General features: G+C 36.2%; 3 protein-coding genes and 1 long non-coding RNA gene across 11 annotated transcripts in view; 2 read left to right on the top strand and 2 right to left on the bottom strand.

Annotated features, from left to right (window-relative positions):
* LOC110109299 overlaps nucleotides 1–4,332 on the bottom strand; it is a 12,546-nt gene extending 8,214 nt beyond the window's left edge. For 4 of the 7 annotated variants that reach the window (XM_028699874.1, XM_028699873.1, XM_020840301.2 and 1 more), the window contains exon 1: nucleotides 2,898–4,332. In XM_028699874.1, the coding sequence (XP_028555707.1) occupies nucleotides 2,966–4,276 (1,311 nt within the window). In that variant the 5' untranslated portion in view covers nucleotides 4,277–4,332 and the 3' untranslated portion in view covers nucleotides 2,898–2,965. Of the gene's footprint in view, nucleotides 1–1,642 lie in introns of all 7 variants that reach the window. The other 3 variants (XM_028699872.1, XM_020840298.2, XM_028699871.1) reach the window with 3 other exon arrangements.
* A 7,401-nt stretch (nucleotides 4,333–11,733) lies between these two features.
* On the top strand, nucleotides 11,734–23,462 carry LOC110109294 (spliceosome-associated protein 130 A). 2 transcript variants are annotated; one of them, XR_002304558.1, is made up of 4 exons: nucleotides 11,734–14,766; nucleotides 17,528–18,019; nucleotides 22,859–23,103; nucleotides 23,190–23,462. XR_002304558.1 is itself a non-coding variant. In XM_020840291.1 (3 exons), exons 1-3 carry the CDS (start codon nucleotides 11,734–11,736, stop codon nucleotides 22,994–22,996), a joined length of 3,663 nt encoding a protein of 1,220 aa, XP_020695950.1. In that variant the 3' UTR covers nucleotides 22,997–23,462. The 2 variants fall into 2 exon arrangements, 1 of the variants encoding a protein (XP_020695950.1); XM_020840291.1 differs by having other exon boundaries at nucleotides 22,859–23,462.
* A 1,655-nt stretch (nucleotides 23,463–25,117) lies between these two features.
* LOC110109295 (myosin-9) lies at nucleotides 25,118–58,608 on the bottom strand. The gene is made up of 37 exons (XM_028699870.1): nucleotides 58,486–58,608; nucleotides 58,116–58,261; nucleotides 57,874–58,030; nucleotides 57,686–57,744; nucleotides 57,393–57,552; nucleotides 57,156–57,305; nucleotides 56,938–57,074; nucleotides 56,715–56,861; nucleotides 56,400–56,501; nucleotides 56,256–56,313; nucleotides 56,062–56,163; nucleotides 50,199–50,236; nucleotides 49,885–50,011; nucleotides 49,628–49,798; nucleotides 49,296–49,427; nucleotides 49,082–49,191; nucleotides 48,903–48,963; nucleotides 48,489–48,666; nucleotides 48,204–48,409; nucleotides 48,001–48,120; nucleotides 45,729–45,827; nucleotides 45,093–45,314; nucleotides 43,942–44,081; nucleotides 29,062–29,173; nucleotides 28,911–28,958; nucleotides 28,762–28,842; nucleotides 28,500–28,670; nucleotides 28,137–28,292; nucleotides 27,845–28,051; nucleotides 27,627–27,758; nucleotides 27,425–27,495; nucleotides 27,243–27,342; nucleotides 26,695–26,751; nucleotides 26,384–26,440; nucleotides 26,229–26,309; nucleotides 26,061–26,143; nucleotides 25,118–25,588 (listed from the first exon to the last, which is right to left on the bottom strand). Exons 1-37 carry the CDS (start codon nucleotides 58,591–58,593, stop codon nucleotides 25,465–25,467), a joined length of 4,410 nt encoding a protein of 1,469 aa, XP_028555703.1. The 5' UTR covers nucleotides 58,594–58,608; the 3' UTR covers nucleotides 25,118–25,464.
* On the top strand, nucleotides 46,990–53,027 carry LOC110109296. The gene is made up of 2 exons (XR_002304561.2): nucleotides 46,990–47,714; nucleotides 52,511–53,027. It is a non-coding gene; the product is annotated as an uncharacterized LOC110109296 (long non-coding RNA).
* Nucleotides 58,609–72,089: the final 13,481 nt, after the last annotated feature.

The following is a 72,089-nucleotide window of genomic DNA, read 5'->3' as shown; positions in this document are numbered from 1 at the left end:
TAGGAGTGAATTCAACAGAAGGAGCATCTTGTTTTTATCTCCAACCTCCTCATCCAGGTTCAAAATATCTACCAACAGCTTTGCAAAATCATTCAGATGTTCATCAATTGTAATCACATGTCTCATTTAAAACCTATATATAGAACCAGCGCTTCTTATGAAGACGATTCTCCACACTTTTCGTCAGATACTTATTCTCCAAAGTCCTCCACAGCTTCATAGCATAAGTCTATCATCACCCCATACTTGATCTCTTGAGACAAATAATTTCTGATTAAGCCGCAAGCGCTTTTGTTCATCTTGAGCCAATCTCTCTCTTAAATCTCCTTAAGACGTTCATCGCTCTCCAGAATTTACTCTAGATTCAAATAATACAACGCATACATCACCTCACATCGCCACATGTCAAAGTTCTCTTTTCCATCAAATTTTGTTACGTCAATTTTAACGGGATATGCAACCACCTAATGAATTGACACCTTATCCACCAATGAGGTGGATGTATCCATGGCTCCACCAAATCTCATAGCCTCCACCAAATTACAACTGTCTCACGTAGCCGAAATTACACCAATCAGACTCTGATCCTCCATCTAGACGAACCATAAGAATAGAAATCCTTTCTTCTTCACATTGCCATCGGAAATCCCACTAAAATCTGGCTCTGATACCAATTTATTGAGTTTGCAACGGAATTAAAAACTAAATCAAACACAAACAAGCACAAAACACTGCAATTTAAGTGGTTCGGTGAAAATGCCTACGTCCACGGGGAGGGGATGATGATTTCACTAAATTGGAGAAATTAAAATTACAATGAGCTCTCTCTTACTCTCAACAGCAGCCCCTAGAATTCTATTTATAGATTGGAGACACTAGAAATTAGGAAACAACTTCCTAATTTAAGTCCTAATCAAATCAACAACAAAGGGAAATAATAAATACTCCATTTAATACAATATCACAGCTTTTCAAACTAAGTCTGATTTAATTAAATCTAATTTGATTTGCAATTAATATCAAATCAATACAACTGACCACTTATGCCCTAAAAAGTTCCTTCCAGCAGCAAAATGTCCCTCAAATTGAATAGCGACAAGGTTTCTAGGCTTCCAGGGAGGATGATACATCTAGTAAATCTCCTTCATGAACTTACTATTGTGCTACGGCATGGACTCCATTTGCTGAATTTTTAAAAGCATGATTGCAGATTTTGGATGCAACACCTCCTCTCTTGCACTATAAGGTAGCCAGCCTATAGGCACAAGCCATAGATCAATAATCGGTGGCCTTGAGGATGTTGGAATGAATAAATCTACTGACATTGAGGGAGAGGTGGTTTTGTATTGCAAAGTTTAGCAGGCCTCTCTCCTTCGTGACATCACTCAGGTGAAGACTTCATAGCGACCTTGCTGAGATAGAAATGTGTCTGGCCCTGGAAACATTAGTAAGACCCAAAGGAAGAAAATTCACAATCACAACTTCACGCAAACTTGCATCTTATACCCGAAATGGTCAAAAAGTACATCGTTTTCTATATTGCACAGCTTGTAAAGCGAATTATTCATAAAGCAAAAGCAATGTCTGTAACATGGTCCTTAGCATTGGCATAAAGTTCTTTGACAACCGGAACAAGACATACCTCTGACTTTTTAGTGAATGCGCAATGGTAGTTCTTCATTTGTTGTTTTGTTTGCATCTTCATAAACTTTGAATACCAATTTTTCTACTTGTGCTCTCAGTTGTAATAGTCCCATCAAAATGTCTGCTTGAGCTCTCAATGTTGCGAGTAACAATCGACCCAAAATAAGCCAGCACTTGGGATCTCCGTCGTCCAAGTCTAAAACAATGAAGTTTGGTGGGAATATAAACTTGTCGACCTTAATCAGTACATCTTCCACAATTCCCTCAAGGTACTTCATTTAAATATCAGCTAGCTGCAATGATATTGTGGTAGGTTCCACATATCTCAGTTACTCGTAAATAGATAATGACATCAAATGTATAATCGCACCAAAATAACAAAGCGCATTTTCGAAATGCTCACTTCCAATTTTGCAGGGAATCATAAAACTACCAAAATCATCCATTTTCATAGTCAGCTTCATCTGCAATACAACACTGTATCCCTCATGTAAAACAACAAATTCATACAACAGGATTTACAGGTGCCCATTAAGTCCTTTTTTTTTTCTTTTGGCATCTATAATTTAATGACATCTTTAAGGAGATTTTGTTCAATAATATTCACGATCAAAAGATACCTAAATGACATCCAAGTGAACAAAATCAATCCTCAACTAAGGGATTCGTGAAAATATTGGTGTGAAGATAATATGTGCTAACAAATTATATAACTCAAGCTACATGATCTCAAATGAAGTGATAACAAATTTCTATTTGTTTGGTCTAATTGAGAGAAAGTAGTGGCAACAGCAACAAGTAGTTGTGATAACTAAAGGTTTGAAGTTAATAGGTGATTGTAGTGAGCGGCGGCGGCAATATGGGGGAACTCAATAGGCAATGCAGGTGAGAACTGTAGGGTAAATGAAATGGTTTCTGCGGAGGTATGAAAGAAGAGTGGCAAGGCATGTGACTGTAGAGGAAGACAGACTTCAGCAGAAGCAAGATTAGAAAGGACCTCGCTCAGCAACTGAGTTAGGAAAGAAGGAGAATGGTAAAGAAATTGAATCTCCATATTCTGTAATCTATCTATAAAACTAAATACAAGCTATATCTATATATATACATTGAAGAATGGAGGTATTAAAATAAATAAATGATGAGAGACTATCTCCTAATAATGAGATAATGATAGTAATACATTTTAGAATATACATGCGTAAGTTAATAAAAAAATAGAAACACCACTAAAAAGAAAGAGAGGCCGTTCATACCATTACATAACTAAAAAATCATATTACTCTTCTATATGGAAAGATGAAAATGAACTGTTTGATCTCAATCATAACTGAAACCCTGACCATCTATCAAATTTGCTCATTCGTTTAGTTTGACAAACAGCCAACCCAATTCCAGCCCTCTCACTACTCCCAACTCCCCTGTAATAAAGCCTCGACCCCTCTTGTTCATCCATTGGCACCAAGTAGGGCTCTCCTACCCCTTCACAGTCCCACCCATCCATATCAGGCATCAATACCATCTTCCCACTGCACCGCCGCCAACCATTCAACCCATCGCCGGATGCCACCATCCCAATACTCCTACGCCCATCAATCGCCACTCCTTCATATGCCATCAAGTACCCGCCACCTTCTTTATCCCTCACCACGTGCCCGTGCAGAACACCAGCCTCATCAAAACTTCCAGCAACTCCACTGCCCGCCAAAACCTTCCCAAGCTTCACCCACTTCATCCCATCTCTTGACCTCGCAACGCCGATCGCATACTCCCCTGATTGTTCATCAAGCGAGTGATAGTACATTCTAAAATCATTCCTACCGTGGTAGACAACCTTGGGCGACGCTATAAAGGCTGAATCCCACTGACCAGCGGCTCCGACATCCAATAGCGCGCCACTATGGTGCTCTCCTTCGATCCTTGCCCAGTGGCGCCCGTCCTGGCTCATCGCTAGACCTGGAAGCGACTTTTCGGGCCCGAACCCGGTGTAGTAGAGCCAGTAAACGGCGTTGGAAGCTCTGAGCTTGGAGCTCGACATGATGAGAACATCAGAGGGTCGAACGGAATGCGTATCGAACGCCCACCAATCGGTGCTCCGGCGCATGACCTCGCCAGCGTCGGCGGCGGATTCGACAGCGCCGGTCCCCCTCTCCCAGTGGATTCCATTGTTAGATAGTGCTAGCCCGATGGCGTCATCGCCATGGTACCACATGAACCAGCGTTCCTTTTCGTCACTGACATAGCGCTTGACGACTGGTGATCCGACATCATGGCCGTCCCATGACTGGTTGAGACCTAGGTCAAACACGAGACCGCGGGAGAAAGAAGAGGGAGACAGCGGAAGCTCTTTGCCAGATGCTTTGAAGGGTTTCTGAGAATTGGGATATGCAATAGAAGTACTATCTTGATCTGAAGATTGTTCGGAGGTGGACTGATGGCTGCCTGGTTTTTCATCGGGATAACAGTGGGTGAGGTAAAGTGGGGAAGAAAAAGAAGAATGAGCTTTGTGGATTAGCTGTATTGAAAGTGGTTGTTCTCGAGTCCATCGTGCATTGTAGGTATTTGATGAATTGAGGGCAAAGAGGACGCCAGTGCTGCGCGCTGCTGCGGCTCCTGAGGCCATCATGACGAACATTGACGAATGGAAGAGGACGAGGAACTTTTTTTCGATCGTCCAGAGTCCAATGTCCCAAGTGGTTTAATTTAGAATTTTGAGTTGACGTTTTTTTTTAAACGAAATATCGCCAAACTTTCATAATTTTTAAAATTTCAGTTCAAAACATATTTTCACATCGGCTCAGAAAAAAGAAATGAGAAAATGTGGATGAAGATGATGCTATACAAACTAAAGTTGAAAGAATAGGTTGGGGGAATGATAGTTTTTTTATGTATATTTAGGGAATATGTTAGGGTTATTGTAAGAGTAATTTTGAAGTTATGTTTGTTTTCAAAGTTTGTAAGTCGTTTGTATTCCATGATTTACAGTATTAAAAGCGCAATTGTTTGTACTCCATGATTTTTAGTGATATTTCAGTTCATTTTAAAGTTTCCTCATCTTTTTCACTAATATAAATTACATAAACTTTAAAGCTTTTTCAGCTTGTTTATATGTACTAGCTTCTTGGTGCCGCTTCTCGGTACATAGAATGAACACTCGGTACTGCTAAGTACCACTCAATACAAACTAGTAAAAAACATAATCATAATTGAATGAGGAAGAGAACTAACATTGGTACCGATAAGTTCTGAGTAGGGTACCGAGTGCTGCAGAGAGGTATCGACCATTACAAACCAGTACCGAGCGATACCAAGTTACGGTACCGAGAGGTACCGAGTTTCGATACTGAGCGTTGGAGAGAGGTATCGACTAGTACAGAGCTATACCGAGAGGTACCGAGTTTCGATATCGAGCGGTACCGAGCATTGATTGAGAGTTTATACATATAAATATTGAATTGATATTAAGGGAAAAATTATGTTCAGTATCGTTGTGTATAAATCATATTAATTTACATGTAACAAATTTGATTAAGAAATACATAGTTATTTAGTATTGCTTATTGAGAGGAATCGAGCAGTACCGAGCGTTAACGAGCATACCGAGCGGTACTAGCGGTACTGAGCATTGGTACTGAGTGGTACCGAGCATTTATATCGAGCGGTACCGAGCATTGGTACTGTCACAACCCAACCTGATCGAGACGGATCCCGCTCGCATCGGGCCGCGACACAACCATTGAAAATTCAGGATCTAGCTTTAGAATTTGCTTCAGACTTTCTTCCAAATATTAAATAGACAGAAAAACACAGAGCTACTATAAGCATCCAAATACATAACAGTTCACCTATCTTTTCTTTCATCAAAATAATCATAAACAGATACAGTGCATGGCTATAGACAGAAAGAACAGAACAGAAACAGAAAAACCATGACTGTACAAAATCAAAAGTACAAAATACATAATCTCAGATCAAACACAGAACTTCTAGTCCAAGACCTCCTTCCCTTTCCCAGAACCTGAAAATCACGTAGAAAACAAGGATGAGCTAACAGCTCAGCAAGACATCACTCACCAATCAAAATAGTCAGAAATTCACATCAAAAAATAGCCGTGCGGAAATCATAGAACAGACAGAACAGATACTTGATTAACATAAATCAAACAACTGATACAGAAAACTGAAGTCATGTCGAATCGGAGTTCAGAACAGATATCATAAAGCTTTCATGTCATAGAGCAGACAGAATCGTACGGAATAACCAGAATCATACATAAATCAGAAATCAGATAAAATCACATTCATATCAGATTCCCTGACCCTGACAGAATCTCAACGGATTCTGACCCATTAAACCTCCCTTCCCAGCCATTGACAGAATCTCAACGGATTCTAGCCCCTTATGCCTCCCTTTGTGCTTATAGCACCAGAACAAAACAGAACAGATATTCGGAATTTTCAGAACATAACTTATTTTCATATTTCAGAGCTCATTTCAGATTTCCCTGACACATACAGAATCTCAAAGGATACTGGCCCCTTATAACTCCCTTCTAATAGCATACAAACACTTTAATTCATTCAATGTATCAATTCAGAATTCGTACTAAAAATCAGCGGCATAACGGCAATATAAGGAATTTACACAAAATTCACAGATTCAGAAATTTATCAAATTACCACAGAATATTTACAACAACATTATAAGACTTTCATTGTACTGACATAACATTTTTCAACATCCTGATAACTTGCAATTCAATTAAAATGCCGCAGAATTCAAAATATTTTGTAAAAATCTTTCAGAAAATATCCAAAACGTGCATAATTATCATCTAAAAAACATACCAAAAGTTACGCGGTAAAACCTTTATCAGAAGAAAATAATACCAGAAATTCGCTAACGGAAACAAAATCCGGAACAGAAAAATCGTCAAAATTCACGTTTCTGAAAATTGAGAAAGATGTAATGTGCCTTACCTCGAGTCGATCAACTTTCCCAACTACGGCGACGGACGAAAGTCGCCAAAAAATCAACTTTTCTTCTTTTCCCTTCGATTTTCTCTCTCCTGGACTTTCTCTCTCTTCAAAATGACTTAAATCGGATATTTATTAAGCAGGATCGTCCCGGACGATGTTCCCGATCGTCCTGGGACGATCTCCTCTGGACCAGATCGTCCAGACGAAATTAAATGCCAATTTCGTCGTCCCGGGATGAAACTCTCGGGTTCAGTTCGTCCCGACGGTTCGTCCCGATTGTTCCAGGTTCGTACAGGCGAACATGCAGATTTCTTCACAATATGTACAGATCGTCCCGGGACGATCCACTTCGTCCCGAACGATCCTGGGAGGAAAACAGCCTTTACAGGTACTGAGATTTATAATATCAAAATAAACAAAACATCACATAAACGAATGTAGTGGTGCATAGCACATTTTCAGTTTAATCAAAATTTCTACTAATGCACGTCAAAATTTCAATATCACAAACAATATAACATATACACATTGGTACATAACATCCTTTATTTAAGAATGTGGTGCTATATTATTAGTGGTGTTTTTTTCAATAGCCATCTGAAATGGAAAAGAACATCAATAAACAAAGCATCTTCATATTCCCCTTAAGTGCACAGCAAAACAATCAATATACAAATAATACTTCAAAATTACATATTCCCTAAGTGTGCAAAAAAAAAGCTATTATTCATCATTTCTTCATCTACTTTTCCTTCAAACTAATTTTCATCTTTATCGGCTTCTCCTCCTCCTAACAAATCTTCATCTCATAGACTTTTCTTTTATCCAGACCAGTCTTCATATTCATCAGCTTCTCCTCCTCCATACAAATGTTTATCTTCATTGCCTTGACCTCCTCCAGACCAGTCCATATCTTAATCGTCTTAACCTCCTACAAACTAGTCTTCATCTTTATCGCCTTGACCTCCTCCAAACCAATATTCATCTTCATCAGTTTCCCCTCATTTTTTTTTTCTCAGTAGCTATGAAATGTTTTTTGAGCTAAAATCCTAAAAATATGATGTTCTCGCGGTATTTCATTTAAAAAAAGAGTGCCAATGCTCAGCCCTAAATTTTGAACATGATTTGTTCTAGACCGGATCAGACAAGTTGGAAAAAAAATTAAATAAGAAATGTAAAATAATATCCACATGTACATAGCAGGTGTACACAAAGCTGCGTCCGAACTCCGCACCTAATAAAAATTTGTTATGTATAGACCAGAAAAGCTGCTAAGTAGCACTAGCCACATGAGAAATGAATGATTATTGGTCTTTTCTTGTAAAAGTTTATGTTGCCCCAACTCTGGTGAGAGAGATAAAATGAAGTTGAAAACTTCAAAAATTAAATCGGAGATCATATGAGCTTCGATTTTAGCAAACTTACTATTGAACTGAACATCTAGAAAATGCGAACCCAACGGCACCAAATTCGACTCAATCCGATCCCAAATGACTCCAAATCAAAGACTCAAAGCATATTTAGAAGGTTTAAACCATAATTTGGATTATCAAAAGGTTTCCAAACATGACATGCTTATAGTCGAATTGAGCACCTAGACAAGACAAATCCAACGAGCCCAAGATCGTTGAATTCTGATATGACTAAGACATTTAAATGTCCAATAAATGATTCACGGTCAAGAGATTTAAGATCGACTGTCCATTCAAATCACTCCCAATTTAATTTTCTATTCATTTACTTTTTTTCTAGGTTTATATTAGCTTATTAATCATGTATTGATTTGATCTTAAAGAGATTTTATGATTTGTTTTTGTGCAATGAGATTTTTAATATCACGTATTTAGTTAATATATTGAACCCATTCTAGCATTAATCAAGTGATTTGATGATTGGAAGTCGTTTTATGAAGAAAAAAAAATAAACTAATTCACTATTAAAGTTTTATCATTTTTAAAACTGACTATTTTGATCACAAGTCCGAAAGTAAAAATTTGAAGGAGAATAAAAAAATAATAATAATTTAGGCTCCACCTAAATACATTTTCTGGCTCCGCCACTGTATGTAAATAGTAAGAAATAAAGTTGTATGTATATATAACATGAAATATACAATATGAAGTTTTTTAAAATTCATTTTAAATGATTATTTATTTAGTTAATGATCAAATAATATAGAATCTTACATGTATTATACAATACAAATTTAATCATACAGTAGAAAATGAATTATATATGTAATGGGGTAAAATTTTTGTTGTTTAAAATAGCTTTAACTTTAAGATTCATCACATGTATATATAAACACACATAAAATTATTGGCTATCATATTGTTGAAAATAGTATTTAAATATTTTTAATATTTATTACATCATCTGATTCGACCCCGATTCAATTTCGATCAAATCATTGAAACTTAAACCTCTCTCTTTTCCAGTTCCATCTTTGGTCTAGTTTTTAAAATCGTGGTAGTTTATATTATCAACCACTATATAAAATTGTGCAATTCTAACATGAGGTCACTTATACTTTAATTATTAAAATGTGATGCAATATGTGTTTATATGATCAAATTATATGATATTAAATGAGTTTTGATATGAAAATATCTAGTAGGACATATAATGGGCTAAAATCATTTAAGATCATATCTTTGATCATGAATAATCTGGTGTCTATAAAGCATGTTATAGTGACTATAAGTCATATTTTAGTGCCAAATATGTCATGTTCTAGGGTTATAAGTACAAATGATGTCATAAGGGGTCAGAATACTTTAAAATTCATTTTGAAATGGGGAAAATCTAGTATGAATTATTCTATGATATAAATTTTAGTTTATCTATCTACTTAATGTTATTATTTAAATTTGGATAACAATGCTCTTATTAATTTGTTTGATACAATAATGTATTATACTATACTTTCATCATACTATAATTTAAATGATTGAAAATATTTAATAAAATAAATATTTGAAAATTTAGATTACTAGGTGATAGGGGTCAGGCAAAGACCCGACAGTGGTGGTCGGATGGAGGTTCGATGGTGATGGTCAGACAAAGGTCCAACATTGGTAGCTAGGAGACTAGGGTTTGACGACGATGGTGCCTTGGTGGAGCTCTAAGATTCTTCAAACCTCAAAGCTCTCTTAAGGCTCTAACCCAGGATCCAAGCTCTTCCAAAAAGTCCCTCTCATGTAGAGAATAGGGGTTTATTTATAGATTTTGAGAATGACATGTTTCATAAATATGAAGAAGATTCAGAACAATTTTGGAGTGCTTCATCATATGATTCATATTGATTGCCTTAATTATGGAGCATTTATTTCACATTTAAGTGCTTTAAAGATGCCATAGTTAAGTGATATTGGTCTCATTGGATTCGTCTTGTCGAGCTGTTCAATTCAACTATAAGCAAGTCATATTTGAAGACCATTTTAATTATACTTTGGACCTTGATTTGTGTCCATTTTTACGCCTCATCGGGGCAAAATTGCTCTCCCGGCTGGTCGACAGGTGATTCGTAAAATCGATGCTGGTTCTTAAGAGAAGCCCGGTTCAAAAACGACGAGTTTTGAGTAATCAATTTTTAGATCCAATGGTTGGAGAGTTAAGTTAGGAAAACAACTAAATAAGATCTTGTTAGTTCCCCTCTCATAATTCATTTTGCTTGCGTTTAGTCCCGTTCGTCTCTTGCTCGCCCTAGTTGTTCGTTGGTGATTCACAAACTTGATGGCGACAAGCTCACTTATCGAATGCATAATATTCTTTTTTGGCATTATCCTCGCTTCTTCTCTCTTCTATTAACCTAGTACCCTAAAATTTTAAATTCTTTTCGTCTTTGGTTTTCTGCTGAACATGTTAAACATCTTCACAATGACGTTAGACTTTGTTTTTGTGATGACTGGGACGATTTTTCGCTGGATATGTTGGTTGTTTCTCCCCATTTGGATGATTGGGATGGTTTTATCCATAATAAAAAATTAATTTATAATTAAATTAAGAGACATTATGTGATTATTTAATATCTTATGGAAGTCATAAATGGGGATTCTAAATTGAGATTTTAAAACTATAGTCATTATTTTTTTTTTAATGCTTAATAGAATACATAGATAAAAAATTACTGCAAGTGATTTGCACATTTAGCTTCTCTTTATTTTTTATCATAGCTTCTCTTTCTTTTTATTCTAGATCAATTGGGTGAGGTAGAGCACTTCCAAATTCATTTGTGAATATTTTTTAATTCAAACCCCAGACAATTTGATGATAATTGAACAAATAATATAGCAATGAAATTTGCAAATAAATATGTAAAGGCTATTATAAAACAAATCAGCATATCAAAATTTTATTATATTTGTTGCATTATTATTATGTGAATTATATTATTTTTAATATAATTAGTACTTATTATGTCATCCAGATCAATTCTGATTGAGTCATTAAACTGTAAACCCTCTTTTTGATTTATTATTTAATCTAATTTTCACAATCATGATTCAAATATCCCCTTAAAATAAGATTTATAATAATCACAATAATTTTAAACAATATAAATTTCTTACAATTTCCCTGAAGCTAATGGGCAATACCTTTGAAGAGTACTCCATCCGTCTCTTAATCGATAAATTATTTTGTGCGGAGTCTATATGAAAAGAATCGTTCAAATATATGAACACCTATACACCATGTGTAAATATTAACATATAATTCTTTACAATATGTATATTTACAAATTATTCTTTCCATTCGAACAATGGAGGAATAATTTTTCTCCAAATAGGGCAAATTATTGCGTCCGGTGTCCGGATTCATCCGGACACCAATCCAGATGCGCCACATCAGCAAAGTACACTGGACCTGATATATTTGAATAATTCGCCCCCAAATAGACCCATTGACCATTTTATACTGAATTTACTTAACAATTCGTTCTGTGTAATCGTCTTTTCGTTCCTCCCCATAAAGCCCTAACCCTAAAACCTGTCTCCCTCGCGCTCGGTCATCCCAGTTATTTGCCTTCTCTCCTCTACCCTTCTCCCAACCTCTCGAAGGAGCATATCTACTTAGCCTGCTCTACGCCTCTCGGAAGGCGAAGCTGCGGCGATGTACCTTTACAGCCTCACCCTTCAACAAGCGACAGGTATAGTCTGCGCCATCAATGGAAACTTCATCGGAGGGAAGACCCAGGAGATTGTGGTTGCCCGCGGAAAAACTATCGATCTTCTTCGCCCCGACGAGGCTGGCAAGATCCAAACCCTTCACTCTGTCGAGGTGTTCGGAACAATCCGTTGCCTCGCCCACTTCCGCCTCACCGGTTCCCAGAAAGACTACGTTTTGGTGGGCTCCGATTCGGGACGCATCGTTATCATGGAGTATCACAAAGAGAAGAATTGCTTCTATAAGCTCTACCAGGAGACTTTCGGCAAGTCAGGCTGCCGCCGCATTGTACCAGGACAGTACGTTGCTGTTGATCCAAAGGGCCGTGCCGTTATGATTGCGGCCTGCGAGAAGCAGAAACTTGTATACGTTCTCAACCGTGACACCGCAGCTCGCCTAACAATCTCTTCCCCCCTCGAGGCTCATAAATCCCACACCATAACCTACTCTATCACTGGGGTTGACTGTGGGTTTGATAATCCCATTTTTGCCGCCATTGAACTTGACTACTCTGAGGCTGACCTGGATTCCACCGGACAGGCAGCTGCCGAAGCCCAGAAGCACCTCACCTTCTATGAGCTTGACCTAGGTCTCAACCATGTATCTCGAAAATGGACCGAACCAATTGATAATGGAGCTAACCTTCTCGTAACAGTTCCCGGTGGCGATGATGGCCCTAGCGGTGTTCTCGTCTGTGCTGAGAATTTTGTCATCTATAAGAACCAGGGCCACCCTGATGTCCGTGCTGTCATTCCCCGCCGTGCTGACCTCCCTGCAGAGCGCGGTGTTCTCATTGTCTCGGCAGCCACCCATCGCCAGAAGTCCATGTTCTTCTTTCTCCTGCAAACTGAATATGGAGACATCTTTAAGGTCACTTTAGAGCATAAGAGGGATGAGCAGGATCGTGTCATGGAGCTTAAGATCAAGTACTTTGACACGATACCCGTCACTTCAGCTATGTGTGTCCTAAAAACTGGTTTTTTGTTTGCAGCGTCAGAGTTTGGTAACCACGCGCTTTACCAGTTTCAGTCTATTGGCGATGGAGATGATGTGGAGGCATCATCCGCAACACTAATGGAAACTGAAGAAGGGTTCCAGCCAGTCTTCTTCCAGCCAAGGGGATTGAAGAATCTTGTGAGGATAGATCACATCGCAAGCCTCATGCCAATTATGGATATGAAGGTTCTGAACCTTTTTGAAGAAGAAACTCCTCAAATATTTACTCTCTGTGGCCGTGGACCTAGGTCTTCAATTCGGATATTGAGGCCGGGGCTGGCCATTAGTGAGATGGCCGTGTCTCAGCTACCTGGTGTGCCCAATGCTGTTTGGACAGTGAAGAAGAATGTTAGTGATGAGTTCGATGCATATATTGTTGTGTCATTTCCAAGTGGCACACTTGTGCTATCCATTGGAGAAACTGTGGAGGAAGTCAGTGATAGTGGTTTTCTGGATACCACACCGTCTCTTGCAGTTTCTTTGCTAGGCGATGATTCTCTCATGCAGGTTCATCCGAATGGAATTAGGCACATTAGAGAGGATGGGCGTATTAATGAGTGGAAAACTCCCGGTAAGAAGACCATTGTCAAGGTTGGTTCAAACAGACTACAGGTTGTGATCGCATTGAGTGGAGGAGAGCTTATTTACTTTGAAATGGACATGACTGGTCAATTGATGGAGGTGGAGAAGCATGAGATGCCTGGAGATGTGGCTTGCTTGGATATTGCTCCAGTTCCTGAGGGAAAACAGAGATCCCGTTTCCTTGCCGTGGGTTCATATGATAACACAATTCGGATACTTTCTTTGGATCCTGATGACTGTATGCAGGTGTTGAGCGTGCAAAGTGTTTCCTCACCTCCTGAATCTCTCCTCTTGCTTGAAGTGCAAGCATCTACTGGTGGGGAGGATGGGGCTGATCATCCCGCCAGTGTTTTCCTGAACGCTGGTTTGCAAAATGGTGTTCTTTTCAGAACAGTTGTTGATATGGTCACTGGCCAGCTTTCTGATACTCGTTCTCGTTTCTTGGGTTTGAGACCTCCTAAGCTCTTCAAAGCAATAGTAAGGGGCAGGCAAGCAATGTTATGTTTGTCAAGTAGACCTTGGCTTGGTTATATACACCAGGGACATTTCTTGCTAACTCCTTTGTCTTATGAAACACTTGAATTTGCCGCTGCATTTGCTTCTGATCAGTGCGCAGAAGGTGTAGTTGCTGTGGCTGGGGATGCTCTACGGATCTTCACCATTGAACGTTTGGGAGAGACATTTAATGAGACAGTAATCCCCTTAAGATATACTCCTAGAAAGTTTGTATTGCAGCCCAAGCGGAAGTATTTGGTTATCATTGAGAGCGATCTAGGGGCATTTACTGCAGAAGAGCGAGAGGCAGCTAGGAAAGAGTGTTTGGAAGCTGCTGGAGTTGAAAATGGAATTTCAAATAACAGAGAACAAATGGAGAATGGTGGAGTTGGTGGTGATGACGAGGAGAAGGAGGATCCTCTTTCTGATGAGCAGTACGGGTACCCTAAAGCAGAATCAGACAAGTGGGTTTCTTGCATTAGAGTTCTTGATCCAAAGTCGGGTAACACAACATGCCTTCTAGAGCTGCAAGATAACGAGGCGGCGTTCAGTATATGTACCGTGAACTTCCATGATAAGGAATATGGAACTTTGGTAGCTGTTGGTACTGCCAAGGGATTGCAGTTTTTGCCTAAGAAATCTTTAAGTGCAGGTTTTATTCACATCTATAGGTTCATAGATGAAGGGAAATCTCTGGAATTGCTGCATAAAACTCAAGTGGAAGGAGTTCCTCTTGCTTTGTGCCAGTTTCAAGGGAGACTGCTCGCAGGTATTGGTTCAGTGCTTAGGTTATATGATTTGGGCAAAAGAAGACTGCTAAGGAAATGTGAAAACAAACTTTTCCCAAATGCAATAAACTCAATTCAAACTTATCGGGACAGAATTTATGTTGGCGATCTTCAGGAGGTATGCTCTTGACTTGTTTTTCTCCACTCTCAGGGAGAAGATTAGTTTTGTTAAGCGTGGCTGTTTTCTATTTGATAAATTATTGAAGAGATCGTGCATCCCTAAGAATTATCGCTGTACTTTTCTTTTAGTTTTTTATATTTTCTACTAATAAGGTCACATGGATAGTGGAGGGTAAATTTTTAACACTTTAGGAAGCCCAGCTTACGTAAAAGGATTCCAGTTAGCGTATCATATTCTTTAAACACTTTACGGAACCTGACATGTTTTTCACTTTCAGGCTGAAATCTTTTTGTTAACGGTGACTGTTTTCCATTTGATGAATTATTGGAGAGGTTGCGCGTCCTCAGGAATTATCCCTTCACCTGTGTTTATTTTTTTTTCATAATAGGGCCCTATAGATAGTGGAGAAGTGAACAATTTTTTAGTACTTTAGATAGTCCACCTTTTATAGGACTCCAGTTATCCTTTTAACTCTTAGGACATTAGTTTCAAATACTGCTTTAGTTGGGATTGTCCAACCACACTTCTTCCACCCACTATGTATGTTTGGAGAAATCCTCTTGAATCTTTATCGGTGGCACAAAAGATTTGCTGCAATCGTGCAATTCAAATGGTTGTAATTTTGTGCTTAAATTTTAGATTTTTCATGCTGTAAGCTTAAATTATTATTGCTTGCTTACAAATGGTACCTCTCAGATGCATTTGTTCATCAAATTATAAATTTATGTATTCTAATTCAAGTTATTTTTTCTTTAATGTTCTTAAGTTCATCCAAATATGACTAACAGTGGGGAAGTTGGAGCTGGTAGGAGTGAATTGAAGCTATTTTTTTTTGTTGTTGTATGCTAAATTTTATCCTTTAAATCCTTACTAATCCAAATAGAGTATGATTTAATTTATTAGGTTTTATTGCATTTTCCAACACTGATGAAAAGCTAGCGTGCTTTGCTTTCTAGCATAGTAAAGATTTTAACTGTTAATTTCATCATTACAGCTTTTTTAGTTATCTTTTATAATCATTCTGCTATTGATGTCTCTATAGTTTCAGTCCAAAATCTTTGTTGGAAAAGTGGTGCTAGTTGTCCTACAGCTGAACTTTCATGCTATTTTGCAGGGCTGCTAGTTAGCATTTACTACGTTAATTGATGTTTATTACTGATGAATTGGAGCCATTATTTTAAGTTTCATTGATATTTCTGCAATCACTAAGATATAGGATATTTAAAATACACCCAAGGTAATGTTTGAAGCGAAATGAAGGCATGTATCTCCTAAAAGGGAATTGATATTTATCTGGCAAATTTGCCTTTTGTTGATTAATTCAATGAGTCCAACACGATCAGGAATTCTATTAAAGTTTACAATGAGCGGACGATCCTAATGGTAGTACTGTTTTTTGTTTACTTAAGGTTTTTGTTTTTTTTATAATATAATTTTACCTAAAGTATCTTTGTCCTGTAAAGTAGAGCTTCATGTCTTTCTAAACATTAATTTTATCAAAGCCTGGTAGGCACATTAGTTTAATTATATAAATCGCTTTAGCTGATGGTTTGCAACCTAAAAATAACTTGTATTTGAAAATAAGCTCTAAGGCATTAGCCTCTTTTGACTTGATAGCTTGAACCCAGCATGGTCTACAGTCCACATATCTTTTATTGTTATAGACTTAGAGGAAAAGCACATTTGTTGGCTAATGGAAAAGCAATGGGCAGAATTTGAACTCTAGGCTTATTTGATAACATGTTATAAGCTAGTAATGTTATATTAAATGTATGTTTAAAAATTGCACAATATGAGACATGCTTTAGCGCTTTTTTGAAAAATTCACAATGAGGCTTATACCCCATTGAGTGCCATGTGAGGCATATGCCTTATATGATGTGAGGCATGAGTCACTTTGATTTTGGTGAGGCGGGTGCAATTTGGAGCTAGGGTATATTTAAAAAAATAAATATAAGTAAAATAAACATAATAAAACAGGTCTACTTACACAAATAATACTCATGCCTCACTCATGCATGAATTTGGTCGCATGGGATAGCCATTACTAGAGCGCTTATCTTCTCACCCAATCCCTTCTCCCCTCATGCACACCAATAGTCTTCTCCTTTCTAACCGCCGCCTTTCCTCCTCTTAGCCAAGTCTATTTTCTTCACAAGGAACTCTTACTTTAATGTTTGTATAACACGTTTTATTCATATTATGATGTTAATATTTTACTTGATACTTTGCATAATTTATTACTACTTATTGTGTTAGAATGTTAATTTGTCATTTTTTAATATGATAATAGGTTAGTATGTTAATATGTTACTTCTTGCTTCATACTTTGATGTATATAATATTTATTATTTTATACAATTTGTTGATTTTGAGGTGTACGCCTTAAAAATTCCTCAAGGCTTATGCCTCGTCTCATGGATGGAGAATGTTTCAATACCCGATTGCACAATTTCAAATCTTGATAAAATGCATAGCCATAGGATATTGGAAAAGCATGGGTAGAATTTGAACTTAGGATCTTTGCTAACATCTTGTTATAACCTAGTAAACGAATAATCTGTCTGTTATTGCATTAGATCTGGTGATGCTATCACACTTTTGTGATGTGGAGGGGAGAATGGAGGGACAAAGAGCATGATTGGGGATTTTGCTTTGGTCTTGGCATTTGCATTTTCATTATAATGTCATTAGTATTCAATCAATTTCTTTTGCTTTCTCTAATCGTGTTTGGATTTTGATGTTGTTGTTGTTGCAGTCCTTTCATTATTGCAAGTATAGGCGGGATGAAAATCAGCTATATATATTTGCAGATGATTCTGTTCCCAGATGGTTGACAGCATCACATCATATAGATTTTGACACAATGGCAGGGGCAGACAAGTTTGGCAATATTTACTTTGTACGCTTGCCCCAGGATGTGTCAGATGAGATAGAAGAAGATCCAACTGGAGGAAAGATTAAGTGGGAACAGGGGAAGTTGAATGGTGCTCCCAACAAGGTGGAGGAAATAGTTCAGTTCCATGTTGGTGATGTTGTCACCTGTCTGCAGAGGGCATCACTTATACCTGGAGGTGGTGAATGCATCATATATGGCACTGTGATGGGTAGTTTAGGGGCATTGCTTGCATTCACATCCCGGGAAGATGTGGATTTTTTTTCTCATTTAGAGATGCACTTGAGGCAAGAGCATCCACCTTTGTGTGGTAGAGACCATATGGCGTACAGATCTGCCTATTTTCCTGTGAAGGTACATATACTTTTTAGAATTATTTTGGTTAGTATTGACGAGTTTAACTCCATCATATTGAATTTGTATGCTTCTAAATTTAAAATGTTGTTTGGGAAGGAATGAAAAAGTGCATATTTCTTTTATGACATACATCTTTACAGAGATTTTTTTAGTTGTGTTAGAAAACTATGACGTTGTTGGGAAACAAAAATATTTCTGCATGATTGAATGAATCAGTAGTTTATTATGTTGAATAAGCTTTCCTACAGCTACAATTTATTAGCTAAACGTATACCTCTATATTCTGAAATCCTGAACTTAATTTATAAAATTTAATTTATTAACTTTAGAAAAAAGAACTTAATTTATAAAGAGGCCCGTAAGGTGTCTAATAAAGTAATATGTAATGCAAATAATTTAGCTTTTAATAATTTATATAATAAATTAGATATCAAAGAGGGCGAAAGCTGTATGATTAAGTTAGTCAAGTAAGGAGATATGAGAAGTAAAGATTAGTTCAAGTGAAGTGCATTAAGCATGAAGATCAAATAGTGTTTTTATTAGACAAGGATATTCAACCAAAGTGGATGATATATTTTGATAAACTTTTCAATAAAGATTGTGAGAATACGATTGACTTCAGTGATCTAAACACCTTAAATGAAAATATAAATTTTTGTTTTATCGGCATATTAGTAAAATTGAAGTAAGAGAGGTTTTAAAGAAAATGAAATGTGGAAAAGCTATTGGACATGATGATATTCCAATAGAGTTATGGAAATGCTTAGGAGATGAAAGAATTTCTTGGTTTACAAAAATTTTCAATATTATTTTGAAGACTAAAAAGATGCCAGATGAGTGGAAAAGGAGCGTGTCGATTCCTATTTTTAAGAATAAAGGTGATGCATAAGAGTGTGCGAATTATAGAGGAATTACGTTATTGTGTCATACTTTAAAACTTTGGGATAGAGTTATTGATCATAACTGACGACGTGATACTAATGTTTCTCAAAATTAATTTGGATCATGCTACGTAGATGTATTAGATTTGACCTACGTTAAGAGAGGTAGAGGTTGATATAAAAAGACTTGATTAGAAAATATTAAAATGTCTTTTTTTTTATTTTACTAGATTTAATCGAGAATTTGACATTAACAGGATAAAACGGAGAAAAAAAAGATTCATATAGCCAATCTCATGTAGTGGGATAAAGGCTTGATGTTGTTGTTGTAGTAGTAGAAAAAAATAACATATAACTGCATATTACCTGGTAGAAAGGGTATTCTTGCAACATTATTGTGTGGTTTCCCTTTCTTTTAGACAAAAATAATGACTCACTATGAGAATAGCATTTTTCGATGACTAAAATGTTGATTAGCAACTGTTTCAACGTTTAGGCATTGTTTGTTGGATGTGTAATAGCTTTAGCATGTTATGATTGGGAATGAGGAAGAGAACGCTTATGTGCCCCTTTTTTACTGCACTATTATGGAATCTATGGGTGTCCTCATTAATTAATAATTATGCTCCACAAAAATAACTTTTATTGGGTAGGAATTGGATTTCCTACCACCACCACCACCAACAACAACAACAACAACAAGCCTTTGTAGAGCATAATGAAAGTTAACTCATTGATGTTATTGTAAAGGTCCCAATTTGAATTAAAGTTTGATGTTGATCTTCAAAATATTAGAGGCACTTGAAATCTTTTCTCTACCCACTGATGCACTGCAGTCTCTTGATTTAATCATAGTTATCAGTTATCACACATGGTCCAATGGGGCCTTCAACTAGTAGATGACTCTCATAACGCTGATGGAGCTATATAGCTAATTGATCTGCCTCTCAATTAACTACTCACTGATCATAACATATATCGGTTTGGTCTTGTACTCTTAACTACATAATTTTAACTTAAGGTGGCTCAATTTCTCAAGTTTAGGTTCGTATTGTGATTAAGTCTTGCCATTTAAGCACATCTAATTTCCTTGATGTTCAATATGGGCATTTGAGTACCTATTCAACCTTTTACGAATCCATCAAAAACCTTAAAGCTTTAGCACAATACAAACCACTAATTCAGATATAATTGACGAATCTTGATTATTGGCCTTGATTTTTAGTTCTCAAAAGTTCTTGGGAGAAAAAAGAGATATTTTGATCTTTTGACTCCAACCTAGTTTTCCAGTTAAGCTTGATCAAATCCTTCTGCTTGAATCTAGGAGTCGGATTGAGCTGTGAGCAACTCGGAAGACCCAAATTCAATAATATTGGTTCAGCCATGAGCATATAACAGACTCTTTTCTTTGGCAACTCTTGTTGACCCCGAGGGACTCAGAGATTAGTAATCCCATATTCTCTGGTTCTCACTCAAAGGCGGCTCTCAGCTTTGCAACCATCTTAACGGATGCCAGCTGGCATGCCCAGCCTTCTCCCTCAATGTTCAATATCTTATGGCCAACTATGCGCTTCACTCCGCTTAAACCCATTCAACTTTGTCATCACTCGCCAATTCTCAGTGTTGGGTTTCTTAACAACTCACTGTTAGCCTCCTCAACCGCAGCTGCTTCATCCTTGAGCAAGTTCATAGCACAAAATATCATCAACTCTCACGGATGCCAACAAACTTGGGATCAGTTGCCATATATTATTTGGTTCTCCCTCAAAGATGGTTCTTGGCTTTGCAAGCATCTTCACGGATGCCTTCTGGCATGTCCCAGCCTCTCCCATGTATACGATATCTTTCTTGCCAACTATGCCCTTCACTCGCCTCACCCATTACCTGCCAATTCTGTGTGTTGGGTTTCTTTGCACCTCACTGTTATCCTCCTGGACCATAGCTGCCTGCATCATCCTTGAATGCGTTACCAACAACAACAATATCAAGCCTTTATCCCACTATGTGGGGTCGGCTACATGAATTATTTTTCTCCATTATGTCCTGTTAAAAGTTAAATTCTTATTAAAATCTAATAAAGAAAGATCATTTCTAATATTTTCTAACCAAGTCTTTTTAGGCCAATCTCTACCTTTCTTAACATAAGTCAAATCTAATACATCTACTTTCCTAACTTGGTCATCGGAAGGTCGCCGATTTTTGTGACCAAATCTTCTAAGGCGACTCTCTCTAATCTTTTCTTCCACTTGAGCTACTCCAACATTTTCACATAAATGCTCATTTCGTATCCTGTCTCTTAGAATAATGCCCCTCATCCACTTGAGCATCCTCATCTCTGCAATATTTAACTTAATATTATGCTTCTCTTTTAATGGCCAACATTTTGCAGCATAAAGCATTGTAGATCTAACCGCCATCTTATAGAGTTTTCCCTTAAGTTTGAGCGAGACTTTTCTATCAAACAACAAGCCCGATGCATTCCTCCACTTCAACCATCCAACTTGAATTCTACTAATAATATTCTCATCTATTTCACCATCACTCTGAACAATAGACCAAAGATATCTAAAATGTGTACTCTTATTAATTACTTGATCACCCAAATCACAATCTCCCCAAAAGAACTACTATTACTAAACTTACACTCCATATATTTAGTTTTAGATCTACTCAAACGAATGCCTTTAGACTCTAAGATTGACCTTCATAATTCAAGTTTACCTTCATTAGTCTTATCAACAAGAAGAATATCATCAACAAAAAACATAAACCATGGTATAACCTCTTGCAAATGCCTAATGAGTGCATCCATGACTAAAGCAAAAAGATACGGGCTTAAGGTTGATCCTTGATGTAATCTAACTGAAATAGGAAAATACTTGGTCAAACCACCTTGTGTCTGAACACAAATAATAACTCTTGCATACATAAGACATGACTCGAAATCAGCAGTGATGACCTAGTTAATATCATCATTTCTAGTGATGACCAAGCCCGTAACTCATGATCGTAATGCAATTTCTCCAACATCTGTGAAGACTTTCTTATCGATTCTTGGGGACCTTGCCGTTGATTGACCATCACACCTCATTACTGCATCAATTGGTGGTGGCTCGTGCGTGTAGATATCACCAACAGTCCAACATTGCACTGTTCTGTTCACTATGCTTGTGCCCCAACCTCTTTGAAGGCACCGCTTTTATTTGTGTTGAATGACCTCATCGTGGCCACATGTATGCACGGTGACTTGGGCTTCATTTATGACAGCTTTTGTGTTGCTTCATAAAGCAGCTTTTAAGTTTTTTTTTTTTGAAAAATAAAATTTTCTATTAAAAAGCGGCTTTTAAAAACCGTTAGAAAACTCTCCCAAACGAAACGCTGTGACCACGTGACTTTACCACATCAAATGTCACAACCATGCTCAACAAGGCATACTGGTCATCCAGGCTATTTTAACATTAGTTCACATGTATTATAAAGTTCAGACACAGTTGATGACTACAAGTTTCAATCATAGTATTTTATGGAGAAATTACGGAGGCATTTGCTTTTTATGAGTATAATTTTTATGTGTAAACAAATGCTTTTATGATGCTTTAGGCATTATTTCATCGACTCACCAGTCCCGATTAAAAAACGAATGCTATATGCACTTGAGTCTATTTATGTTCACATACTTTTCCTTTTTGTTCAGTAGCACGGTGTGCTGCGGTTTAAGAAGTGAAGGTTACATAAATTTAAGGTTTTGTTTGGGATGACTTTCTTACTGTTTAAGGTTTTGTTTGGGATGACTTTCTTACTGCTTCTTAAAGCAGCTTTTTAGTATAAAATTAAAAAAATTTATACCATAAAGTTACTTTAAGAATCATTAAGAAAGCCGTCCCAAATGAAGCCTAAATCCTTATGTATTTTCTGTATCCTTTATGACTTTTTAATGTTGTATAAATCTTTGCAGGATGTAATTGATGGTGACCTTTGCGAGCAATATCCAACCCTTTCTCCTGATTTGCAGAAGAAGATTGCTGATGAACTGGACAGAACTCCAGGTGAGATCTTGAAGAAACTAGAAGACATCAGAAACAAAATAATCTAATAAGGCATTGACCTGGGGGATGGCTTTTGCCGAAGCAAAGCAAAGAAACAACAGCTGAGAGACTCCAGATTACTTATCCTGGTGTACTTTCTACCCTCCTAATTAAGGTGTCGGACTAACGTTTAGATTATAATAACTTAATGATTTGCACCTTTTTTCAATTTTATCTACTAATATTTCTCTCATCCTGCAGATTGGAGGGATTTATTATTGAAAAGTTTTGTATGTAGAATGTATCAAGTGTTTGTTCAGTGTCAAATTGTTCATCGCTATCTATAAGCAGGGTCGCTTGGGTTATGTGATCTACTTTAGTCAGAATGGTTGATTAGTGTTCACCTAGTTGTTAGTTGTTTTATTTTTCGGCAGCTATCTTTGACTGGAATTTCAACTGTGATGATGATGAGTTTTTAAGTTGTAAGATGCGTAGGATTGTCCTTTGGATGAAAATATTTGCAATTGTCCTTTATACTCCGATTAATTTTAATGCCGTCCGGAGATCAATCAGAATGTGTCATTCCTTATGTTTTGTGCTGCACTGCAGTTCGGCACTGCTCGGTATTATGGTTTGGTATTATTGACGTGACTCATTCTGATTGATCTCCCGATGACGTTCTGCATCTCGCATCTGCTCAGAATAATTTCTCCTTCAAAGCAATTTTCACAATCATTACTGCTGGAAGTGCTGCGATAGAACCATTTTGTTAAGTATCGGATAATATTTTTCTTTGGAAAGTCTATCTTAAAATGTCATTCTCTTGTAAATGTTTATTTTTTTGTTTAATTTTCTTAAGATCGCTATTTAATAATTCATTAATCATTGAATGTACCATTTAATATGTTCAATCTCAAATTATGAAGGTAAAGGTTAAGGTTTTATTTGGAATATTTTTATTATTATTATTATTATTAAATTAAGATTATATTTTTATTTGATTATTATTTTAAAAATAATTTATACTTGAAAATTAAATTTTTATAATAATTTAAGAAATTAGTTTCTATAAAATAAATTCATAAAATAGAAAGCTGCTTTGAAAGGAGCCTAAGCTATTTTGTTTTTATATATGGTACCTGTACTTAATGAGTTTTTGAATTAATTTAAAATAAGAAAATAATCAAGTCAATCGCCTTTATTTATTGTAATTCCTTCACATAAGTTGAAATCATATCTTCAGTTTCATCAGCAAATAATTTGAACGTTGTAGAAAAGTGAAATCTTGAATATATGCTTTATTAAGATAGCCATTTAAGCAAAAATTTAAGTGTTAGAGTATACATTAACTATAGGTATTCATTATGTAAGGCTATAATTTTTTATTTATCATCCTATCATTTTCTCTATCTTTGCTGGCACGGATAGAAGCGAGAAATTTGTAATGGGAGTAATCCGAGGAGAGAATAGAGGAGCAATAATTTTATTATTTTTTAAAACAGTTTTTTAATATAAAATTTATTTATTTTTTACTAAACTAAGCATTTATGCTTAGGTGAGTTCTTTGTTCGATATAGAAATGAAAGGTATGTGATTTTAATTATACTGAATCAATTTGTGTGATTTTTTTTATATAGGAAAGAAGAGGAAGATTGAGTGGACTTTGGCTTAGTTTAGCTTTTTAATGCAAAAATTTTCAGTTATAGAAATTTAATATTTTAAAGTTATTTTAGAAAGCAATAAGAAAATCCTCTTTAACGAAGCCCTTAGACATGAAAAAGAAGAAAAATTGAAGGTAATAGAAAAAATTTATTTAAATGTCATTTGAAATTTTTATAATAGAATAAAATATAAAATTTAATTAGATTTTTTTTCTAGAGATATTTAGATCAATTAAAGCAAATTCACAAATACATCACATATACAAGCTTCGAATTCAAGATCTCTTAGTTAATAGTCAAAACTATCGAACACCAGATAAAGATGAGTTGTGTTAATTCATTAACCTTCAATGTTGTATTAATAAAACGTTTGACTTTTTTTTAAAAAAATAAAAAGAGTACGCCTCATAAAGACTTGGTAGAAATAAAAAAGAGATGAAAAATCGATGATGATCCTCCAGATGACAATGGGAATCCATTATGGTGGCAGCTGAATTAACATAATAATCCTCGTGGATAAACATTTGACTAAAGAATTTCAATTTCTAGTTGAAATATGAACCTTATTTGATAAATGTAAGCTAAATAAACGTGAAAAGAATGACTTTAAAACAAAGAAACCATCCTACTAGCCTGCATGTATACTAAAAACATGCGTGCAGCAAGGGAATAAATTAGCATACTTACAAAGTTCGTTTTATCTTCCACTCTGAAGTTTCAAGTTCTAGCAGAGCTTTTAATCAAATAATTGTAGAAAACCTTATTACTGCTTTGCATTCTGTACTTGAAGAATAGCACTTTACAACCTATTGCCAATCTGCCTAAATCTATGATAGGAAGAGATCCAAAGGCCAACAAAAGGGGACCTTCGGAAGTCAATCAGAACGCGGCAACAAGAACATGAAGCCTGAATTTTCCCGAATGAGTAGCGGCGGTTCGATGTCGGAAATTTCAATCTGTTCCATTGATTTTGATATGTCATCCACCGAAAATGGAATGCTGTATAGTTAGTACACCAAAGTAAGAAATCAAGAGAATCATCCAAGGTTCAAAGGATGGATTATGGCATGGGAGTTAGGTAACAGGGGCGGAACCAATCTTAATTTTCATGAGGGGCAAACTTAAAAGTAACTGTCGGGGAGCAAGGGGGCAGTGCCCCTTGACAGGGTTTGACCTGCGGGGGTTTCTGGGGGCAGCGCCACCGGAACAAATTAAGGATACTTTTGGAATTCAAATTAATAAATAAAATGATGAATGCTCTTTATTATTTGTTGGGGGCAATTGCCTAAAAATCATAGTTTTTTAAAAGATTTAGAGGGGGGGGGGGATTGCCTAAAAACCTCATAATAAAGACTAAAATATCTAAAGAACTATATAATAAAGATTTTTTTTTTTTTTTAAGGGGGGCAATTGCCCCCCCTGACCCTAAGGGGGTTCCGCCCCTGGTAGGTAATAAGGAGAAATATATAACCTGGAATCATCATCTAGCAAGAATGAGTTGCTGACAGCATTATTGGAGTCTTCTGTCATCAATACCCTCATATTTGATATAACCTGATGTGAAATCCCAACCCACAGATTTGAACTTGTTAGATTTGCAAGAAAAATCCAAGTGATAACTGTTCAATCTCCAACTTACATCTGGGGACACACTATGCGTGCCATATTTATCATCCCAGTACATTGTACTGATCCGATATAGTTGCTGTATGCTGAGCACCTGTGGGCATACGATAGCTGGTTGAATTTTAAGAAAACACTAGTGAAGGAAAATCATTAAAAAGATTTACTTACTGGGCAAAGATCATGGCTTATTTCATCCAATGTCTTCTTAGGTTTTTGATGAATTACCTGTACAGTGGGAAGTAAGAGAATTCATGTACCAGGTTTTAGTGAAGAAATTTATCTTTTTCAACTAATTTTCAAGATTGGTCATCAGTATCAGGATGATTTTCAATTGATTGTATGGTTAGCACCAACAAAAACCACATCCACCATAGAAAATGAATAAAAGGAGCAATAAAGAAGAGTTTTGTGAATCAATTAAGCTGCTACTAGTTTTCATATAATGCATAACATAATACAAAAAGGAAATGAATCGTTACCAGGAATCCAATGGCCTGTCTGATATGCTTCAATTCATCCCAGGCTGAGCCTGCATACTACAATTTCAGAAGTAATTAATAGATATATGTAATCTTTAACAAATCTTGATAGTACTAAAAAAGCATTTAAAGAAGTAATAAAAAGAACAAATTAAGAAGAACAATTAAGCTGACATTTTTTTTTTTTGGGAATGGGGTTATCTACCCGCTGCCACTCCAAAGGGAGCGCTTGGCGGCGTAACTAATCCCTTGGCGGAACCTAGCGAGGCCACCCACCGGCATCGGACCCACACTTACTTTGCCCCACTGAAGAGGCGAGGCCGTAGTAGAGGGGATTCGAACCGGGATGGGGGGTTCCCAACCGTGCTCGCCCACCAACCACCCTAAGCCTCGGTGGTGGGTAAGCTGATAATTCATCAATGAAAAAGGGAATAAACAATGGCAGTCTGGTTAAAATTGCAGGCCAACTTCAATTGACCTTGTTAGCGAAATCCAATTTCTATATCCTTTGAGAGATATGTATGAGATAAATCAGCATGTGAAAATACCTCATCAGTAGCTTTATAGCACCAATGTTCTAGTTCAGCAAGTCCTGCTTTAACATATTCTCCATTACTGAATGAGCAGCACTCTCTCCTCAGCAGAAGGCTGCATCAAAAGAGAGATCAATACTGTCATTAAACTCTTCATACATGCGGCAACGCATTCAAAAAATTGGAGAACTCATAACCTATTAAATAGCTGCACGTTGATGAAGGAAAATATCTGTGTGAACACCTTTCTAACTAAAAACGGGGGAACCTGAGCAAAGCAGAAAAAAATTCAGTACAGCTTTCGAGATTATGACCAGCATGAAACAAAATATTGATGTTATTATGGGAAGGCTAAATATGAATATGCTAATTGTGTAATGAGAAAAGTATTATACTAACATGGTTTCCTTTTAATGTATTCAAGAAACTCCAAAGACTCCTTACAATCCCTTGCCAATGAGCAATTGGGGTTGATAGTCCTTGTGGACGTATAGCACCTTTGATTAGACTTGCTCTTGATGTTCTCGGTGCCTGCATTATTAATTTGATTGAAAACACCAAATATCTAAATAGCAAGAAAATCTTATCGTTATATTTAAACTACTGGGAATGAGTACCTGAATGCACAAGCCAAGCAAGGGAGAGATATCCTTTTTCAAATTATCCCGAATCATTCCATAAATTTTCTCCACATATGCTGTAAGTTGTTGTTTGAATAGCAGAGCAGGATATTTGGCTTCCACTTGCCGCAAAGTATCAACTCCACCAACTAAGCCGCCATTGGCAAAAGAAAGGTTCACTCCCTGAGGAGTTCCCCTGAAACTCTACACAACATAAAATAAAATAATGCATAATAAGTGTAGAGAAAGCAGAGGAGTCCTTAAGCACATAAGTAATGCTAAATCATACTTGAGCCATCCTCCCAAATAAACTAGCTGATGAAGATCGACTGCGCTGTGGAGCCATCCCAGCTGCACCACTTGCCTTTAAAGTCCGTTGTAATAGTAATAGCAATGTTGAGGCATTGGAAAGCCAATAAGCTAACACATCATTGTCTTCTTGGGTCTTCAAAGTTAAATAAGTAAAAAAAATTAAGACCAATAAGCTGATTACCATTCCTAAAATAAGGCTTCATTTGGGATGATTTTTTTACTGCTTCTTAAAGCAGCTTTCTAGTACAACAAATAAAACTTTTATACTAAAAAGTTGCTTTAAGAAGCAGTAAGAAAGCCATCCCAAACGAAGCCTACATCATACTGTAAGCCATCAAACCTCAATAGCATGCCCAATTGTCTGAATAATTCGATCAAAAACACTAGTTCGCTCAACTTCAAATGATCTCCACTGGAGAAGACATTTGTATATGATACATGCTGCAACAGGCCTGCTCCCTGCAAATCCCAGGTGCTGTGCAATACACCTGATTAAAAGCTCCTGGTTCTCCTGAAAAAAATTTCCAATAAATATCATAAAAGAGATTTGGTAGGCCAACATAAGCTGGAAAATAACAGATGAAAAAGTTAACCAAGTTCACCTGTTGCTTCTCATTTAGAGATCTCTGTGGTTTGTCCTCTAACTCGGAAAGTTCCTTTACAGAAGAGGAGGAATGAATATCCTAAAATAAAATACATGGTCAGACAATATCGTAAACTTGCAAGAAAAGCAAGGAAGCTCAAATCTTACTGCAGAAGACTTTGGATCAACATTGTTATGTCCGCTATCCGAACTCCTCTGTTTGATCAACAGAAATATGCACATTATTAAGAATGGTCACGAAATATGAAATTTTCAATCAACAAATAGAATAGAGTGCAATGCTAGAGTCTAGACAGACATGTACAATCGATCTAGAACGTCCTGACAAAAATTTGTTAGGAGCCATGGACACAGCCTGCTGACGAAGAACCTGATTTTCAGATTCTAGATTTGACAGCTTTTCCTCTAGCCTGGTTTTAAAAAAATGGCATAATCAGTAGCAAAAAAGCTGATTTAAAGACGACAACCATTTCTTAAAATACTAGGCAAAAAATGGCATTCATAGCTACTTTGCGGAAAGCTACTAACGTTCTTAAAACATACAGTGAAAATTGCATGCTGCTGAACAAGTAAAATAACCATTATCAATGATCACTGTATGCATAAAAAATCACAACAAAAATTTCAGCAACTATGGGAAAATATTAAAAAAATAAGTTACCAGAAAGATATTCAAGTGTTGTAGAGATAATAGAATTGATGCGGAGAGGAATGAAATATTCATTATGGTTTATTCTTATGTAGGAGTGCTAATATAATTACATTAGTGACAAATAATAAGGTGTATTAAAGCATATATTAATACCTACTCTAATTGCATTCCTAATATAGAATGGGAAATAGCAAAACTACAGAATTGTAAACAAGGCTTTTATAAGTTTTCTCTAATAGGCTCCCTCAAGATGGAGTTCTTGGAGAGGAGATCAATCTTGACAAGTAGTTGTTCAAGTTGTTGCCGGATATAGAAGTTTTGTGAGGGCATGAAAAAGTTGGCTGGCAGATGGAACATGAATATTTGGAGAGTGCCACTTGGGAATTTTCTTGATTCAAGTGAAAATCCAGAGCAATATGTTTCATAATGGAGTGAAAAATCAGATTTGCACATAAGTAGGTTGCTTCAATATTGTAAACAATAAATTGTAGGTGTATAAGGAAGATGAATGATATGTTCATGAAATAAAGATTACACCCAAGTGATTTGAATGGTGAGGAAGGAAATTGCATGGTATTCGGCCTCCGCCGAAGAGCTAGCTACTGTATGCTATTTTTAAAATATCTTGGAGATAAAATTGTGGTTGAGAAGTAGGGGTGTCAATTCGGGTCAACGGGTCGGGTTCGGGTCGAACCCGAAACTGACCCGGCACTGTTCGGGTCAACCCGAACCCGACCCGTTTTTAAAAACGGGTCAGGTTTCTGGACCCGAACCCGACCCGATTCGGGTCTGGGTCAACCCGACCCGACACGAATGACCCGGAATTGACCCAAAATTGCTAATTTTCGGGTCAATCTCTGGTTTTCGGGTCAAAATCGGGTCAATCTCGGGTTTTCGGGTCAAAAAAGAGTTTTCGTGTCACTTTCAGGTCAATTTCGGGTTGGCGGGTCAACCCGAACCCGACCCGATTTTTAAAACGGGTTGATTTCATGAACCCGAACCCGACCCGTTCCGTTTCGGGTTTGGGTTGACCCGAACCCGGATTTTTCCTGGTCGGGTTCTGGTCGTGTTTCGTGTCGTGTCAAAAATTGACACCCCTATTGAGAAGCACAATATATACACTTGTGTATATCTGATTAGTAATATTTCTAACCCAATCCACATCTGGGAATCTATAAAATGAGAGGGGGAGCACTGATGAAGAAAGAGCTGATGTTGTAATATAGCGCATAGATAACATAAAATTCATCTGGTCCAATGATTAGAGGTTGGTTGATGCATGTATTAAAAGAGCTTGTTGATGGGATGTTTAGTTGGCTCAAAGAGAAATATTGAAGGCCACCAATAATAGGCCAAACCTCGGGAATTAATGAGAGAGACACCATCAAGAATTTTAGATACTTGACTTGGTAACATGGGAGTAGTGAGATCTTTGGAATTGACCATTTTTGTGCATCCAAGGAGATTATGGATGTGCTTATGTTGTGAAGGAAGAATACCTTGTTTGGAGAGGATGAATTTGACACTCACAAAGTAGGAGACTTCTCTTAGATCATTTATATAAAATGTTGAATTCAATTGAGTGGCACACTATCAAAGAAGTTTATCATCACTGCAGATAAAAAAGATTCATCAACATAGATAAGGAGGTATATTTTTATTGTTGATGAGAGCAAATGAAGAGGAAGGCATAAGCATTGGAGTTGATGAATACAAGACAAGGAGGAAGTGGAAAGTTGTTGGTACCAAGCATGGGGTGCTTGTTTCAATCAATTTAGTTTTTTTTATGTGAAAGACAGTTTGGATGAGTTTGGTCGTAGAATTGGCATATGCAACCTTGATCGAATCTGCCATCATTCTCCCTACCATCCACTTTAAGCAAAAAGGCGCTAGATTTTACTCAATCCTAAAATTAAAAATTCTATACTATTATATGCTAAGCATTTACCTCCTAACAACAAGTCTTAATCGAAAGTTCTCTCACATCATTGGGAGGGGTAATTAATCATAGGGGCTTACGCTTCTAAGAAATATGGAATCTGATCATAAAGTCCTCGCAAAATGAGGCCAAATCTTTTGGTAATATCATATCTACAATCTAATTTGCCTTCTAAAAATTTCATCCGAAACATAAATGGTTGCAATGCATCTATAATCACTAGTAAATAGAAAAAAGAGGGGGAGAGAGGGAAAGGGAGTTGCCAACCTAGAGGGAAGGGAGGAGTTTGTCAAGTGCTTATAGAAATGATATCTACTTCTTTAAGAAGAATGATGTGCTTCTAGTTTCGATTCTATTAAAAGAAAGAGCTTTTGATTCAACTCTTGCAATAAATAAGGAGATTAGTAGTAGCATCAACACCATCTACTTCATGTCAAACATTCGTCTTCGTAGTAGGTGGTTGAATCTCTCAATCATTGACATAGATAAAGTGGTGTATTTGTCTTTATTTGTATGAAGCATAATCATGTATTACCCTCTATTGAAGCTTAGTGATTATTTGAACTTGTACAATATTGGACATAGGTGGATCTCTTCAAAGTGCATAAAGTTGTGTGTCTTATGGTTATGATATATGGTGTATTTATTTTTCAACTTTATTTGATATTGCTTGAAGTTTTATTACAGTTGAGTACAAGAATAGTTACCACAATAGAGAGAGAATTTAACGTTTTAGTTTTGTATAAGATTCAACACATACTCGAGGCAAAGTTGAATTGGAAAGTTCCAAAAGTAAATTCAGGACCATCCGAACTCTAATTTCAGCAAACTTACAATCGAACCGAACGTCTCGAAAAGACGAACCCAACAACACCAAATTTGATCCAATTCAAGCTCAAATAGGTCCAAATCAAGGACTCGAAACGCATTTGGAAGGTTCAAATTATAAATTAGACATTCAAATAATTTCCAAATGTGACATGCTTATAGTCGAATCGAGCAGCTCGACGAGATGAATCCAACAAGCCCAAGATTACCAAATTCTAACATTATTAAGACACTCAAATACTCAATAAACGGTTCATGATCAAGGGAGTTAATATCAGTCGTCCATTGGAAACACTCCCAACTTGCCCTTAATCTTCTCCAAATTTACTGGCCATGCTACTCCAAAATAGCTATAAATAGACCCCTTATTCTTCATTGAGAGGGACCAAGCAGAGGAGGAAGAAAAGAAGAACGGAGAGGAAGACAAATTTGAGATACCTCTTGGTACCAAGTTCCTCTTCGACCACCACCTGGCCACCGACTCTCGCCGGACTTTCGCTCAGCCACCAACTCTCGCCGGAGCATTAACGGACACCTGATTTATGCCGAGTCACCGACTGTCGCTGGACTTTCAGCCGGCCAACAATTGTCGCTAGACTTATGCCCGGCTACCGATTATTGTCGGACTTCCGCCCGGCCACCAACTGATGCTGGATTTATGCTCGGCCACCAACTAACGTCAGATTTATGCCTGGCCACAGACTGTCACCAGACTTTCGCTCGGCTACCAATTGAAGCCAAATTTATGCCCTGCCTCGAACCTGTCGCCTGGTCACCAACTATCACCGGACTTATGCTCGACCACTTATTAATCTGGATTTCTTCCTAATCACCGTCGCCGACTAGATCTTTCTTACCTTCGTCGCTTGATTACGGTCTCTCCGACCTCCGTCACCCACCAACTATGGTCTCTTTAAATACCATCTCCAGACTACAGTCTCCTCAATCGTCGTCACCTGACAACAGACTTTTTGACCTCCGTTGCATGCCAACTATGATCTTTTCGACATCCATTGTCTGATTATGGTCATTCTGACCACCATCACCCAACTATGGTCCTTCCAAGCTACATCACTCGCCGACTATGGTCCTACCGACCAAGCGAACATATCTACACTGATTCTTCCTCCCAACATATAATGCACTCTATATGATGTATATTGGTTATATCGAGCCAAGGCCTTCCCCTTAAGAAAGGGACTCATTTGTAATCAACTCACATATTAGTAAATTCATTCAAACTGGGCTAGGCCCCCTGGTTTTTCCTTTTTCAGGATTTTCCACATAAAAATCTTGGCGTCTCTTATGAACGCTATGCTTCTATCTTTCATTTGTTTGTGTGCTGGATCTTCGTATAGAGCTAAGACATAAAACTTTATATCTCTTTACCACCATGAATTTTCTAGGACTCAACAAGATTGATTCTGCAAGAAAGATTTTATCATTCTTTATGAAAAGTGTATGTAGCAATTGGCCTCTTATTTTAAGATTTTGTGGTTTTATGACAAATATATTTAGAGATCATAGCATTTAGCATTAGTATCCTTCTTCCTTCTTCGACTTATTTAAGAAAAAACCTCATTTAATGATAATAGGTTTACTCTGTTTACAACTTGAACATGAAATTGCTCAAAGTCATTGTTGAGTCCTACAAGAAACTCAGATGCCCTTTCTTTCCACAAATTATTTCAGGATTACCAAATCATTATAACATGTTATCTTGAGATCTTAATAATAATAATCTTATTCAAGACATTAAACCTTTATTGTATTAAAGTACTGAGTAGCAAGAAAGTTACCTTTGGTTGTTGAAATCTAGTTTTAATGTCATATATGAGGGCAACATCATTGATTTTTAAGTACTTATATTTTGCAACGTCCTGAAACTTCTATTGTAGTAAAAAAGAACATATATGACCCATTGATTTCAGACACCATGTTATTTTGCAACCATGTCATAATCATGAAATATGCTTTATCCCAAATTATAAACTGAGGATCCACAAGCTGATTGATATTTGTATTTTTTTTTTTTAGAAAGGCCTTCATATTTTAGGACCACTTTAGATAGTTTATTCCATTCAAGTGATATGAGGCTTGTAACCCCTGAAATTTTTTCATTGTTAAACTTTTACCATTCATGATGGTTGAATCCTTGGAAGGGAAGCCAAATAAAGTAGACATAATGGATGGTAAAAGTTTAATTCTTGCTCGAAGAGGATTAATTTAATGCTTCAAACCCTTAATCCATTTGCTCAAGGATCCCTAACAAGATTGGTTGATTTGTCGGGCCCAAAATTAGTAAACACAAAGCATCCCCACTCAAAAGAAAATAGAGAGAAAAAGAGAAGAGAGGAAAGAGAGAGTACAAACCTATAGAGAAGGGTGAAGTTTTACCAAGTACTTGAAAGAGGGAGATACTATATTTCTTCAAGAAGAAGGTGCTAGTTTTGATTCCATCAAAAGAACAAGTGTTTGATAGACTCCCACAATAATAAAGGAGAGTAGTACAAGCATGAACATCATCTCCTTCTCTACATCCAACATTCACCTTTACAACATAGGACTGCATTCTCTCTTAGATAACATAGATATGTATTTTTTATCTTTATTGAAATAAAATGTAATTTCTTCATATACCCCTTTTGAAGCTTAATAGATTATTCGATCTATAAGTATTCATGAATGAAGGTACATCTAGCTGAACAACATAGAATGTGTGTTTTGTAATTGTGATATTTGTATGTATTTATTATTCATCTCTCTTTGGTCTTGCTTGAAATTTTACTACCATTCTAACATTTTGACCTACATATGTTTAACTTAAGTGAAAACCTCAAAGCTAGTCCATTGTAATTGTTGAAATATTAGAGTTTTTAGAGAGAGAGAGGCTCCCCTTTTTCGAACGTTCTTTTTCAAAATTTCCTCTGTTTTAACCGTTGGCGGGAATTCCGCACGAGATGGATGGCCGTCCGCCGGCGGATGGTGATGGCCGGAATGACTCGACTACACTTTCTAGGTCGACTCGCACCTTCTCCAACATTGTTGCTGCATCATGGGACGAGGAGTTTCTAAGACTGAACTGAGTTAACGCACCTCTTGTCATAAAGGAACCTTTGGATTTTGTTCGTAATTCTGCTCCTCCAGTTACAGGAAAGGGCAAAGAGAAACTGGTACTGGACGTTTCTCCGAAGAAGGATGTGGAGCAGAAGCCAACTGAAATTGGATCTTCATCGTCCAATATGAAATTACTAGTGAAAAGATTCTTCACTAAACCTGATGTCATGACGGAGGGAGCTACTTCAGTCCAATCTAAGAAGGATATGCATTCAGATGTTTGTGTTAATGCCCCGTCTGAGCCTAATGATGGAAATGCACTAAGATCCAATACAATTCAAGAAGCAAGGAGGGGAGATACCCAGAAGAATCCATGGAATAAGAGACCTTATATTAAGGTCGATATGTCAAAAATAGAGAATTCCTTGACTGAAGATGGGCTGGCAGTAAAGTTATTTGAGCCAAATGTGGAAATCAATTCAAAAAAACTTGAATTATCTGTGGTGGTCAAAGTTTTTGGGGAATTCAATTCATTCCAAGTAATAGCTGATGAACTACGAAGACAATGGGATAAGTTTGGAAAATTCCATCTTACTGTTCTTCGGGATGGTTTTTATGCTCTTTCTTCACTACTCAAGCAGTTGAGGAGGTGCTATCAGGTAGACCTTGGTTCGTGAAGGGTCACATTGTGGGTATAGACAAATGGAGCCCAAAATTCACCACTGTTTTTTTGAAAGGTTTGTCTTCCCCCATTTGGGTGAGATTACCCAATCTACCTCTTTACTGTTGGGATGAAGTAAATGTGGCAAGGATTGCTTCGTTGATTGGAGTCCCTGTTCTCATTGATGGAGACATGTTCCAATGGGGGAGGAGGGAATTTGCAAGGGTATGTGTGAGAATTGAACTTGATAAGAAATTGCCATTGGGAGTATGGGTTGAAGGATTGCATGGTCGGTTCTTTCAAAAAGTAGAATACGAGAAAGTTTCAACCCTATGTTTCAATTGTGGGAAGCTGGGACATCTTAACAAGGCTTGTGTTCTTAAAAAGACTATGGATAATGTCAAAATGATAGAGAAGAATCCTTCTACTTCAAAGGCTCAGGAGGATGATCAGATAATCCCTAATTCAGATGAAGGAATGTATGGTCCTTGGATGCTGGTTAATAGGAGAAGAGCAATTTTTTTCAACAAAGGAGCTCAAAAAGTGGTGAAAACTATAAAAACTGGAACTGTTCCGAGTTCTAAACAGGTTTACAAGAAAGTAGAAACTGTGAAGGTGAACCCCATACCAAAAAAAGCTGTTGAAGTGTTATTGAAGAGGCCTGCAAATCTAGCTGAGGTCAGGATTGATCAGAACACGCATGAACAATCGATGATGGAAGTAAACTCTACTCAAATTGTTTCAAAGGAGAAGAACAGAGACGGTAGTTCTTTTGAGACTGTAATGAAGGTAAACAACAGTTTTAATATCCTGGCTTCTCTTGGAGATGAGGATAACAAGGACCACAAATCTGAAGAAAATGTTGCTGATGCTGAAATTGAGGAAGGGGAGCTGACTGATGTTCAAATTGTTGAATCTGAAGGTTGGGTTGTCGGTCCAGAAAATGTGGATAAGAAACCAATTGATGATAATGTCTCAGTTAAATGTCAAGGAGGATCTGATCAGGACACTGATGGTAATAAACCAAAATTACTTAAGGAATTGAGGTCTTTAGGACCTTTGAAAACAGACTCTAGAATGAAGAAGGGGTAGAAAAGGAGCGGGGGTCCTTCCCTCTCTTGGGGATAGATGAGTTCCTTAGCCTTTAGGAACTGTAGGGGGGCAAACAAAAGAGAAGCCTCCTTATATTTGAAGGACTTTGTGAAGGAATGAGACATTTTCTTTGTGGGGATAGTAGAAACTAAGATTTCTAATCTTAGTAGAAGTGAATTCAACAAATTTATGGGAGTAGAATGGGATTTTTTTATGGTTCCCTCGGCTGGAATGTCATGTGGAATTCTTGTTATCTGGAAGACGGAGGTGGCTTCTTTTTCTCTATTGGAAGCCTCTGATCAAGGAGTTGTGGGGGAGCTGAATATTGGTGATAAAGGAATGTGGTTTGTATCCACTGTTTATGGCGGTCATAATGTTCTCAAAAGAATGAAGCTTTGGGAGATGGTGGGAAGGCATTCTTCTTTTGATTTGCCTTTAGTGGTTGGGGGTGACTTCAATTGTATAATTTCTCAAGAAGAGAAAAAAGGTGGGAAGAAGTTTATATTCTCCCAAGGGCCTATGGAAATGAAGAACTTTATGATGAACTATGATTTGCATGATGTGGGGATCATAGGTCCTAAGTTTACTTGGTGTAACAACAAGAAGGACAATGCAAGAATCCTTGAAAGATTGGATAGATGCTTACTCAATTCAAAAGCTTTGGAGATGGTCCACCTAGCCTCGGTTAGACACTTACCAAGGGTTGCTTCAGATCATTGTCCCATTGTTTTAAAGGTAATTGATGGTGCTACCGCTCATAGTAAATTTTTGAGATTTGAAGATGTATGACTTTCTTATCCGGCATCCTCGACTGTTGTTAAAAGCTCTTGGAGCAAGGTGGTGGGTGGTGACACTATGGAAGGTCTCAACAAAAAGTTCTATAGATCCCTTAGAGCTTTATTCTTTTGGAGCAAAGCCAAAAACAGAAATCTGTTAGAGCTCAAGGATAATCTGAAAAAGGAAATTGAAGAATTGCAAATTCTGGAAGCCAACAACAACAATTTCACGGTAGATGATCTTTGGGTGTTAAGGGACAAAATCAATGAATTGAATGTGACACTTGCCAGATTGAATACTTGGTGGAGACAAAGAGCCAAGGTGAAATGGATCAAGGAAGGAGACTTAAACTCAAATTTTTTCCATGCTTTTGCTAATGGAAGAAGAAATGGAAATATCATCAAGCAAATAAAAGACGAGGAAGGAAATCTTGTGGAAGATTCTTCGGCCATCACAAATGTTTTCTTCAATCACTTTGGGAAAAAATGGAGACATAGGGATTGCCATTTGAATGGATGGACGAATCCAACGAAAGTGCTCAACAGTGAAGAATGTAGACTCCTTGATCAAGAATTTAGTTTTGAAGAAATTGAAGCTGTGGTATCGGATCTTGGCAATAACATCTCTCCTGATAAGGATGGTATTTCTTTCTCTTTTATTAAAGCTTATTGGAAATTGATAGGAGGAGATGTATGGAGAGCAATTCAACTTTTCCTTACTTCTGGCAAAATGTGCTCTAAATGGAAAGAGACTTTGGTGGTACTTATTCCTAAAGTGAGAAATCCTCTTCTTCCCTCCAGTTTTAGATCAATTAGTCTCTGTTTGTCTATTTACAAGATTATTGCTAAAGTCTTGTTGAATAGATTGATGAAAGTAAATAACTCTTTGGTGATGGATGTTCAATCGGCATTCATCAAAGGCAGAACATTATCTGATCACATCCTTCTTGCTCAAGATATCTTTCACAAATTCAGAATCTCAAAATCTAAAACAGGGTTTGTTGCTATTAAAATTGATATGGAGCAAGCATACGATAGTATGGCTTGGGATACACTTAAACAAACTCTTCATTGTTTTGGCTTTCCTTGGAGATTTTCAAAGCTTCTTATGGAATGTGTGATTGATCATTATTTCTCTATCATTATTAATGGAGTTGGTTCTGAGTGGATTAAGGGGAAGAGCGGCTTTAGACAGGGCTATCCTCTATCTCCCTACCTCTTCATTTTATGCTCTCAACTTCTTACCAATGCCTTTGAATAAGATGGAAGAAATCTGGGAATTAGATTAGCTCCATTGGCTCCCAAGATAAGCCATCTTATGTATGCGGATGACGTTCTAATTCTATCTGCAGCTAAGGTTGATGAGGTGAAGCAGATTCAAAAAATTCTTAAAAAATATTGCTGCTGGACGGGTTAGCATATAAACAAGGCAAAATCTGTCATTTTGTTTGGTAATTCAGTGGTCAGAAGTTGTAGAAGACGGATCAGGAAAATCTTGAATTTCAAGGAAGTAAAGGAGCTGCAATACCTGGGTGTGAAAATGACACTAAGGAGATTAAAACATAGTGATTTCCTTCATTTACTGGAGAAAGTTTCAGCTAAACTGAATGTGTGGGGAAGAAGGTACATATCAGCTCCAGGAAAGTTGGCTCTCATCAAATCAGCTATTCTATCCATACCAGATTTTTTTTCTACTCATACTTTAATCCCTTTAAGCATATTGAAGGAATTAGATAGAGTATGTAGAGATTATCTTTGGAGAAAAGAGGATGGCAAACCTGGAATGCACTATGTTGCTTGGGATGACCTCTGTTGTCCCACCAATCTGGAGGTAGAGGTGTTCTGTCAGCAATTCATTCAGTTGGACCTCTTAAAGCTAAGTTCACGTGGAATTACTACAAGAATCCAAATTCAATCCTCAACAAATCGTTGACAGCAAAATATGGAAGAGATGTTATTCACGGTGATATTAAAAGATTCAATTCTCCTTCTTGGAAAATCCTTATCAGTGGTGCTAAAGCTTTAAACCCGGTTATCAGATACAAAATTGCTACATGTAATACTATCAGTATTCTTGAAGACCGCTGGATTTTGGATAAAAGATTGGAATTATGGCCAACTTTCATAGCTACAGTTGAAGGTGAATTCCCAAATCTAGAAAACTTTATTCTAAAATAGAATTGCTGAAATATTTTGGAAGAGTGTTGGTGGAGATAATTGTACAGATTAAACTGTACCCAGAACTTCCAAATGATGAAATGGAGCTTGTTAAATCGTTTACTGGCAAAACGATTGCTGCAATAGCAAGAACCAAATCAGATGTTACATTGGATTCGTGGAGCTGGTTCAAAAAAATTAAATTGAATCCACGGGTAGAATGGCTCTGGTGGCGATTATGGAGAAATGCTATTCCTTCTAAAGAATTCCTGGTATTCAGAAGATTGGCAATCGATAATATTTGTCCTAGAGTATGTGATGAAGTTGAGAACTCAGAGCATATAGCAGTAACTTGTGGCAAACTAAAGGAGGCGATCGATTTGGCTAATAAATGGGGATTTTTTCTTCCACTGTTTAACTCTTGGACAGATTGTTTGATGTATATGAAAAACATGTTGAAGGTAAATTTATTTGCTGTAAATTTATATTGCACAATAACCTTCTTTTCTTGGAAGAGTAGAAATAAAATGATTCATGAAGGGAAAGAATTTGGAATTTCATCTATTGTATCTAATGCCATCAGCACTTCTTCTATTGCTTTGAAGTTTAGTTCAATTTGGGATCACTGGGGTGCTAATCGATCTTTTAGAACTTTCTCAAATTCTTGGCATCCCCCTCCCCCCGAGTGGATTAAAGTTAATTTAGACGCAACTTTATTGAGATCCAATGAAGCAGGTACTGGTGGAGTTTTCAGAGATCATAAAGGTAGATTCCTCCTTGCTTTTGGAATCAAATGCACTCATTGGGATAATGGAGCTTTGGAGCTTTTGGCTTTTCAAAATTTAAACAAAAACATCAAGGATTGGATGTTGGATTCAAAAGGAATTATACTTGAAGGGGATAACATCAATGTGATGGACTATCTAAAAGCTAAAGTGAAGATACCTTTCCCGATTGATGATGATAGGTATGAAGACTTTTCTTTCCTTAAAAAGTTTGATTATTTCTTATTTAATTGGGTGGATAGAAGTTGTAATAAGTTACCAGATTGTTGTGCTAACTTGGCTGTGTTAGGTGATTTTATTTGGGAAGACACTAGCTCTGATAATTCCTCCTTATTTCTTGTATATATTAAAGGAGGATTGTGGTAGTTCTACTATCACTTAGTAGTTTGTATTAGGGGTTTTTTCTTTCCCCGTCTTTTGCTTTTATGCTATTTTGCAATTTCAAAAAAAAAAAATAGAAATATTGGAGTTTTAGGTTGTGGTCTCAATTTGACAGAAAAAAGCCTTCAATCAACTAAATATTAACCCAGTAATTCTCCGAAATTTGATTATTAAGCCTTGAAAGTTTCCTATAGCATGATGAAGTTATTTTGGGTTTCATATATTTTAGCTTTGGGGCCCGACCTCTATGCATTATATTAGGGGAGAGTTTTAATGGATTATGTTCTGGGGGAATTTTTGGAAGGTAGATTAGATAGAGATAAGACACTACCCAGAGATTTCACCCTCTTAGCAAAGATTTTAATATTTGAGTTTTGGTTTCCTATAGCCGCAAGCCCCTATAGTTAATTACCCTTCCCGATGAAGAGAGAATTTTTTATTAAGGTTAGTCATTAAGCAAATATTTAGTATTAAGTATATAGTAGCGGCAATTTTAGATGTAAATTTAATATTTAAATTTAGAAATTCATCATCTTGTACTTAAAGTGGATGGTGGGGGGAATTATAATAAACCCGATCAAGATCCATTTGTTTCGTCATCCCGAGTTATCACGGTCACTAGTCTCCTCAGTCAGAGGAGGCGGTCGATCCAACCTGATCGAATGATCCTTGTCGGCAGCCACGAATGGATTACTTCGTATAAGAGGACCTTATAGACTTGAGATGAATGTTTGCCTAAGGGATGAATTTAAGTCAATCTCAGCTAACAGAGGGCTTTGTGCTTTACCGATTATACCCTATAATTCGTTACTCAATGGTAAATAGCCATTGGGGAGCATACGAGCCTTTAACCATGATTGTAATACAGTAGAGTCATTTGATCAAGCCACCAAGTCAGAGGGCCATGGTCATAATCGTTAACTACGTGGAGTTGATCAGGCTAAGCCACGGGTTCTTTGTGGAGCCATCTAGTCAAACCACTAATTAGAGGACCAGTCATAACCATACCATGTAACGCCGTTTGGCCAAGCTACAGGTTAAAGTGGAGCCGTACTGGCTAAGCTACCGAATAGAGGACAAATGTCACGTCCTTATTAACAAAATAAAATTTGAGAATGAATCTGAGTTATATTCTCAACTGGATATTGCTCTTTATGATCTAGAGTTATTCTCGAGTTCATCGCCCTAATCAAATGGTTGTGGAGGGTGGATGAGTTTTGCTTTAAGTTTTAGATAATTAATTTTAATTTTAAATATTAATATTCTCAATAGGTGTAGAGCTTTGGAGTTTCAGTAGGATTTGAAAATTAATCCCTCCGGTTGATATTAGCTTTCAACACGACCATTATCAGGGTGACGTTGTAATTATTTGAAAATGTTTGTATTTATAAAAATTTGGAGGCATTTAAAAGGATAGAGTCCCATTCGGTTGAGATTAGCTTTCAACACGGCCATTATCGGGAGATAAAATGTTTGATATCTTTAATTATTTGAACCTTGTCGACTTTGTTCGCCTGCTAACAGAGACTATCGGGTTCAATTATTGATTATTATGAACATTGAAATTAAGAGCTTACATCTTTATGATGGGTTTTATTTAAAGAGCCTCTGAAGGCCTAATATGAACTTTAATATTAAATATCATTGTTGAATTATAATTAAGCATTCACTTGTAAATTCAAGTCGTGTCAACTCCAGTCCTTTGAAGGAGGATGAAACTTGAACATTTGACCCGCGCAGCATTCTCGAACCTTTGAATTATGAGTTCAAAGCAACGGTCGGAGCACATGGGGAATTAAATTCATGAGCATACTTCTCGAGGTAGTGCCTCATTTCTCAAGGAGGTAACATATTTCCAGGGATGTCATCAGCTTCCCAAGGTTGTTACACGCTCTTAGAGGCGTTGGTACACTTCTCGATGAGTCACATTTAGATTTAAGGAATCTTAATTTAATGCATGAGGGAAATTTTAAACTATTGAATTATTTGTGCAACTGGTTATTGCTAAAATTTACACAAATTTTCATTTAAAATTCAAAAAACACCTTATGTCGCTTGTATAAATGTTTTGGATCCAGTGATGTGAAGGCAAATTATGTTTCAGTTGTAGGTCGTAGTAGAGATTATTTAGCTTATTTTGTCTCATTCGAGTTGTCATTTATTACAGTTCGTAGGTGAAGTTTGCTTAATAGGAAGTAAGAGATTGTGTTTTTGCTTGTAAGTGAGCTATAATATTTCGTCTGTAGTCCATCGATTTTAATTGCCTTCGATGGCATGAGCAATATTATAGCATTTTTATATGATTTCGACGTTTTGGCTACAACGACGAAGTCCGTTTTGCAAACTGATAATGTTTGGAAAACGTCGCACAATGTTTCGTCCGTAGTTTGTTGATTTCGACCACTTAACTGCGAGGGTCCCCCCTCAGGTAAATTTGATGTTCTGATCGCGTCGGCGCAGCCTGTTTGACAATCGAAAGTCATTTGAGCAATTTAGTGAAGCATCACGCCTTCCAAATGTCACTTTCATCATCGATTTTTGACCGAGTCGCCTTCTTTGATAAATTTGGTGTTCAAAATGCACTGATGCGATATGTTTTGCAATTGGCTGAACTTTGAACAATTTAAATCGTGGTTGTGGTGCTTCAACATTCATTGTGTGTGATCTGTCCACTAATTGACTCCTTTGGCGCACTCAATCGAATGTGACATGTATATCGATGTCAACAGTTATCTAATTAATAAATTAGTGTGCTTAGTTTTATGATAATATTGTTGCTTGCTCTATTGGCTAATTTTTTGTAGAAAAAGGGCTGAAGAATAGAAAGAAAGATGTTTGATATTCAATAACCTATTCAAATGGTCCTGTAGATGCCGAGATTTTTCTTCAATTCCCTCCAACTTTCTTTGTTTTTCTTCACTTTTCTTCTGTTCTTCGCCATATTTTCGTAAAGAATCATCAGCTCGTTCCTTTTCTGAGCCTAAAGAAGTCTGCAAAATAAACAAGTATGGTAAATATTGCCTCAAATCTGATTTTCATTAAACTGTAATGATTAGATTCATTTATTTGCGTGAATATGAGTCCTAACAAATTACAAAATAGAGAACAAGCTCTATATCGATAAACCTAGTTTGCAAGTACAGGCCAAAATGGAGCCACATGCTATAGACAACTTCGGATAAAAAATAATAGTTGAAAATAAAAGAAAAATAAACACCGCTTCTTGTTAAGTGTCATCTACCTTTTCCAATTCCTGAAAGAAATTACATGCTTTACAAAATTTCTTTAATTAACTCAAATTTCAAACTAGTTTTTTTTAAATATATTTATAAGAAGTTAAAAATAGTCCCCCGACTATTTATTTACGACCAGCATAGTTCTGAAGCATCACATTTCTTCAATTTAGTCCCTCAATTATAAAAAATTGACACTAAATAGTTTCCCAGATATAAATTGATAGAAAAAGGGATAAAAAAATTAATCAAAATTTAGTTTCTCAACTATATAAAATTAATCTCAATCTACTCACTAAGGGACCATTTAAATTAATTTTATATAGTCGAGGGATTAAATGATATAAATATGATACTCTATGACTAAATAGGTCATAAATGAAGAGTCACGAGACTATTTTAGGCTTTTCTTATATATTCATTAATATTGAAAAATCATCCAATATGTCTTTTAGAGTGATACAAAAAATTGGTATGGAGTTTTTGAGTTAGCTTTGGAAAAGATATATAATGGTAAGGTTTATGTACAAATTGGATGCCTATGAAAATTTGGAAGGTTAGGAGAGATATTATAATGATTTGATTAACCATCAGATTTACAGATAAGCATTGTTAGGGTATATTCTTAGGCTACCTTTGGAACAGTTTTTTCTTGCTTTCTAAAATAACTTTCAAGTACAAAATTTTCTTGAATTAGAAAGTCATTTTAGGAAGCAGTATGAAAGCTGTCCCAAACAAAAACTTAATAAAACGGGACCACGTTATTACCTTCAGCTGTTCAACCTCAGCTGTCAATGAATCAACTTTCTGAGTATCCTGAACAAGAACAGTAGTTTCCTTGATGATAGGTGGCGCTTCTTCAATTGCTTTTTTCATCGCCTCTCTTTCCTTAGCAAGTAACTCATTAGTCTCATTAACCTTATTCTGTAGCACTTGCAAAGAGCTCTGCAACTTTGCAATCTCCTGCGCTTTTGCTTCCTCCAAGTCTGTCTGTGTACGGAAGAGTTACAAAAATTGATCATAATGATACAATAATCTCATCATAGTTTCGAATGTGTGAAACTTCATTTCTCACTATTGAAATACCATATCTTACAGGTAACATAAAAGCTATCACCTAAAATGGATCTGCGATTCATTGCTACCATTGAAGAAATGATAGTTGCGAAGCAAGGACAACATTCATGCTTACTTTTCCTCACAGGGGAAAAAATTAAGATTTTATTTGGGACAGTTAATTTGCTATTTTATAAAACTATTTTTTAGTACAAAAATTTTTAATTCAAAAAATTTTTGTATTAAAAAATTATTTTAGAAAGAGGCAAAGAAGCTATTCCAAACGAAGCCTAAATCTACAAGCATTTTTTTTTAAATTATGGAAAGTGTAGATTTTAAAACAATTACCCTTAAGCGCTTCTCCAACTGCAAACGCCATGTAAGCTCTTCCACCTTTTTTTCAAGTTTGTCCTTCGCTTCTTTTAGTGCCCCAGTTTCTCTGGCTGCCTGAATGCAACGAGAGTTATTATTTTATAGCCAACAGTTCGTGTTTATAGGAGCTGCAAACAAGGAATATGAGACATTTTGCGAAGGTCCAACGAGCAAAATTACCATAAAAAAAAACTATCACCCAACTGAAAATGTATTCCACGACTTTCAATCTGACATACACAAGCAAAAATTAAGGTTTTATTTGGGATGAATTTCTTACTATTTTCTAAAATATTTTTTTTTTTCAAAATTTATTGAAATAGAAAATTTTGAACTACAAAGCTGTTTTAAAACAATAAGAATGTTGTTACTATTTTTTAAAGTAAATTTTTAGTATAATTTTTTTTAATTATAAATTTTTATTCTAAAAAAACTATGAGAAAGATATCTCAAACAAAAACTAAATTATTATCATTATTTCATTTTAAATTCTTTTCCTTTGATCATCTTCATTTTCTAAATAGTTTGATTCCCATGGAGAAATAAAATTATTATCATTGTTTCATTTGGCAACAAGTAAGATTTAACTCTAGTTGGATTTAAATTTCATGAAAAAGTGATTTAAAAAATAGAAAAAAAAAAACTCAAGTTGGATTTATTAACTTCTGTAAATTCGGATTTATCAAATTTTGAGGGTATTAGATATTGAAAAAATTGTTCAGCGAAAAAGAAATCTGTCAAATTATTTGACAACATAACTCAGAAGATGGATAGATCATTAAAAAGTCAAATTTAAATTATATTTTAAATTTAATTTGTATTTTAAATATCATAACATGAATAAATTAAAATTATAAAAAATATAATTTGAAGTTGGCTTAATTATTTGATAAATAACTATTAATTTGATTACTAATTACAATACTAATTATCTAATTACTTATTTAAGTGTTATTTAAAAAAATTATTTGAATACTAATTACACTGGTAATTAGTTAATTATTATTTAAAATAATTAATTATTTAATTACTATTTATAGTAATAATTATTTAATGACTTTTAAGTGTTATTTTAATAAAATTTTGATTAGTAATCATACAATTAATTTTCTCATTAATTAATTAATTAATTAATTAATATTTACACTACTAACTATCTAATTAATTATTTATATTTTAAATTATATCAATTAAGCTAATTAGATATATTCTTAATTAATAATAAGTTATTCTTCTCTACCATTGCCTGGACCTTCTAGGGTTTGCTTTTCCTCCTCTCCGTTTCTTTGTTGTCGCCTGCTTCTCCGAGGTAGAGTTTTGAACGAACTCATCAAATCCGGGATTTACGGCAAAAAAAGCGAAATGGAGGATTTATTTCGCCGTGGGTTTTAAGATCTCCTCAAATCCCGTTTGGCAGGATTCAGCATAAATTATGTGTCCAAACTGCCCCATTAGGGTGAATTCCCTATAATTAGGGAGGTGAGTTGGAGAGGAAATGATAGTAGACTCCATGAATTTGCCAAGATCCCCTAAACCATCACTAGAAGGTGCCGAGCCCTGTCCAGTCGGAAAGCAGGTCAGGCTTGCGGGACTTGCAGTTCCAGATGCCGCTATGGTGAGTTTGAAATCCCTGGGCAGTTGAGCAAGACGAGGGCTGGCAAAGGAAAGAGGTCTTTATTGTGAGGATCACTAGAACAATCCCTTACACGTCTTCGAGGCTTTTGAGTCAATTCCGTGCAAGAAGGCTGGGTAGTAGACTACTTCCTCAAAACTTTTGAATCTTAGTTCAAGATACCCATCTAAGGAGATATTTGACCACTATCAGGTTATCTGAATTATCCCTTGTTTAGTCTACAGCCAAATGTTCTTTTTCAAGAAAAGTGAGCTGCTGTTTGTTTTTGTTTTGAACAGGCGAAGCGAGCGGGCTGACCTTCATCAGAGATATTTCAACATCAGATTCCGGTAACCTTTGGTCCTCATTTTCAGCTAGCTTTGGGATCCTAAACGACACATTATACCTGGTTCTCTGTTTTTCTTTTCTTTGTTTACCGTATTAAATATTATCTAGATGTTCATTTCGACTAAAAGTTTGCGGAGAAATGGAGGAAGGGAGGGAGGGAGTTGCTTGGCCTGAAGGATGAATTTGCCCATTTATTTTGCTTTTGATGCAACCGCTATTCTATTAGCAAGCATACTTTATGAATCCAAATTTCTAGCATGAAAACAAGCAATTAAAAGGATTACCGACCATTTTAAGCTTCCTCAATTCTTTCCTTGCAACCCTTCCCCTCCACTTAGTTTGTGTGACAATTGAAGCTCTCCTTAACTTTTTGTGATATGAATGGGCTTTGTGGCAACGCCATTGAGCCTGCAAAAATTATGTCAATTCAATCAATGCTAACAAACAAAAATTAACTAATAATTCAGTTCTTTAAGAACTAACAAGTTAACCTGAATCTCTGTTGATGCTTTTGTTTGCTTCCTAAATCTGAAATCATCTCGGGCAGCCATAGCCCTCAAACCAGTTTGAAGGACAAGAACTGACACCCTTAGACCTGTGTACTTATTTTTTGCCCAGTAACATCGAAAATTTTTCTGCATTTTAATTGCAGCCGACTCCTTTCTCATGTGCTCATACAGTTTTTGAGCCAACCTTCCTACAACCATGCCGAAATGATAACAGCAATATTATCACTAAAATCAAATTCCAGATAAGATAGCAGTAGAAAAACTCACTTCTCCATGATGACTGCACTAGAATGCTAGCCTTCCTTGTTGCGACAAACCGTTTATGAGTAATGTGCGTTCGTATCTGGCGCTGAATAGTCTTTGCAGCATTGCCAAGTACTTCAGCCCTCCTAGCATCTAATTCAGCCATCTGACCAGCTCTAAGGAAAACTTTTGTTTTTCCCATCTGCAGAGCCAAGTAAGTAATCAATAACTAGAAACACTTTAAAAATGGAATAATAATTCAGATGTAATATAAAAGTGTAAAAATTCTCAAACAGCATAATATGATGCCATGTCGTGGCAAAAAAAACAAAAGCAGTTGCTATTATATTTTAAGAAGCAATGTATATCTATTGTAACAAGAAGTGTGTTGAAGTAAATGATTGTAAAAGGCATGGAGTTTTAGCCAGATCAAATTACCTGCCAACCCTTTAGCCCCTTCTTCTCTAAAATCTTTCCACAAGCAACCTTCTCATCGTAGCTGCAAAAGGTGCCGATACAAGATGAACGCTTGAAAACCAAAAAATATCAAAATATCCAAACAAAAAGGAAATTGGGTAAACAAGTAAAATTCTATCATAAAGGTTGATGAACCTTACTTTCCTTCTAGAACTTCTGGAGCAAGAATGCCAAATCGATGAAGAAATTCATAAAATGTACGTCGAGTAGGATATCCAGCACAACTAATTCTGATAGCTTCCAGAACACCCTGATGGAAAAATATTAATTTTTAGAATGGTCTAAAAGTGAGTTTATAGGTTCATGAAAATTCAAATCCAAGAAATAGCATTCATAAACTAAATATGCACTCACACCACAACGTAATTGTTGCATGACATTAACATTCTCAAAAATGGCAGGTTTAAGAAGATTGTTTGGCTTCACACATCTAATATAATGTGGTTCAGTTGAATTCAGTATCTCCATCAAAGATTGTAGTTGTAGCTGTAACACAAAAGCCACAATAGACATTCATGTATTTGTTAGAAAACATAAATCTGATGCTATAATAGAGATCAGAAAAAGCTAACGGTACTTAATGCAGTATATGAAATATACAGCTTCTTATTTAATTTAGACATGAATTTCTATCTCCACAATTCTTTGCCACCAAAGGTAGCCAGAATTGAGGGAGAATGTCACACCTTAAAACGAGCACCAATTGATGAAAATTTAGAAGACTTTGATGTATCCTCGGGTAGTGGAGGGAAGAGGCCCGAGACAAATGGGCATTTTGAGTCACTCAGCAATTCTTGGTGTTCTGCTACAACGTAGTCCTTATTTTTATCTAGGAATTGTTCAGATTGATATTGAACCTGCAGAGAAAATAAAACCCGACTTTGTCCTGACAAGTTAGTAATAGTTACTGCTCCATTTTTTGCTTTATAATTATTAAGCTAACCTCTCCAGCATAATGGGAAATGGTAAAGTCAGTTGGAGACAACTTTGGTTTGACAAAACGCTTGTGCGTTTTAAATGTCTGATAAAGCTTTTGAGAAAATGTCTCATATGTTGATTTTGGAAACATACTGCAAATAAAATTGAAATGATTACTGACAAGCTAAATTCTTTCAAGAGAATAACAATTCAACTTAAGTTATATGAATTCAAGCATCTTCAAAGCAGCTTCTAGAAAATTACAAACAGATTGAAATACACAAGGCTACAGTTACTTCAATGAAGGCAGTGGATCGCAAAGAAAAGCATTTTTTATACCATGCTTCATCAAGCAAAGCAATGATCCCTCCAGGTTTCTGTAAGGGAAAAAAATAAAAAAGAAAACAAATAAGTTCTCTATAGGATTGAAATTACTAAATTACTCGAGTTATTCATTCTCCTAACTAGAAAAATGAGAAGTTGGTTAAAGAAAATATTTAATATGTATTTTGTATCAATGTAAGGAAATTAAAAATAAAATTTGACTATGAAATAATCATATAAAAAAAGTGTTAAGTTTAGAGAATTTGAGAGGGAAAAGACTTCATTTTAATGCACAAACTTATCCCTATTTATAGATCTATACAAGATATCTTAATAAAGAAAATTACATAATAATGCATAATTGTTCTAATATAATCCTTCTTAAATCAGCCATCTAAATATGGAAGGAGATCAGCGTGATCTAGGTGAGCCTCCTACGGATTCCCATCTTAGCCGTGGGATCAAAATGTCAAGGGATGACTTGGATTTAATAGGTGAGCCTACCACGGATTCCCATCCTAGCCGTGGGATCAAAATGCCAAGGGAGGACTGGGATTTAACACTCCCTCTGAAGCTGGGGATTACATATCCGTCATTCTGAGTATGGTAATCAGTCTCAGAATGGTAGAGTTATCGATCCCTTGGTAAGAATATCTGCAAATTGGTCTTTTGATGAGACATGGTCGATACATATAAGACAACTATCCAATTTCTCCTTTATGAAATATATGTCCACTTCTATGTGCTTGGTCCTGTCAAATTGAACCAGATTGTGAGCTAGACTAATTGTTAATTTGTTGTCACAGGGTAGCTTCAGCGGTCCTTCCTACTTGATCCTTAGATTTTCTAGAATTACCTTGATCCATAGTGGCTCACATATTCCTAAGGCCCTAGCTCTGTATTATGCTTCCGCATTAAATCTTGCCACCATATTATGTTTCTTGCTTTTTCATGTAACAAAGTTTCCTCTAAGGAATGTGCAATATCCTAAGGTAGATCGTCTATCTACAGGTGATCATGTGTAATCTGCATCAATATGTGCTTATGGAGTTATTCCATAGTCTCTTTTAAAAAGAATCCCTTTACCTAGGTTATGTCTATAGCTTGCATGCGAGTCTACTTTGGATTTTGCATGAACTGGCTGACCATGCTTACAACAAATGCTATATCTGTGTGGGAAAGGTAGATCAATTATCCTAGGAGTCTCTAGTAAGCTCTTTTATCTGCAATTTGGATCTTCATTAGTTTCGCCCAAATTGAGATTTGGTTCTACTAGTGTTGGTACCAGTTTACAAGCTAGTTTACCTATTTCTTTAATATCATTAATGTATTTTTGTTGTGAAATGGAGATTTTTTTTCTGGAGTGGGTTACTTCAATTCCAAAAAAATATTTTAATCTACTAAGATCTTTGATTCAAGTTCATTTGCAAGACATTTCTTTAGAATTACTTTCTCATTTTCATCATTTCTGATCAAGATGATATCTATATAAACTAATAAAATTGTGACTTCCCCTGAGTACGTGTGCTTGAACAATAATGTATAGTCTCCTTGGCTCTGTCGATAACCATTAAGTAGTGTGACTTTTGAGAATCTTCCAAACCAAGCTCTAGGTGACTGTTTTAGCCCATATAGAGCTTTTGTTAACCTACACATTTTGTTACCCCCAAATTATTCCTTGAATCCCAGTGAAATCTCCATAAATATTTCTTCCTCCAAGTTCCTGTGTAGAAATGCATTTTTGACATCCAACTGTTTCAGATGCCAACTATAATTAGTTGCTAGTGAGAGCAGGATCCTCATGATATTCATCTTGTCCATAGGTGCAAAAGTTTCTTGGTAGTCAATCCAATACGTCGGAGTGCGCCCATTCGTCACCAATCTTGCCTTATATATTTCCAGTGTACCATTAACTTTGTATTTCACAGAGAACACCCATTTGCAGTCAACTGATTTTTTCTTTACTGGTAGGTCGGTAATCTTCCATTTATTGTTCTTTTTCAGGGCATGCAATTCATCTTTAATGGCACTTTTTTAATTTTCATTATATAAGGTTTCAAAAATATCATTAGGAATATGAATATTATTTAGTGTAATCATAATTTTTTTGTGTGAATATGAGAAGTTACGGAAATATACAAAGTTGGTTATGAGGTACACGAGAGATTTTTTTGATGAACTTGTATTTACCTTAATTTCAGGAGACTATTTAGATTCGTGGATCTGCTCTGAAGTATAATTTTGATTTGTACATCTTGAATACACTTTCCCAAACCTCGTATTATCCATAATAATTTTGTCTTCAATTTTCCTTGCTTTGATTTCAGGTTTAGATGGATTGGTTTGAGCTGGAGGTGAAAGGTCAAGAGGGGCAATCTCACTTTCTCATCTTCCTCAGTTTCAATCTCTCCCTGAAGATGAGGTTTGGTGAAATAAGATTTTTGGTCATCAAAAGTAATGTCAACAGATATAAGAATTTTCTTGGTAGAGGAATGATAACACTTATAACATTTCTGAGTGGATGAATATCCAACAAAAATACATTTAAATGCTATTGGATCTAATTTTCCTCTATTTTGACTATGAATGTAAACATAGGTAGTGCACCCAAAGATTCTGGGTGTGAGGTTGTTATGGGTTTAAAATTCAGGGTAAAAATATGATAGGATATACATTAATGTTTTTAGTCCCAATGTTGTTAAAGGTAGTTGATTTATGAGATATGTGGCTATCAGAAGGGCTTCCCTAAGTATGATTTGGGTACATTGTGGTGGAATATAAGTGCACTGGTGGAGGCCAGAAGATGGCCATTTTTTTTTTCTACAAATCCATTTTGTTTTGAGGTATGAATGCAGGAAGACTCATGAATGATACGTTCCTTTGGAAAATAGGAGGAAATATTTTGGTTAAAATAATCTTTGGCATTATCAAAACAAAATTCTTTTATTTTTAACCCGAATTGATTCTGAATCATGGTGTGAAAAATGGGAAGGAAAGTGCTCACATCGGATTTATTTTTGAGGAGATAGATCTAAGAGACTCGAGTTAGTCATCAATGAAGGATACAAACCATCAGGCCCCTGAGATGTTATGAACTTTTTAGGGTCCCTAGATGTCACTATAAATAAGTTAGAAAGGGGTATGACATCTCTCAATTTTGTTTAAAAAAGATACACGTTTATTCTTGGCTAACTCAACTCACAAGTTTCATAATGAAAATGTTCATTTTCCAACTTGTAAAAAAAATTTGGGTACGCATTTTTTAATACATCAAAAGATGGATTTTTTTTATTTCTTAATCTAAAATGATGAAGCCAAATAGTAAATTTTTTTATTAAATAAGGATAACATAGAATAACCATTATTGATAATAGTGGATCCGTTCAGCTCTTTCAGATAGTACAGTCTATCTCTCTCCTTAACATGTCCAATATTCTTTCCCAATCCCTAGTCCTCAAATAAGCAACAAGTATGGTTAAATAGGACTTGACAATTATGATTACTGGTATGTTTTTATATAGAGATTAGGTTTGTGGATAATTGAGGTACGTGGAGCACATTTTTTAGGGTGAGGGAGGGATATAAGGGTATATCTCCTTGGCCTGCTACTGCGGTAAGAGAACCATCAACAATGATGATTTTCTTATCACTCTGGCAAGGAGTGTAGTTGATGAAGTGGGTAGTGGAGTCTGTCATGTGGTATGTGGCTTCTGAGTCAATGATCCATACTCCTTTCAAATGTTTTTTAGAGGCACTTAATCCAATGAATATAAAAAATTTGCCTGAAAGCACAAGAGAAGAAGATGCATGTGATTTTTCAAGTGATACCAGGAGTTATTTTAGTTTATCAATATCTTCTTTGTTGAGCTCTCTAAAACTGGACTGTGTTTCTAGGTTAGGCTAACTTGTTGTAGTGTTAGTTTGTGATGTTCCCTTTTGTCTACCTCTTTGTTTCCACTCATTACTTGGGGGCTTTTCATGTAACTTCTAGCATGTCTCATTTGTGTTTCTTGGTTTCTTGCAATAGCTGTACCAAAGGGAATCTGTCTTGAGGTTTTGAGAAATCTTTCTCTTTCCTTCCATGATGCCTCTTTGGCTGCCACCATTGTTGAATCTTCAACAATCTTTGGTTCCAGCTAGGGGTGTCAATTTCGGTTCACGGGTCGGGTTCGGGTCGAACCCGGAATTGACACGGGTTCAAATGGACCAACCCTAACCCGACCCGGGTATGTAAACAGGTCGGAAATGCGGACCCGGACCCGACACGTCGGGTTGCCAGGTGCTGTCGCGCGGGCAGGGCTCGGGCAGCTAGGGCAGTTCGCGGGCAGAGGGGTAGTGTGGGCATCTCATTTTAAACGGGTTGACCCGGCAACCCGTCGGGTCAACCCGCCTGACCTTTTTTTCAAACGGGTCGAATTCTGTAACCTGACCCGTTTTTCAAACATGTCAGGTCCAACCTGAAATTTACGGGTCGGGTTTTCGTGTCGTGTCAAATATTGATACCCCTAGTTCCAGCATTATGCATCGTCAGCTTTCCTCAGCATGAATGAGAGAAATGGTCTCATTTAGTGAGGGTGTCTCGTCTTTGCCAAGGACCTAAACTCTAACTTGGTCAAACTCTGCAAGAAAGTCATACACACTCTATTTTTCTCAATAAAGTTTTTTAGGATAGCCGCATCTTCTGGACACTTGGTCTCTATGCATATGTAGTGATCACGTTCTTGCCACAAGCTTTTTGAAGGAGAGTGGCATATTCATTCATGGTCTTGCTTCCTTGTTTTGTGCTTACAACCTTTACTTTAATTTCGAAGATTTGTGCAACATCTCGACCTTTTGTGAAGGTTTGTCTGGCGGCATCCTATATGTCTTTTGCAGTAGATAGGAACAAGAAAATATCGCTAATTTTTGGAGTCATGAAATTTCACAACCATGACATGATCATGAAGTCTGCTTCATCCCATGCTCAAAAATTAAGATCTTCTTTTGGTCCTACCCCAAGGAGGTGATTCATCTTTCCTTATCCTTTTAAATATGCCTTTATGTATTGAGACAACTTGAAATAATTCTTCCCATTTAAGCGATAGGAAGGTTGTATATTTTGGAGATCTTCTCTACCTTTGTGCACTACAGAGTCTTCCATTTGGTCAAAGCTTTGGGAAAAATTTCCTTCAAACATTGTGGAGGCAATGAGCAACGATGAAGGCTATATCAAGCAAGGCTGGAAATGAAGGCATGACAGCACAAAAAATTTAGAATTCCGGCAACGTCAATGAAGTCTCTGATACCATGTTAAATTCAGAGAATTGGAGAGGGAAAATGCTTCATTTTATTACACAAATTTGTCCATATTCATAGATCTATACAAGATATCTTAATAAATAAACAAATAATTACGGAATAATGTATAATTGCTCTAATATAATCCTTCCTAAATCAGTCATCTAAATATGGAAGGAGATCAATGTGATACAAGTGAGCCTCCCATGGATTTTCATCTTAGCCGTGGGATCAAAATATGAAGGGATGGCTAGGATTTAATAGTTTAGCCTCCCATGATTCTCATCCTAGCCGTGGGATCAAAATGCTAAGGGACTGCTGGCATTTAACAAAAAGGAACGAACGCAAGTTAATATTCAAATGAGTAGAGAATTTTGCAATGAACAAGATAAACTACGAAGCATGTCAACAATGGCCTAGAAATAAATTTATAACTTTAACATTTATAGCGCTGAAGTATGCTTTATTGATTAAAGCAAGATTGGTTATGTGAGCGGAACTATAGGCATATGCAGCTGTAGTTAGATGGATGGAGAATTTTGACTATCCCAACATAAGGCACATATGGTAGTTAATTATAACTTAAAGCAATTACTGCAACCTTTTCAATAAGATCTAAGACATCCTGGTTATCAACAAACTCAATGTAGCTCCAATCAATCTCCTCTTTGGTATACTCCTCCTGTTCCATCTTGAAGACATGCTGAAAATTTACAAATATCTTGCACTAACGTTAGATATACAAAAGGAATAAGAGTTTGGCAAGTTGAAAAACTTATAAAGATTGAATATTACCTGATTGAAATGCTGTTGCAGTTTTTCATTTGTAAAGTTAATACAAAACTGCTCAAAACTTCAAAATGATAAGAAGATTTAGAAATAACCAATGAAGTAAATAGCATACAGCTAAACAGAAACTTTGGTTGAAAGCAACCCTACCTGTTTGTTATAAAACTTTCAAAACCATATATATCAAGGACACCAATGAGAGACTTGGACTTAACGTCTTGCCCAATTGAGCTATTAATTTTATCAACTAGCCTGCACAAAATTATTTTTTTAAGCCCGTCAGTTATTTGGAATAAATTAAGATTTCGTTTGGGATGACTTTCTTACTACTTCATAAAGTATCTTTTTAGTAAAAATTAAAATTTTCATACTATAAAATTGTTTTAAGAAGCAGAGAGAAAGTTGTCTCAAACGAAACCTAAATTTTGTACTATAATTTTTTTGCATCTCGTGCAATCCAATTACCAGTCAAATAAACGGGAGTACACTGTCTTTGCCAAAGCATCCCTGCTACCAGTTGCTGCAACTGGATCTAGAGGTCTCCTTATAACTTCTTCAGGTGTTATCATTACACGCTTACAAAGAGCATCTTCTAAGGCCTGAGGATCACACCTGAAATATAGCACATTAAGGTCTAACACACGAGGGAAAGCTGAGTTCATGAAAGCTTAAAAGAAAAGAAGTATACATGAGAAGTTCAGCAGTTATCTTTAGATGGAACTTAGACTTCTCATCTTTAAGAACAGATGAATCAATTTCTTGACCCTTAGCAAAACTTATGTTGCCTAAATGAAGAATAGCTGCAACAACCCTAAAAATGGCATCCTGGAAGATGGAGTGGACCATGTCATTAATAAGGAAATTATGATAGCACAAAACAAAAACGTTATAGAATGAAAACAATACCTGTTCCTGTGTACTAATCCCAACTATTTCCATTGCCCTCCTGGTAGCTAAATATTCTTTGGCATCACTTACACCAGCCAATTCATAGCAATTTGATTGGTTAAGATAGTGAAGTGACCTTGGATTCCCCAACTTATATTTCTCTATCTCCTGGAAAGTTAATAATATTTAAAAGATTTGATATTGAAGAAATGGAAGGTCTCCATCTTAAAATTATAATTTAAGAAAATAGCAAACCTCGGGAGGGGCTGCACATAGAAGGTAAAAACAATGGTAGTTGCGCTCAGGATCAGAAACTTGGCAAACTCTTGACCTTTCTAGCAGGTATGTTCTGATGGCAGCACCAGATATCCTTCCTTTGTTATCAAACTGGATCTCTACAAATTTACCAAATCGACTGCATAAATTTAAGAAAAAAGTTACTGATCAAGAAGATTAATTTATCACTCCTACGAATATGTAAGAAGCAAAACTATTTTAAGCATATTGTGAAATGTATTAGCTTGCAGAGAGTAAATATGATTAATTACCTGGAATTATTATTTCGGACAGTTTTAGCATTGCCAAATGCCTCAAGTACTGGGTTTGACTGCAATGGCATGAACCAGATTTAGCTTCAATAAATATTAATTGTGCAGCTTGATCAAAAGCTTGAAAAAAGTAAATGATTCAAAAACATTTCTAATTTTACTAGACAATAAATAGCGTAATCTCTTACTTCTAGAACTTGCTGCTCTACCGTTCTTCCTTCAGTTGCAGCCCGACCACCCATATAGGCAAGATATCGCATAAGCATCTTAGTAGTTTCTGTTTTACCAGCACCACTTTCACCACTGACCAAAATAGAGTTACTTTTTCCCTCATTGATCATTGCTCTGATTTTATTGAAAAATCACATAGCATTAAACACTTCGAAAGGAAAACAGAATGCCTAAATACAGAAGAGTCCAAGGATCTTACCTATATGCAACATCTGCAACTGCAAAAACATGAGGACTTAGTTCTCCAAAAGGTGCTCCTTTATATTGTTCCATCATGTGGATATCATATAAATGAGGTAATCTTTGAAATGGATTCACAGCAATGAGAATATTTCCTGTGTATGTCTGTGGATTAAGGAATTGCGTTATGGCAAGTTGAAACTCATAAGCCTATATTTCATTTGGGATGACTTTCTCACTGCTTAAAACAATTTTCTTGTACAAAATTTTAACTTTTTTATTAAAAAGCTGTTTAAAGAAGCAGGAAGAAAGTCCTCCCAAATGAAGTCTAGACTAGAGAAAGGATGCATTCAATGATTAAATTAACTGAAATAAGGATGATATCATACGTAAATTTCATTCAATTCATATCTTGCTGACAAATTCTGCAGAACCCCAGGTTCATGTAGATAGGATAGCTTTGTCATGTCATCAACTCCACCTGGAGGAGCTTCCATATCTTTGGGATATATTTTTGAAAGTTTTTCAATAACCTAAAAGATTTAAGTGAAATTCATGTCAAAGGCAGCCTTTCAGCAAGAGCAATACCAAAGTTCATACTTAAACAACATTTATTTTCATAGTTAGCATTTGCGGAAAATTGTTAGGCTGGCCCAGGAGTGGCCGGCTGAACCGGTCCAACTTGGACTGGTTCTTTGCTACAGCAGGCGGCCCAAGCCAGGTGGGGGGCGGAGCCAAGGGGGGTTTTGTGTTCTAGGTTTTCTTGCTTGGGCTCTTGGCGTTGTCGGAGATTGTTGGAGAGTTGTTCTTCCTCTCGAATTGAAGAACATTGTATCTTGCTTTGGTTTTGATCATCTACTAAGGGAATACAATTGTTTGCTATTGTTTTTTCAAAGTTTTCTCTCTTTTCTCTCAGCTTTTCCATTATTGGTGGCTGTTTTCTATTGAAAACAGTGAAATATTGGTGAATTAGCGAAGATCCGATAGGAATCGCTTGGAATATTCAAGTGGTACCTATCATCTTTTTGTAAGAGTCATTTGGCTTTAAGTAGTCTTTTTTGTTAGGGTTTGCTTTTCATCTTGAATTTGGAAAAGATTTGAGATCTAAGGTTTGTTCTTTCTGGGCTCTAGGCTTTGCTAGAGAGTTGGGAGAGATAGATCCTCCTCTCGAATTGAGGATTGATTGTATCTTGCTTCGTGTTTTGCTTTTGCTTTGAATCCAATATTACAATCTATCATTTTGGATAGATTTCATCAAGAGTATAGCATTATTTCCGCTGTTTTTGTATCAATTAGTATTAAGGTTGCTTGCGAACTCAAGTATTTCCTCTTGGATTACTTGCAAACTCAAGTACTTCCTATCAAAAAGCTCCTGCAAATACCTGCAAATATGCTGCATTTCGCTCAGATGTATAAAGTTGTCACTTTCTAATATTAAAGGTTTGTGGGAACTAATACCTACTACTGAATATTATTTTTCTACATGTGGATCAGACCGCAAATTTGTGGAATATTATTAGGATACATTATGTGGGAATATCCTAAGAGTTAGTTTTTAGTTTTCTAATGATTGTGCTAGACTTTCAGCATTTAAAGTGCATCATCTCCTATAATTATAACCTGGACAAACAAGCCTTTTGAGTTACTCATTTGACAATTATAAGCAACGTTGTTTCCTGTTAAGCTAGATAACAGCTGTGGGGTTCAGTCAATAGTGCACAATAAAAACAGAAGGCGAAAGATGCAACGTAGTATGAAAGTCACCCATAGCTAAAACTCAAAATTGTAAAACAGACAGAGCCGATGTGTTCGGGGCAATTGAAATAGCTAAGATCAGTACCCATATTAGCTAGAGTGGTCAATTGGTGAAAATAGAAATTTCACAGATGTGGATCGAGATCGGCATGCACAATCAACGACAATTTGGCGAGTAAATCGATGCTTGATTTATATAAATAAATAGTTATTATTATTAAAAAATAAAAATAAATAGTTATTATTAATCCACAAAATTTTATTTAATCTATTTATCTCTCTCTCTCAAGCTCTCTACCTCTTCTCTCTCTCTCTCTCTCTCTCTCGCTACAGCTCTTTCCCTCTTTCCCTTGAATATATTTTTAAGTCCTCTTTTCCGCTGCTGACGTTCAATTTTCTTAGCTATTGGATCTAATTTTTTATTTCTCGGAAGTTGTCACTTGTCAGAATTTAAATATGCAGTCAGTAGCCATAGTTTGTCTTTCATCAACGCCATCTCTTTCGCGTCTACCTCAACTTTCTTAAACTAGTAATAGATTGAAAACCAAGCGATAGTGAAGTGAATTACGTAAACAGGAAATGCAAATCAAACTGAAAAGTGAATGTGGATAATAACAAAACAGACGAATGTTCAGTTGGTAACTTCTCAATAAATTTGATTATAAAATGAGCTTACTGTTTTCCCATTAGTCGTTTGAATCTCGGCCTCTTGCCCGGTGATTTTAGTAACTCGTCCATCAGTCCAGGAAACAGCAGAATCTTCAATCCAGACATGAGAACCAACAATGATATTAATTGTTGTTCCCTGTAAGTATTAGAAATAAAACGCATAAGATAAATTTTCCCATTCAACTTCTCATTTACCATTACAGGAAAATAGCATGACAAAATTGAGGTACTTAGAAACAGAGTTACTATTGCCCTGAGAGTGTTTCACAATTGCCTTGCTCACACAACTAGTATTAATTTACTTAAATGGCTGAGGAGGTCTGCACGACATCTTGAGCTTATAACATAGACTAGATGACATTTATACTGCCCGCACAAGGGCAAATTATTCTATGGGGACGTTGAATGTCGTTCAGAGACTAATCAGAATGCGTCACATCACCCCTGCTCGGTATCACGCTCGGTACTGTGCTCGGTACTGCTGATGTGAAGCATCCTGATTAGTCTCCGGACAGTGAACTGTGTTCAGCATCCACACAGAATAATTTCTCCCGCATAAGCACTATGTAATGAGAAGTGTTGCGTCCTGGAGTATTCGCGGCGGTAGAGAACTGAAATCGGAGTTCATATGCTCCCGAAATTAATTTTTGAAGTTTCCAACTAGGTTTTTGCCTCGAGATTCGTGCCCGATCAAGATGATTTTGCGATGCCGTATCAAGAAGCATTTCTCATTTTAAGAGCCGAAATCATACAGATTAACAGAACAAAAATGATATTATTAAAAAAACAAAATTAATATTATAAACAATAGCAGGGCTTCCTGGCAAGCCAAATAGTTAAAAATCTTAATTTTATACTTAAAAGACAACTCAAAGAAAACTCATGCTTCAGTTAATTAATTTCTTATTGGCTTCAAATCTTATGTGCCGAAGTTTGTCCTTTAATTAAGGCTATTTTTTTACTATTTTTTGAAGTAATTTTAATACAAATTTTTTTTAATTATAATTTTTTTATTAAAAAGTCTATTTAGAAAACAATAAAAAAATTATCCAAATAAAACCTAAATCTTCGCAAAATACAACACTAGTTTATGCATGGAACTGTAGAAGAAAGAAATTTCCTTAGCTTTTGTTATATTGTTTGGTCCAGTTTTAATTATGTTGTTGCTTAGATTTTTTCAAACTTAACCTATCAAAAGTAAATACAAATTCAGCAATTCAAATTAGAAGTTTGTCCCCCTCATCTTTTCTAAAAATCTTTCCACATAGTTAAGAAACTTCTCTTTTTTCATAATCTATTTTAGATCAAAATAATGCGCATCAATTAGCGGATTAAGTTCATTTTAATCCAAACGATAGCAAAATTAACCATAATAATACAATGGAAGTCATAAAGCAATTACATTATCGAAAAGAACAATCAAATGAAGTACTTACCATGCCTTAAGAGCCTGGTAGATAAATTTATGCACCTTGCAAGCAGGGCAAGCGATTCAAAAGAAAATAACCCTAGAAGACCGACGCCAACTCCAACATTACTCAGGCATTAACTATTATCAATCTCATTTCCTTCAGTCATTACCTCGAACAAGGAACAATCGATTAAAGTGATTGACGAAATGGCAATCCCCAAGAGAGAGGAATGGCGTTCGCCGATCAATGGACGCCATTAGTGGATGACCGCTTCTTCCTCTATTATCAAGCAGCCGCAAGCCAGGTGTCTTTTCCCCGTCCTCCCAACCCATATTCTCTCTGATCCCGCCCAACAGAAAGCTACCGTGACCGCGCTCAATCGAATTGTTTTTTTTTTTTTTTTTAATAGAAGAAAAATTACAATCTTAATTATACTTAGAGCGCAACCGTCAGGCGTAAGCTCGGTTTTTATTCCCCTAATTAGTTTGCTCACAGGATGTTTTAACCTTTTCGTAGTTAACGGGGCAGCTAAATATTGAACATCATTTGGTTAATACTATCTTATGAAGGGTAGGCGAGTCAGTAAAGTTTTGAAATCAAATATTTTAATTTGGATTGGAGCTTAATTCGAAATAATAATATATTATTTCGATACAAATTTTGAATTGGATTGGATTAAATATATTAATTTAATAAAATTTCATGAAGTATAAATAATGATACTAACTGTTGCGTCCTGGACAGTTTGACTGTAAGCTCGCTGAAATCGGAGTTCATATGCTCCCGAAATTAATTTTTGAAGTTTCCAACTAGGTTTTTGCCTCGAGATTCGTGCCCGATCAAGATGATTTTGCGATGCCGTATCACTAACATTATAATGAGTTCTATATATATACTATTTATATAGTGTTGCGTGCTATCATATTTATGACGGTAGAAAGATAGATAGTTTAATTTCTTAATTTTGAATGAAGATTCAACACACATACAGATAATAGATGAGATCATAATTTTTACGTGTCAAGGCCAATAAAAAAAAAACATGGGCTTGACCTCATTAAAATAATTATACTGATATTTATCATTTATTATAAATAATGCTATTCCTTGAGAGAAGACAGATACAATACAATAAATATATTAAGAGGTTGAAGTTGAAAGAGCCCTGTTGTATGAGAGTTGTCTTTAATAGGACATTTGTTATTGTTTTGGTCATACTCATTTGAGAAGAGAACACTATAAACTAAGAAATTCAACATAAATCGTAAGGTTGAAGTTGAGAGTCAAAGTTAATGTAAACGACACATATTGATCTTATAAGTGGTGACATACATTAACATTATTAGCAATGGTAAGTGATGATATCAATAAGCATCATGATAGCCTGACGATAATGATTAGAATTTTGTAGGTCAAAGTATCATATTTCAAGTGACAGTGGTGAGAAGATCAAATTTGTGCAACAGTGGCCGATCGGAAGGATCATAATCATGTGATGGGTGGTACATGGTGATTAGAAGGGTCGTAGTCAGGTGATAGAGATTGGAGCATTATAGTCGAGTAACGATGATCAAAGGATTGTAATCGGGTAATGGAGGTTGGATGACAGTGGTCAGAATGATCATAGTTGGGTGATAGAGTTCATAGGACTTAAGTCAGGTGATGGTAGTCGGAAGATCATAGTTTGGAGATGGTGGTCAAAAGGATCGTAGTTGAGCAACAGAGGTTAGATGTTTGTAGTCGGACGATAACAAATGGCCAATAAAGGTCTGATGCCGATGGTTAAGCTATAGTCTGACAATTGCAACCGGCTAGTGAATGTCCAATAGAAGTTGTGGGACAGTGAAGGTCAGATGGTGTCGTTGCTCGAGTGGAGCTTCGGGGTTCTTCAAGGCTTTGAGCTCTCTTGAATTTCTAGCCAAGGGTCTAAGTTCCTCCCTCCTCTTCATTTAAATAATATGGGAATATTTATAGATTTTTAGAGTGGTAGGTCTTGTAAATATGAAAAAAATCTAAAATACTTCATCTTACGATCCATATTGATTCTCTTAACCATGGATCATTTCTTTAATAATGCTGAAATTAAAAAATCTCTAGCTTGTTGGATTTTTCTCGTCGAGACACTCGATTTAATTACAAGTATGCCAAAAATATATATATCATATGATTATCCAATTAATATCTTAATATTTCAATTGTGATTCTAGTGTTCAATTTGGGTTTATTTAGACTCAGACTCTACCACTTTTGATGATGATGTGTTTGTTTCATCCAGATGTTTGGTTTGACTATAAGCTTGCTTAAATTAGAGTTTGGATAGTCCTAAATGTAATTTTGAAAGTTTTCAAATCTAAATATGAATTGAGGTTCATGCATGATCAAGACAATTTTTTTTTTATAATGTAACATATATTCAATTCATTTCTATCTTTAATAATTGATACATAATCAAAAATTGCTTTGATCTAGCACTAGGGGTGTAAAACATCACCTGTCGAAAACATTCCCTCGGACCACCATTGCCCGCTAATTATAGTCCCACCGACCTGCAGACTACGTTCCCTATTGCCTTCGTCGCCCATCAGCAATTGTCACTCTGAACTCCATCTCTTGTCAACATATGGTCTCTCCAACCTCCGTAGACTATGGTCCCTCCAACCGCTATCGCCTGTCGACTATGATCCCTCCGACCTTTGTCGCTCACCAACTATGGTCCCTCCGACCTCTATCGCTTGCTGATTATTGTCCCTTCAACCACTATCGCCCGTTGATTGCGGTCCCTTTAACCTTCGTCCCTCGCCAACCATCATTACTCGAGTGCAGTACTTCCGATCAAATGAATAGGCCAACACTCTCTTGAAACATCTCACATGTCATTGGGTTCTTCCAAAGTTCTCTATGTATATTGACTACATCGAGTCAAGGCCTTCCCCATAAAGAAGGGCCTCATTTCTAATCAACAAAAAACACTAGTAAAATCATTTTAATTGGGCCTTATTCTGTGATATTTTTCTTTTTCAGGATTTTCCACATAAAAGTCTTGATGTGTCTTATGACTTTTGCACTCCTCTCTCTTATTTGTTTGTGTGATGGATCTTCGTACAAAATTTGGATGCTTATGCAATATCTCTTATTTTAAAAATCGGACCAGACCGGTCGGTTCAACCGTGAACCAGCCAATTGTACGATCCAGTCCAGTTCATTAACCGACGTCATAGAGAATAGGCCTATATCGGACTGAACCGGCGATTCAACCGCTGAACCGGCGAACCGGTCCAGGTTCAAAAGAACCGAACGGTTTTAATTTTTTTTTTCAATAAAATATAAATAAAAATATTTTACTTCATTACATTTTTTAAATATAATTTTTTTAGTAAACAATGAGATTTTTAATATCATAATACATGGATGTCATCTCATAAAATAAGTTTTGTTGGAAAAGATGGAACTATATAAATAGCTAAAAGGAAACCAAATCATACTCCTTCATGATGTGGGACTAAAAAAGTTACATGAATGATATATGAGCTTGTATGTGAGTTTGGGCTTTATTGAACCATTAATTTGGGTTGGTTGTGCCATAAATTTGGGCTAGTTGGGCTATGAATTTGAACCGATCGAACCTTTAACCTCCCCTTCTTCCGGTTTCTTGTCTGGGCCGATTTTCACAACCTTGCTAAACTCTACATCTCTCAACCGCCACGAATGCTTCAGGATGCAGCAGCAGCAACAAAAACAACAACAACAATAATAATATAAATATTATTTTTATGCTTTTTAATTGTTGGTGTGAATATCTAAACAATTGAATTTTTATCTTTTGTTGGACTAATATTATTATTATATTTTTTATATAGGAAAGCATCAGCCAAATATTTTTTTTTAACTAAAATATCTCCAATAAGAATTAACCATTTTTTTTTTAAATAATTGTTAAAATTTAAGATGAAATATCTCTTTTCTTTACTAATGTGAATTATCTCAAAATATCTACATTGAATTTACTCTTATTTAACTCAACTAACCAGTTTTGCAAATCAATACTTGCTTATTTTTGGTCGACAGATCATTTAAGGAATTCATTTTGATGTGGAGAGGGACAAATCATTTACGGAATTTATTTTGGTGTGGACAGGAAATGGTTCATATTTATTCAAATTTAAATTGATTTGTACTTAATTTAATTTTAGGCTTCAGTTGAGACAACTTTTTCATTGCTTTTTAAAATCGTTTTTTAGTTAAAAAATTCTAAATCCAAAAAAAAAATAACTAAAATATTATTTTAGAAAGCATTAAGAAAACTGTCTCAAACAAAACCTTAATTAAAACTGTTGCGGGCTAGAATATACGTGGCGATAGAGTTGTAATTTTACGTCTTAGCGTTGCACGAATATCCAACTCACATATAGAGAACACAAGATTTTTTACATGGAAAACCCTGGAAAGGGGAAAAACCACGGTTTTTAACCGAGTTGAAAAGATTTCACTAGAATTTGAGTTGAGTACAGTGGGTTGACTCATCCCAGAGGGCGATCAGATTACAAATGTCAACTGTATGGTTGAAGTCTAGTGTTAAATCTAGCGTCACCTGGAAGTTGGGGTGTCAGTTAGTAGTATGATAGTGATTTGGTAGAATTCTGACGTCAGTTGATGGTCTTGCGGTGTTTAGGGCCTCAAGTGTTGGTCTGATGAAGTTCAGACACTTAGGTGGCGGTCCAGCGAAGGTGAAGGCCTTAGGTGGTGGTCCGGCGATGGCGAGGGCCTCAGGTGGTGGTCCGGCAAAGGCGAGGGCCTTAGGTGGTGGTCCGGCGAAACTCCAGCGCGGTGGTCCGGTGAAACTCCTACGTTGGTCGAGGAGGAGCTTCTTTTTCCTTCTCTTCTTACTTAGATCCTCTTTCAAGAGAAATGAGGGATATATTTATGGATTTCTAGAATGGCATGACCCGTAAATAGGTGAGAGATCAATGGTAAATGGGGAGTGGTTGGATGGACGGCCGATGTTGAATCCCTTGATCATAGACTGTTTGCTAGACATTTGAATCTCTTAGTGATGTCGGATTTTGGTAATCTTGGGCTCGTTGGATTCGTCTCATCGAACCGCTCGATTTGACTATAAGCAAGTTATGTCTGGAAATCGTTTGATAATCCAAATTGTGGTTCGAACCTTCTAACAACGCTTCTAACTCTTGATTTGGACCTGTTTGGGCTCAGATTGGGTTGGATTTGGTGTCCTTGGTTTTGTATTCTTGAGATGCTCAGTTTGACTATAATTAAGTTTGCTGAAATCGGAGTTTGGATGGTCCCAATTTTAATGTCAGAAGCTTCTAACTTGATTTTGTATTGAGATTCGTGCCTGATCAAGATTATTTTTTGATAACGTATCAAGAACCATATTTAAATTTAAATTGCATGGTTTTAATTTGATTTGAATCAAAGCTATCGGGCATCTAGCGTGTAACTTGATTGCTGATTTGCATGAATTCATTATTGGCTCGCATCAATGGCACTTCTGCTTCTTTAGGAGACATATGGTAGTTAACACAACTCATCTTGATTTTTTTGTTGGGAGCTTTGATTATCAACCAAAAGATAGTTTGGGTTTAAATCTTGCATATGTGATGTGTGTGTGAATTTGTCTTAATTAGTTTAAATATTCCAAAAATAAAAAATGGTAGTTTGGGATTGTTACAATATTTTGTAAAGTAATTTGATTATTATCTATAAAATAAAATAATAATAAAGCTATATGAAATAGGATAAATTATTACGTGCAGAGTCTGGATGTCATCTATACTATAATAAAAACGCATCCTGTCGCATGTAAGGAGTGTGTGTATAAATTTATACACACAATATATACATATGACGTTAGGGGTGTCAATTCGAGTCAAACCCGAGTTGACCCGGATCTAAACGGGTCAACCCAAACCCGATCGGTTTTTCAAAACGGGTATGATATTTTAACTCGAACCCGACCGCACCGGTTATCGGGTTGACAAGATCCGATCCAGATTTTCTGATTTGGCTGAAGAAGCGCGAACTGAGCTCACATCAAACCTGTCGCTACTTCTAGACTGGCGGCAAAGCAACAACGAAGAAGCGGCGGCGGCAGCGGTGTCACTGTGGCAGCGACGGCACAGTGACAGCAGCAGCAACGGTTGTCTAGCTGCTTAGGGTTTAGCCTAGGGCCACAGGACGGCGAGTCTGGCGGGTCGCGAGTGCGGGCGAAATGGTCCGAATGGACTCGTCATACTTGATTTCGGGTCATTATCAGATTGATTTTGAATTTTCTGGTCAACCCGAACCCATCCTGTTTTTTGAAACGGGTTAAAAATTCAAACCTGAACCCAACCCCTTTGCTAACCGGGTCAACCAGAATCCGAATTTTTTCGGGTCGAATCCGGGTTGTGTTCCAGGTCGTGTCAAAATTTGATACCCCTAGATGACATGACACATTTTTATTAGAGTCTGTATGTAACTACTTTTATACTCCACACTTAATAATTTCTCATGAAATAGACCGGTAGGCTTACTCTGCTTCTCCATTTAATACGACACTTACTCTATACACTCATAAATTCCTATGGAGTCCAAAGTTCTTGGACGGTTGAGCCTTGGAAAAAGGGAAATCAAGTTGCCACCACTGCCGTGATCATCAAAGGGCGATCAAGGGCAAAAATGACAAAAACATTTCGATTGACATGTTAAAAAGGAGAGTGATGCAAGATGAAATTGAGAGGGACAAGGCGTTCGATGGCCATCGCTGATCGCCCCACATCTAACACCTCATAAAGCCAAAAATAATGAGCAGCCTAACAATTATACTGTGCTAAGAAATAAATAATATAATGGATATTAAATGATTAGTTATAAAATTAATGGACTATTAGGGAGTTTTAATGTTCCTCGTTGGCTATAAATAAACATTTTAGACATTTAGAGTATCATGAAAAAAAGATCATTACATTATTTTTTTCCTATCACACACTGCTAAGTATTTGAATTTAGATCAGTGTTTGGTCCCTCTAAAAATAATAATAAATATATATAATTATGTATAACAAGAAATTTTCTTATTGATATATCACCAAAAATCATGTTGATTGGGTACGAATCTCGAGACATAATTAAATTGGAAACTTTCAAAATTAAGTTTGGGACCATCCGAACGTCAATCTTTGCAAATTTCTAGTCAAACTAAATATTTCAGCAAGATGAACCCAAAGACATCAAAATCTATCCAATCGGAACCCAAAGGGATCAAATCAAAGACTTCAAACATATTTAAAAGCTTCTGAGCATTAATTGGATGACCAAATAATTTTTAAATTAGATATGCTTATATTCAAAATGAGCGACTCGACGAGACAAATCCAATGAGCCCAAGATCACTCAATTTTGACATCGTTATAATACTTAAATGCTGAATAAATGTTTAATGATCAATGAAATCAATATAGGTTGTACGATGGAGTGTTTTGGATTCTGATTCAAATTACCAAAATATTCATCTAAAAAAACTTATAAATAGAGCCTTATTTTTCACATTAGGAAGAGAGAGAGAGAGAGAGATAGAGCCTTATTCTTCACATTAGGAAGAGAGAGAGAGAGAGAGAGAGAGAGAGAGAGAGAGAGAGCTTCCTTGCATTTTTCAGCCATCGTTGTCACAACCACCATTGGCTATTACCGCCGATAACCTCCATCACCACCGACGATCAACATCAGATATGACCACTATCTTAAGAATACTAAGATAATTAACCTTGTTGTTGACACCTGTTTTTTGTACTCCTTATTGAAAAGATTAAGCTCTATTATTTGGTGTTAACTATCTCTCTTTGGACACTTAATTTTTATAATCCACCTAAGAAACAAATCAGACATATGTTTAATCTCCCTCTTATTCAACAATAAAAAAAGGATAATTCTTGTTTTATTTATTCTATAGTGAATTTTTCAACTTGGTTAGACCTAGTGCTTTTTTTCTCTTTAAGAGTCTTTCATACAAAAAATTTCTAATTTTACTATTTTTATCTTACCGTTTTGAATTTTTGGATAGTATGAGATATAAAACACACACTCTACTAACTTAAAATTTTGTAACACATAACACTTACAATTATATATATTATTAAAAATCTACCTCTCCAAATTTAATAAACTTTATTACATCCTCGAACATGAAGTTGTAATTTTATCATCATCCGTAGAAACTCTTAGCTGTTTATCCATCTCTCTAATTAGGGGTGTCAATATTTGACACGATATGAAAACCCGACCCGGAAAATCCAGGTTGGACCCGACCCGTTTGAAAAAAGGGTCGGTTATGGTCATCGGGTCAACCCAAAACCCTGCGCTGCTGCCCCGCGCGCCCGCGTCGTCGCCCGCTGCCGCCGTGCCGCGCTCTCCCTCGCCCGTTTCCGTGCTAGAGCTCGCGAAACCCGAGCTCCTTCTCTGCCGCGCGGGTCGGGACCGGTTTTGAATTTCCGACCCGTTTACTTACCCGGGTCGGGTCCGGGTTCAAATTTTTGACCCGTTTGAACCCGGGTCAGTTTCGGGTTCGACCCGAACCCGACCTGTGACCCGAAATTGACACCCCTATCTCTAATCACTTATATTAATCTTACCAATGTTTAATTGACAGCCTACCAATCCCCAAAGAAAAATGTTGGTAGGCTGCCAATGAACGATTAATTCATTTGTCGCTACAAATAAATCCAAAACCTTAAGAGAAGGAATGTGAGCTATGTTAATGTCATGCGATGCAAAGCCAATAGCCAAAGAAAAATGAACAAATAAATTTGGGAAGAAGCAAAATCCACAATGGGGTCGAGTGGCTATGAAAATGAGTATTATACATCATCGATAGACAAATATTAGATATCAATCTTTAGTAAGTGTTGGTTAATGTTGAAAATTGAGTGATAATGAGCGCTTTACTTGATTGTTATGTTGATATAATAAGAGATCAAGCAAATGTAAAGACAAATATATGATTTTAGTGTTTGACATGTATTAGATATTGATTATTGGCAAGCATTTGGCAATGATCAACAACGAATATAAGATGTCGGACAATTATGAGTGGTTTGAGTTGATTGTTCTTCTAATAGAAGGGAAGATTGGTTAAATGGGAAGTCATCAATGATTGATGAATGATGCATAAGTAAGAGCTTTGGTGATGGTCTATGAAGAATGTTGGAAGTCGGGCGACAATTAATAATATCCTCAATTATTTTTTAAATAGAAGAGGAGATCCATTTAGTAGGATAATTGCATATAACATCTATTTTTATCAATTCTACTAGTTGATGGTGCTCATTTCATTATAAACATTATTTTATTTCCTAAATTAAAATTTATTCTTTCATTAAAAATATTAGAAAAAGTAATAAAGTGTTAATAAACAAAATTGACAAGCCACTCTTAGGGCTCTTTTGTTTATTGTATAGATACTATTTTTAATAATTCAAATATGTGAAATAAATTTATTTGAAAAACATAAAAATTTTGAAGTAGAATGCTTTGACACTGATTTGGTGAGCGTTGTGGCGCTAGGCCATATATATATATTTATCCCTAGCTCATTCCATGGACTCTCTCACTTGATTACTTGGCCAAGAATAAATTGAAGAGGGAAAGAAGAGAGATGTGAGAGAATGGTCTTTGGATCATATTTGTCAGTCATGCATGTTACAGATTTTATTCTATTAGTTATAAATGACTAATCTCTTAATTCTCTTTTCGATGATTTTGATTTCTATAAATTTTATTTCTCATAAATTTTGCATTATCTCGTGATTTGATAAGCTTTCACCATGCATGTTTGAATATGTTATATATTTGATCATTTTGAATAATTTGATATATTTTTATTGCATTTTAAATGAAGTACGTATTGAGTGATATCAAATACATGATATGAAAATTCCACGTGATACACGACTGATCCATATGATTTACTGATTGAGAGGTATAAGAAGCTGGAGATTGATTGAGAGTTATAAGGAGTCGGAGTAACTTATTCACATGATTTAATGAGAGTTATAAGGAGTACATTGATTGGGAGTTATAAGGGGCAACTGATTGAGAATCATAAGTGCATGAGTAATATATTCTTAATATATACTTATTTAATATCTGAATACTGGTACCGA

This window comes from Dendrobium catenatum, unplaced genomic scaffold (assembly GCF_001605985.2).
Source record: "Dendrobium catenatum unplaced genomic scaffold, ASM160598v2 fragScaff_scaffold_1400, whole genome shotgun sequence".
In the NCBI taxonomy this organism is placed as follows: Eukaryota; Viridiplantae; Streptophyta; class Magnoliopsida; order Asparagales; family Orchidaceae; genus Dendrobium; species Dendrobium catenatum.
This window is presented reverse-complemented; position numbering and strand designations above follow the sequence as displayed.

Coding starts and splice junctions, on each gene's coding strand:
- LOC110109294 (XM_020840291.1), top strand. CDS start 11,734: ATGTACCTTTACAGCCTCACCCTTCAACAAGCGACAGGTATAGTCTGC. Junction 14,767..17,527: donor ATGTTGGCGATCTTCAGGAG/GTATGCTCTTGA, acceptor TTGTTGTTGCAG/TCCTTTCATTATTGCAAGTA. Junction 18,020..22,858: donor CTGCCTATTTTCCTGTGAAG/GTACATATACTT, acceptor AAATCTTTGCAG/GATGTAATTGATGGTGACCT.
- LOC110109295 (XM_028699870.1), bottom strand. CDS start 58,593: ATGGAAGCTCCTCCAGGTGGAGTTGATGACATGACAAAGCTATCCTAT. Junction 27,759..27,844: donor TGCTTGGCTTGTGCATTCAG/GTACTCATTCCC, acceptor TTAATAATGCAG/GCACCGAGAACATCAAGAGC. Junction 25,589..26,060: donor TTGCTAGATGATGATTCCAG/GTTATATATTTC, acceptor CTAACTATACAG/CATTCCATTTTCGGTGGATG.